The sequence below is a fragment of the Arabidopsis lyrata genome (assembly GCF_000004255.2).
Source record: "Arabidopsis lyrata subsp. lyrata unplaced genomic scaffold ARALYscaffold_4, whole genome shotgun sequence".
Classification (NCBI taxonomy): Eukaryota; Viridiplantae; Streptophyta; class Magnoliopsida; order Brassicales; family Brassicaceae; genus Arabidopsis; species Arabidopsis lyrata.
This window is the reverse complement of record NW_003302552.1, coordinates 12967430-13038502: the sequence shown is the minus strand read 5'-3', so window position 1 is coordinate 13038502 and position 71073 is coordinate 12967430. Positions and strand designations below refer to the sequence as shown.

The following is a 71073-nucleotide window of genomic DNA, read 5'->3' as shown; positions in this document are numbered from 1 at the left end:
TGAATGATACGTAGAAAATGAAATGTTGAAAACGTTGGTTAACCAAAAATCATTATATAGTTCACCACACAACATCTAACTTTGATGTTCTTATATTGTGAAATTGTAATCCTTATTAGGCTCTAATTTAAAAAGAAAACAATGTTAGGTTGGCTTTCTCCTTGCTTTAGTTTTAGCCGCATGATAGAAAGTTGAAATTAGTTATTTAGTATAGTATAATATGTGGTACATGAAAGTAATATAAACAAATTAGAGGAGTAAACGTAGAGGATAATGGTGAGATATAAAGTTTAATCTTTAATGGAAAAAGAGAGATTTGGTTGGAGATTTGAAGGCGGCTAAAGCTCTAACATGCACGCGTTTAGAGAGTGGTCGGCTCTCTTTGCGGTTAGTTTTCGCCGCTTATTAACTCAAAATGTTCATATTGAATTACGCTATAAATAGAGTCTAATTAAAAACAATAGTTTTTAAAATGGTCTAGACGGCCACATAGCCATTGAACAATTATGGAAAAATCATTGCCAGCTACACGAACTATACGCCAACACATCACCACACATGCAGACTATTTTAATATTTCGCTAACTACACGAACTATTGGTACTACATACGGACATCCCCGAACTATCATCGGTTATGTGTGCAACACCATAACCATCATTTCCAAATAATATAAATGTCTTGTTAACTACACGAAGTATTTCTTTTTTTTGTCAACTACACGAAGTATTTTCATCAATTTTTTTTTTAAACTAATAAGTTAAATAAAACTATATAATATATCAATGTAAATTATATATGTACATTATAAATATTCTAACTATAAAATTTTAATGTAATAAAGACTAAACTAGTTCCATAAAAAATATATGTGTTCATTAAAAATTTGTTAATTAACTTAAACCTATAATGAACATGTATAATTTAATTAAGTGACACTTTTAAAATTTTAGTTAAATTAATTTCATATAAAAAATATGTGTGCATTAAAAATTAGTTAATTAATTTAACTTAAAATTATAAGGGATACTGCATATGTAGAATTTAAACTTTAAAAGTTATAATGCATATATATAATTAACAATAGTGTATTATTTACTTTTAGTTATTTTTTCATTTTGTAATTTAGTTTTTAAAAAATGATGGAAATATTTCGTGTATTTAACAATACATTTATATTATCTGGAAATGATGGTTATGGTATATATAATTTACATTGATATATTATATAGTTTTATTTTACTTATAGTGATGTATAATTTAACTAAGTGACTATTTTAAATTTTTAACAATTTAATATAATAAATATTAAATTAGTTAAATTAATTTAACTTAAAAGTATAATGCATTAAAAGTTATAATATATATATATATAATTTATAATAGTCTAATATTTACTTTTTAGTTATTTTTTATTTTTTAATTACTTTTTAAAAAAAAAAAATTTGATGGAAAATACTTCGTGTAGTTGACAAAAAAAAGAAATACTTTGTGAAGTTAACAAGACATTTATATTATCAGGGATGTCCGTATGTAATACCAATAGTTCGTGTAGTTAGCAAGACATTAAAATAGTCTGCATGTGTGGTGATGTGTTGGCGTATAATTCGTGTAGCTGATAATGATTTTTCCAACAATTATTATCTTCTAAACATTTCAATCGTAAACCTCTTTAAAAATAAATAAAAAATTCAATCATACAAGTTTTCTTCTTTATGTTAAGCAGGATTAAACGGTCTTATAGGTTCATTTGATTTTAATTTTTGTTTCCTTAAGTGTGATCTTTTAATTTCTAATTATATATAACTAATTTTTTTTACTTTTTTTGAGAGCAATTATATATAACTAAATTTATAAGTTTTGATTTCATAAATACGTAGTTATTTAAGTTATCATATGTTCTTTGATTTAACTAAAATTTGTATGGTTGTTGGCTTCATGTTGAGTTCTAATATTATCAATAATTTGATAAATTTATAATTTATAGTGGTTGGAAAATCATTTTAAATTTTCTTCCTCTCGAAATATAACATACTTGACTTTTTGTCAAATGGATATTTTTGTCAAAACTCATTTATGATAGTTATTTTAAAGCTTTAATTTTGACATCTATGATATTTTATTTAATTTTTTGATGTAGTTTGAACTTTAATGTATTTTAAAATTTATAATATTTTGTATGTTATGTATTTGGTATAGTATTTTATCTTATAAACGCTGAAATCAATTAATATTATTTAGATCTTCATTAAAATTTTAAACATTAATTGTTGGATCGCCACGCATAGTTTTATTTTTGACATTGCTAAAAATAGTTTGAATTAAAGAAGTTTGAAGTAAAGAAAAAATATATTAAATTCTAAAAAACTATAAGTTGAAGAGAAAGTTTAAATAATTTGGTTGAATTTCGGGTCAATGGAAAGATGTATAAGACTATAAGATATTGTCTAAAATTTTAGTTAACAAAAAAATAAATAATTTAGGTGGAAAAATAGTCACTTCAGCTAGTGGCATACTCGTAATTATAAGTAATGATCATTATTTGTGATTGGTATTCTTGTACCGCTGTGGTATGAAACGTTTTTTGCATTGTAACAAATTACAAAATTGATATCAAAAACGATAAAAAATATTTTTTGCATTATCATACTTTTTTTTCTATTCGATATTTTGTGATATCTTTAACTATTTACTGTTGTTAACCGCTTTCCCTTATCAGTTAAAATTTAATCTTTTTGTGTTACTAATCGGATTATACAGTTTAATTAGTTCTGTTGGTTTAAATAGCAAAGAAATTAGTTTTGTTTCTTTCTAAAGTAAAAAGTAAAAGATGTGATTTGCGTAGAATGTGCAAATTTTCCTTTCCAAAAGGTGTAGTTGAAACTTGGTGTGAAACAACAGCTGTACGGATTTGAACCTGTCTCTTGTTTTATTCAAGTTTGATTTTATTTTTTATTAATTGAATTGTGTAAACGGCGAATTTCTCTCTTATGTGAATTCTTAATTTATCTTGTCGGGACGAAGAATCATAATAAAATGCCATAAGATAACTTTTTTTTTTCCCATAATAACTTTGCATACTTACGAGTTACGAATTTACCTATCAGATAAATATGAACGAGTGTAACTTATAATATCTACAAAATAGTGTCGTCTATTACATTAAATAGATTGGTAATATCGAGAAAAAAAAATGTTATATAAGCTATAACAGATCAAATGTTACGAAAGCAATCCGTAGGATTTGAATGTCGTTCTAACGATCGCATGGGAACTTCCGAAGACACTTGTAACATTTAGTTTCGAGTTTGAACTTATGTTTTTAAGTAGAAACTCTATACATTTAAATTAACGGTAACCATTAGATAAAAAAAATTATTGCATGCATGTGCGAACTGATCATAAATAATTATCAAACTTACTTGAGTACAAGGGAAAAGATAAAGAGTATAAGCTTAAACAGAGAAATTTTGAAATTAGTATCATAAAAATCGTATTTGCTTTTCAACATTAAAAAAAAAAAAAAAAAATCGTATTTCCTTCTACTAGAGTATTAATTTGTGGTTATTTAGTTTTGCATGAGAATTTTCCACGTGTCTTAAGTGATCCTCAAAGAGTGATGTCTGTTGTTGCATGCATGTGCGAACTGATCATTTTGGTGTTTTTATGATTTTGAGTCGGCAAATCTTGTTTCTGGGAAGTCTTTGTCCCATTTTTTTTTTTTTTTGAAGTTTTTGAGTCGGTGAGTCTTGTGTTCTTAAGAATTTCTTTTCGTCATCTAAATACTATTAATAAAATCAGAAAATATCAACTGGTGAAAATAGTTAATATTCTCGATGAAATAAACTGACAGAAACTAGTGATATTCTTAAAAAATAATAATCCACAAAAAGAAGAAGTATGCAAACGATTGTATGGCCGACCAAAAAAATACAAACGATTGTATGATCTAAGAATACAAAACGATTTTCCAAATATATTAAGAATCGAATCTAGAAAACAAGCTTAAAGAAAAAAAAAAATTCATCTTTAGAAGTGAATCATTTTATTCACTCTATCTTTTTCTGACTAAAACAAAAAAAAAAAACTTATTTAGTTATAAAATTTAATTTCTAATTATTTTTTTTATAAAACTGAAACAATTATTTAACCACAGTTAATTATAAAATTTAAGCTATAATTTTTTTTCATAAACCTAAACCGACATATAATCTCGTTTAATTATAAATCAAACCGTCATTTTTTTTATAAACGCAAACCGACTTATAATCTCATTTAATTGTAAAATATATATCTGAACCCTTATAAACTCAAATTTATATATAACCTCGTTTAGTTATAAAATCTAAATCCGAATTTCTTTTATAAATCCAAACTAATATTTAACTTTTTTTAATTATAAATCTAAACTCTATACTCTCTTTTATAAACCTAAATCGATATATCTTCTTTATAATTATAATATTAAATCTAAATCCCTCTTTAAACCTAAACCGACATATAAACTTTAATATCAGTAATATATTATTATATGATTTATTTTAATAACTTTTGTTAACTATTTTTAAGATAGATAATATTAAGTTTTTATTTTATTTATTTTTGTTAAACGACATATTTTGATTCATAGAAAAAAAAAAAAAGTGAATAAAAAGGTTCACTCTTAGAATTAAACTGAAAGAACTGTCCAAAAAAACAGCTCGCCCAGTGTACTCACTGAAAAAAGAAACCCAGCCAAACCGACTAAGTGACAATCTCGAAAAAAACGAAACCCAGCCAAACCGACTAAGTAACAGATTTTTTTTCTTCAGAGTCATACCATGAATTGACCAGAGATCCACACCTAATTATGCAGGTAGATGAACAATTCAGAAAAAAAAAAAAAAAAAAAAACTTAACACATACAGAAAACGCACAAAAAAAAATCGATAACAACATCTGAAAAAAATGAGACGGCAAAGTGGGGATCTCGAACAACAATACCCGGAGAAAGAGCCATAGATATCTCCATGAGCCCAGACAACCGTCGGAGATCTGCTGACCTCATAACCGAACTCATGACTAGAAAACTTAGAGGTCGTAGACTTTAGACTTTGACCTGGGAAATGTACGAACATAACTTTCTAGGCATAAAAAAAAACATACGACATAATCAATTTTCCCGACTTGCTACATTGTCAAATATTTTCTTACCATTTTAATGTCCAATTATGTCATAAATACATAAACTATTCCCTTATAGTTTTTTCAACAATATGAATATTATTAAAAATTGTTTTTCATAAAAAGATTACACCATCTAAAATTTGATTATAACCCCCCCCCCCCAAAGAGTGGGCTTGTCCAATCATACTAGTTGGTCAAAGCACACACGTAGATCAAACTTTTATTTGAACTCCAATAATGATACTCGAATTCCTCATTACATACGGATACAATATTTTTCTTTTCTTTGTTGAAAACGTGATTTAAGACCGCTTTGTGTCAAATACTATAAAACTCTTGGTCCTTTTTAATATGTTCCAACCGTATAGATCGGTAGAGAGGCCAATAACACATATAGAAAGTAGGCACCAAATATGATCATTACTATATAGCCACTATGCCGTATCAACTAAATAATCCATTGATTAAAAGATAAAATTTGATTTTTATTACATAATAATCCATTAATTTTCTCACGTGGAACCCACTTGGTGTACTTCCACGTCCTCCTTATATCACTGACCCACTCATCAAATCAACGCATCTTTATAAGCCCCTTCATCGTCACACACTTCTCTCAAATTATTCCATATTCTTCTTATTTCTATTATTTCACCTCAAATCATTAGATTCTTACACAACACAACACAACAACGAACTAGCTCCCAAGTCTAAGCTTTTATTTCACTTCAAAGTTGTCTTTGGCTGTCTCTCTCTCTATATATATAAAATGCTAATGACGGAGAGAGGCCGAGCCATGTGGCGCACGTGCCTAGCCTCAGCGTTCCGAACAGCTCTAGCCTGCACAATCGTTGGCTCAGCTACACTTTACGGTCCCGAATGGATCAACCGCCACGTGGCATTCCCGGCCTTCTCTTACGTCACTGTTATCCTCATCATCACCGATGCTACACTCGGAGACACGCTACGTGGCTGCTGGTTAGCTCTTTACGCCACGTGTCAAAGCGTGGGACCTGCGATCATCACGTTAAAGCTTATTGGACCAGCTCGTCTCACGGCCGAAACTACGGCTCTCGCTGCGGCTCTAGCGGCGTTCGTGGTGGTGCTACCTAATAGTTCGACCCACTTGGTGGCTAAGAGAATCGCGTTAGGCCAGATCGTTCTCATTTATGTTATTGGTTATATAAAAGGAGCTGAGACTGATCCAGTTATGCACCCTCTTCAAGTCGCGGCTAGCACCGCGCTTGGTGTTGTAGCTTGCGTTCTTGCACTACTCGTCCCACTTCCTCGCTTGGCTACTTGTGAGGTACCATCTCTCTCACTCTCTAGATAAACATAAAATATCCCAACTTGTTTTATTTACTTATATATATATGTACACATGTAACTTTACGTACTTATAGTAGTAGAAGTATGGTCTTTATTGTTCCAAACACTAACTTATGTGTTTCTATTTGCATGTGAAAACAAAAGTAGCTATATTTATCTTTTTCACGATTTAGAAAAATGTTACATAATTTTAGAGGGTTATTTCCATAAAAGAGGAGTTATTAGTTTGGTTAAAATTTAAAAGATTTTTGGGACCTATACGTGTTCGAATTAGATTTGATGAACAAACGAAGCAGGGCAACGAGAAAATTAGTAGATGATATAATAGAATGTTAATACAGTCACAAAACATGTTGACGTGGGTATTAAAGTGTGTTGCTAACTTTATTCCGTACCGCATTATTACATATAAAATCCTTCTTATGTCAGCAACCACCGCTGAATTTTTTGTTGTCTTAATTCTTCCCAATATTGCGAACAAGCTGTGTCGCATCACAGACAAATATGATTCCCTTTTTGATTAATTAATATAATCCCTAAGATTATATACTTCTTCTAGTATAGTAATAAATCAACCTATTAGCAATGGCATGGGATTCTCTGATAATATTAAGAAAAATAAAATAGAAAACTTATAATTTATTTTAAATATATAGGTGAAACAAAGCTGCAAAGAGCTTGGTCAAAATGTAACAACGAGAGTGAAGTTGTATATGAAGGCATTTTGCTCCGATGATGCCATGTCTGCAACGGCTTCAGTCTCACAGGCTCGAGTGTTGGCTCGTTCTTCCTCTAAGCTTTATCAAACACTCAAACGTTACCAAGTAATTAATTAATTCTCATTATTAAATACAATATTTTTTTACAAAAGAAGAGTATAAAATGTATGTACAATATTTCTGATATTGGAATGTTTATGTGTATATAGCCAAGCATGACATGGGAGAGGCTTCCATTTAAGATATGGAGGTGGCAAAACGTGAATGATAACAAAGGAGAGAAACTACAAAGCATGGAAATTGCTCTTAGAGGAATGGAAATGGTAGTCGCAAGCAAATCTCCTATTCCTTCGAGCTTACTTGCGGGTGAAGTAAAAGAAGATCTCAAGAATATACAAGAACGTGTGATTCTCTCAATCAAACGAGTTAACAATAGTCGGCAACCGTCGGTAACACCAGAATCCGATCCGAAAAAACCTGATGAGTGCCTCCAAACACTTCAGGAAATCCCGGAAACGCCTCAAGATTTACCCTTTTACTTCTTCTTGTTCTGCATCAGGCTCCTTGAAATCATCACAATGGCTAAACCGGAGGAGAACAAGGTCAAGGTCTTAGAAAAATCCAAAACTAGATCTTGGATAAGTGATTGGGACAGCAAGAAGGTTATGCCCGCGTTGAAGCTATCGCTTTCATTAGGCTTAGCGATTATGCTAGGTTCAATGTTTAGTAAGCCAAACGGGTATTGGGCTGGTTTACCCGTAGCCATCAGCTTCGCAGCGGCGAGAGAGGCGACGTTTAAAGTGGCGAATGTGAAGGCACAAGGGACAGTGATAGGGACAGTGTATGGAGTGATGGGATGTTTTGTGTTTCAGAAGTTTTTGACGGTTAGGTTTCTTTCTTTGCTTCCATGGTTTCTCTTCTCTAGCTTCTTGAGCAAGAGCCGGATGTACGGACAGGCCGGAGGGATATCAGCGGCGATAGGAGCCGTTTTGATTCTTGGAAGAAAGAATATCGGGCCACCAAGCGAGTTCGCGATCGAGAGAATCATCGAGACTTTTATTGGGTTGTCTTGTTCGATCATGGTGGAGCTTGTCTTTCAGCCCACGAGAGCCGCTAACATAGCGAAACTTGAGCTCTCTAGAAGCTTCCACGCTTTGTACGAGTGTGCAAGCTTGTTTGGAGCTAAAGCTAGTAAAGCGGAGATAATGGAGAGTCAAAAGAAGTTGAGAAGTCATTTAAATGAGCTCAAGAAGTTCACAGCAGAAGCCCACGCAGAGCCAAGTTTCTGGTTTTCGCCTTTCAACTTTTCTTGCTACGAAAAGCTTTTCAAGTCATTGTCTAAAATGGCTGATCTATTGCAATTCAGTGGTTACGCGATAGGCTTTCTTGGAGAACAAGGAAAAACAAAATCACCACAGTGCAAAGAGATTCTAAGCAACGTAGACAAAGATCTGAAGAGTCTAACAGAAAGCATAGCTCTTTTAGCCAAATCATTCGAGGAAATCACTTTGCTCAAATCACTAGACGCCCTCGGAAAGGCGCTTGCAAAGAGCGACAACACCTCATGGGACATTGAGCTCGGAAAGACACCAAACCCTAGCTTCTCAACCGCGGTGAGCGAACCGGAGAAGATATTAGAAACGTATCTCCAGCATTGTAGAAGCGTTGCGGATGGAATATTCCGTGTGGAAGAAGGTGGAGAAGAAGAGGTTAAAGTGGACAAGAGTGAGGTTGTGTTGAGTTTGAGTGCATTAGGGTTTTGTGTGGAGAGAATTGGGAAAGAGACAAGAGAGATTGAGGAGATGGTTAAGGAGGTTCTGCAATCGGAGAACCCTTCAAGCCATGTTAACTTGCATGAGATCTCTTGCAAAATACGTTCTTTGTATAAATGATAATATTTTACCATTGATAACAACAAATGGCGTGTGAAAGAAGGAAACGTTTACTTTTTTTGGTTTATCTTCTCTTTTTTTTTTTTGTGTTCCTGTAATAAGGCATTGTGGTTAACCGGTTATACCAATACCAATTTGTATGTGAAGACTAATAAAAATGTTCATACAGAAGAAGTAAAGAAGAAATGTTGGGCCTCTTTGAGTATTCGGGGGCTCTTTAAGAGGCCTTATTCAAATGTTAGAAAATAAAATAGTATAAATGTTTTAAAAAGTGTAAGTATGTGTGGCTGCTCGAAGGTAATCTTTCCAAATCTACCACATTTCGAAAGATGGCATTCCAAATCTACCACATTTGAGAAAAGCTTTCCAAATGTACCATATTTTGTTACAACATGCCTAAAGCCGGACGAAATTACCCTTGATGGAGAGAAAAGTGTGTGTCAGAGAAAGGGACAACTTGGACAAGAGGAAGCAGTCTGCATTTAATGTTGCACGTTTACAATTATTCTCTTAATATATTAGATAATATTAAATTAAAATCGGGGACAAGTTCATATGGAATGAGTAATATAATTAGATCGGGGAAAAGTTCATATCGAATGAGTACCAGAATTAGATCGAGGACAAGTTCAGATCAAATGAGTAATAGAATTAGATCGGAGACAAGTTCATATGAGAAGAAACCCAGATCTAAATGTGTAGCCGATTTAACATCGTGGACCAAAATTATATAATTGATAAACTATTTTCAAACCCAGATTTAGATTTTGAATGAGTAAATCGAATGAGTACCAGAATTAGATAGAGGACAAGTTCAGATCAAATGAGTAATAGAATTAGATCAGAGACACGTTCATATGAGAAGAAACCCAGATCTAAATGTGAGCCGATTTAATGTCGTGGACCAAAACTATATAATTGATAAACTGTTTTCAAATGGGTAATAGAACTAGATCAAGACAAGTTCATATCGAATGAGTAATAAAATTATATCGGGGACAAGTTTAGATCGAATGAGTAATAGAATTAGATAAATGACAAATTCAAAATCGAATAAGTAATAGAAGTAGATTAGGGACAAGTTCATATGGAATGAGTAATAGAATTAGATCAGGGACAAGTTCAGATCGAATGAGTAATATAATTATATCGGTGACAAGTTCATATGGAATGAGTAATATAATTAGATCGGGGACAAGTTCAGATCGAATGAGTAATAGAATTAGATCGAGGACAAATTCAGATCAAATGAGTAATAGAATTAGATCGGAGACAAGTTCATATGAGAAGAAATCCAGAATTAGATCTGTGGACCAAAATAGATGATGTGAAATCTATATAAAATTCAAAACTTTTAAACAAGAACAATTGGTGGACAAGATGTGAGATTCATGATAATAGAGCAGGATAATGAAATCGGGGACAAGATCTAGACAAAACAGAGAATTTTCAATCGAAGACAAGATCTCGAGACAAAAACGAAGGTTAATAGTTTAGTCTCATGAGAGATAATGCTTCTTTGTTAAAGCGCACGTGTCTCGAGGGGTGAGAGATAAATAGGAAAGCAAAACAGTTAAGAGAAGTCAAATCGTTGCATCATGGAGCGCGAAAACTGCCCCAACAAAGGAGGATAAAATCGTAACTCCACGGACCAAATGTGGTAGGATTGGAAAGACAGTTCCAAATGTGGTACATTTGGAAAGTTTTGGGAAAAATGTGCTAGATCTCTTAGTTTTTCCCTGCTGGAATTCGAGCCCAGGTTTTGTTTTCCTTATTCGGTTAAATTTAAACGACTTAAACATTGTTGGTCAACACTTTGAAACTTTATTCCTCTGTTTTTCTGGGATTATTACAAGAGTTGTCCCTTTTGGGCTACCATTTTTGATTTTTGCCATTTAGTTGATGGGTTTTTAGATTTGCCATTATCCAGCAATGCGAAATAATGTTTTTGCCCTACAATAAATTGTTTGATTGATCGTATGAACCAAGTTTTTTTTTTTTTTTTACATATGAATCCAAATTTATTAAAACTAAACCCTAGATCCAACAGCATACTAAACCCAAATAGAAAGAAAAAGCAGGGCCAACAGATAGAACATGGATAAATTAGCAGAGTTAAAGCGTAAATATACTGTCTCCTAATACAGAAAAGTGGATTTAATCAGAGAATTCTGATTCGGGAAGACAAAATTCAGTGTAAAATCTGATAATTTCTGTTGAAGATCACGAATGAGAAACGAGAATCGGAACTTCTTTATGGATTGTAAGATCTGAAATTAAAAATTGAGACGCTTGTATGTATTATCACTGTAATCAATGGCTTTTTATGAAAAAGAGACTGCACGAGAAGAGAGAGAAGCTTGGTGGAGGTAGAATGTAATTAAAAAAAAAAAAGAAAAAATGCAGATTTTTTTTCTTCTTTGGTTTCGCTAGAGTAAAAATGTAATTTTAAGTAGTATATAAGTGGCAAATCTAAAAGACAATCAGATAAATGGCTTGTGACCCAAATGCCATAAAAAAAAGTCCATAGGCCGTAATTAACTCATTTGTTAATGGATCTACTGTATATCCTATTTTATCCCAAACTATTTTCGAAAGTTTAGGTCTCCTGCTCAGTTAAAATTTTATAAGTTTCTTTCGATAAATGGGAAAAAATCTCTAAAAATTTTAATGAGAATTTGATAATGGTAGAGAAGGAGATTTTGAAACCCATAAAATATATTGGAGTAAAGCAAACAAAAAATCGAGAACCCAGGGGAACGGAATTCGGGTTTAGAGGACACACAAAAAAAAGTTTTTTTGTTTAAATTACACGAAAAAAATATATATATGTATCATGAGTATTTTACTCTTTGGTTAATGTTAGCATATGTAGTTAAGCTTATGTTTTTTTTGGTAAAAACTTAAGCTTATGTTAGCATAGTATATACATATATACAGTATAAAGAAAACAAGTGTATAGTTTAACAATTAATGAAAAAAAATTGTTTCATAATTCTTTCTCTTTTTTGTTTGCCTTACTCTTTCACTCTATTGAAGTCCGATACACCGGAAATATTAAGCCGGAGAAGAGAACGAAGGAGAGCTCAAATTTAGATCTAACAGAATCTTTATTAACATGTAAATGTTTGTTACAAAGCTTAACCAAAACTAAAATATACTTAAGCTTATATATACATTTCTCATAATCATATTAAACCAATCATCAGATAACCGGCGTTAACCAATCACTACAAGAATGTTAGTTTTTAATAGGGAAAAATGTCAAAAAATTCGCGAACTTTCAAATTTGGGACGAAAAAAGCATGAACATTCGAAATGTCATTTAAATCATGAAGTTTAGGTTGACTTTTTGACAAAATAGTGAAGTTTAGTTTGACTTGGCCATTTCGGGCATCCCGTTAAATTTCCGTTAACCAGACGTAATAAGATGGAAAAACTGTATCTGTCAGGAATCGAACAGCTGACCTACTGGACTAATGAGAGGTTCTCAACCGTTGCGCTACGATAACATTTTGGTATTGTACCAAACCGAACATATATATACTAACAAATAACTATATACAATTAATTCAAACAATATACAATTTATTAACAAAAACAAAACTAAAAAACAATAACCAAACATATACAAATATTAAATATACTTCCATAAATATATATTTTGAAATTTTTACAATCCTATAATCCTATAATTTATACAATCTTTAATCCTATATTTATGTGAAAAGAATTATATAAATTTTATATTTATGTGAGAAAGATTGTATAAATTTTATGTCATATATTTAATTTACTATATTCTATAAGTTTCATTTTTGTTTTTTTTTTATAATTTAGGAAAAAAACCAATTTTCCAAATAAAGAAGAAATCTTTATATATAAAATTAAATATTTAAAAATTTCAAAATATAAATTTATGGAAGTATATTTAATATTTGTATATGTTTGGTTATTGCTTTTTAGTTTTGTTTTTGTTAATAAATTGTATATTGTTTTAATTAATTGTACATAGTTTTTTGTTAGTATATATATGTTCGGTATTTGTACAATACCAAAATGTTATCGTAGTGCAACGGTTGAGCACCTCTCATTAGTCCAGTAGGTCAGCTGTTCAATACCTGACAGATGCAGTTTTTCCATATTATTTTCTAATGAAACGACGTCGTTTCAGAGTTTCAAAACGACGTCGTTTTGACTCAACAGAGAAATCTAACGGAAATTTAACGGGATGCCCGAAATGGCCAAGTCAAACTAAACTTCACTATTTTGTCAAAAAGTCAGCCTAAACTACATGATTTAAATGACATTTCGAAAGTTCATGTTTTTTTCGTCCCAAATTTGAAAGTTCGCAAATTTTTTGACATTTTTCCCATTTTTAATAGCACTGACCTATAGCGTTTTATGTACTTATGCTATTATTGACTTACCCGTGATTTTTTGATAGCGTTTACAAAAGTTAAAACGCTACGATAGGTTTTTATTGATAAACCGTAACTCCGAGTAATAAAAGTTTTGTTTGTCTCTAGTTTTTTAATTGCAGAAACCAAATGAAAACGCTACGGTATGAAAAGCGGGAAGTCCAATTATTTTAGGCTCCAAAAAGAAGACAATTGACCTAAAAATTGTTCTCCCCCTTTGGCTCGAAAAAGAAAATTTTACTAAGTCTTTTCATCTATCCCCTTTGGCTCGACTAGCTACTGTTCTTCAAAAATTTCTTCTTTCCAAAATACGAGACTTTCGTCTCCTTTGGCTTGATTAGCTATTGTTCTTCGAAATTTGTTCTTCTCAAGTCTGAGACTGTTTCGATGACTCTCTTGCATTCTTGTTCACTCTTGCTCTCTCCTTGTAATCTGACTCTGTCAAGCACAAATCCCAGCAGCTATTTCGTTGTTGTCCAGTTGAAGGTATATTATTTCAATTTGGGGTTTCATTGAGTTTAATCTTTAGGGTTTTTCTTCAATTTGGGGTTTCATTGAGTTCAATCTTTAGGGCTTCCTCGATATTTCTCTAGTTTCGATTTGGGTTTTCGATTTTAGGGTTTAGGTTGGTAAATTTTCTGTGTTTAATTTGATTTCATGTTCTTGGTAGCTCAAATTCAGCGCGAGAGCTAAAAAACTGACAACGAACAATCTTGTTTTGAACGATGTCTTGTTTCATGTTCTTGAACGATGTCTTGTTTTTTGTTTGGTTCATGTCTTTGTTTTTTTTTGTCTTTAATTCAAGTATTTGATTGTTTCTACATGTCGATTTTGCATAGACAAAGGACTATCAGGTATTAGCATAGTCTGGTTTAGTGATTTTGCAATCCTTAAGCAGATTCGTGTCTCTGTTAATTTATCTTTGTTGTCTCTAAATGATTTAGTCATTTTCTTTTTGCAGATTCGTGTTTTAAGATCCTTGGCATATTCTTTTTATTGTGTAGGTAATTGGTTCCATTTCTATATTTATTTGATCCTTGCGTTTGGTGTGATTTGAGTTTTTGATCAAACATCTTTCAAAAATGTATGTATAATTGGTGGTCGAGCTGTGGTGTTATTGTTGTAAGATGGACAAAACTTGGGTTTGGCTTCCAGGGCCGGCCCAAGGGAAAATGAGTTGGCCCATCATTAAATACAATTAAAAAAAATTTCTATAAAAAGTACACTGAGTAGGTTCGAACTCGGCAGATCTAAGAAGAGACTGAAGGTGATAACCACTCTACCACAATAAATATCTGTAAAATGATGCCCTTAAATCGTTTTATAGATATCTGATGCCTAAAGCCCATGCTTTACGGGCTTTAGCCTTGGGCCGGCCCTGTTGGCTTCCAAGGTATGAATTTGCAATGTTATTTCCATTGATGTCTTATAATTACAGTGATTATATATATAGTCAAATTGTAATTTTTATTTACTTGCAGGGCTAGCCTTGAGTATGGAGAAGGAGCTAGTAATTAGTGGATTTCCGTGTTTGCAGGTGGCGAGCAATATCATTTTATTAAAGGATATTTTCATTTTCGACAAGCTAGACCCTGATGGCAAAAAGTTTGATTAAGGTATATACTTTATTAACCTCACTCACGATTTCTAGAGCTTTCTTATGGCTTCAATCAACGTTTGTTTATGTATTAATTAATGAGTTCTTACGGTTATCTTTTTTTGGTCTGAGTTTTGTGGAAAAATCTCAACATTTTAAGTTTTTAGTCTCGCGAAGTTTTGTTTTGTCTTCAGATTAGGTGGCTTTCTCTTAAACCTACAATGATTTTTGTTGTGGGAATGTGTGTGTTTGTTGTTACAGTTACTCGCTTTCAAGCTACGAGCCACAACTTGGAAATGTTTATGCATTTATAGGTTAAAACAAAGGTTTATCAATTGGCTGTTGGTGATAAGTTCACACTCTCTTGTTTGATCTGTTTTGGGTATATACACACTCTCTTAACCTCGATGGCTGTTCTTAGCTGTTCTGTTTCTGCTTTTGATTTTATCCTTGTCCATATGTGATGAATTAGTTTTACAGGATTCGTTTTATGCAATAGTTATGTGCCGTGTTGTAGTCAACTGGAGTTGGAAGAATCAAGATTGTGAATACGCCTTGGTGAATATATGTATCTTTAGAAGTTTCTAAGTAGAAAAAAATTGTGATATGTATTGTTGTTCTTCATTAAATACAAATCCTTTTGGTCTCTTAATAAAAATTATTATTATTATTATCGATTGTTTTGGGTGTTTGTAAATTAAATTAGAGCTCCTATTAATAAAATTCAATATGCAAAATTCAAAACCACATATTATGAATAATAGATTTGATAACAAAATTGAAATGTTATTATAGAATATACGATAGCAGAGATAAATCCGCTATTAATATTTTAATTTAGATAGCATATACCAAAAGTGCTATCTAAAGTCGCCGACCTATTGTCGCGGGCGATGAGATAGCGTTTTTAATAACGCTATCATAACATTAGATAGCGTTTTTATGGTGTTACTAATAATTATTTTTCCTGTAGTGAATGAACCATTCAAACCATGTATCATAATACACTCTTTTATGATTGCTACAGTCTTACAGAAAAAGCTTGAGTTTGTTAACGCGATAATCTTTGTTAGGTTTAGATCTGCGAACCTCTATAGTGGTGGTGGCGTAATAGTAAAAGGTTCAGGGATGTGTCATTAATTCGTTTTTTCATGGGTTTGATTTATAAGAAATTTTCACGTTTGTGTTGAAAAAAAGATTTGTTCTCACCGTTTGGCAAAGTGAGATTTGCTTCTCACGTTTTGACATTTAAGCCAATTTATGACGAAAATGCCCTAAGGAGTTAAACCAAACGATACAGTTACTTTGCGATTTTCAAGAAAACGAAGAAGAACAACGACAGAGAGACGGAGAGATTCGAGAGAGAAGTAGAAATCAGTTCTGAATTCATTCATCCATATTCGTTTTCGACATCCCCGTTCGAATTGCGGCTACTTGATTTGAGGCATCACATTGAACTCCAAAAACCGGCGAAGAGAAAGTTGTAGGTTTTCCGGCGAAGAGGAACTAAGAAACCTCCGGCGAGATAGCAACCTTTGAGATGGCTGGGAAAAAAACAAACGACGAAGTAGATACTCAGGTGGAAGATTAATGACGGCTGTAAATTTAGGGTTGCAGAAGTAGATAATACTCAGGTGGAAGATGACTACACAATTACAATTATACCCTTCAGCGAATTTCTTATGTGTACGTACATGTGTCGAATAATCAACTTTAATTACATAAACCAATGATGCTTTATAAATCACGTACACGTTAATTAATATACGTACACGTTTCTAATAATCAACTGAATTTTTATGCTAGCCTCACAGTAAGTTGAGTGTCACCAACATTCCTGACATATCTTATCCCATATTTCTCAACAAAAAAATCAGTCCACTTGTTGTAATGTAATTTTCGCCATTACCTTTACTATTGTTCATAGTCGTCATCTTTATCGTCCTCTTTCTTCTCTTCGTCATCCTCATCTTCTTTCTTTTCATCCTCTTTATCGCCCTCTATTTTTTCTTCCTCATCTACTTCTTCATTGTTTCCACCTCTGACCCATGGTTAGTTTCATCAGCAATGCTATTCATCATGCACACACTATTCACACTATCCTTAACGGGTTGGAAAAAACGATACAATTTACACTAAAATTGCTAATATGAATAAAAAGAATGTTCCAATCTCACTTGTTTGTGATAGTTTTACTTCTCTCCTGGCAAGACGCTACACTTGGTGGTAATAACACCATTCTCTCTGTCATGATCACTACCTCGTTTCTCACGTACATAGTATTACATGTTTACGTACATAGTCTCCAATGGATGTACTTGTGTACGTTAACTTTCCTAATATGCATGTGTATGCACCTATTTACGCTAGTACATTGTCTTAACAATGATATTTGTATCGTCCTTAACATACATAGTCATCATGATAATTCATACTAGCCCTAAGCATTAAGATATTCGGTTTGGTTTCCATGGGACTCATTTGGTACCGGGTATTTAGAGTATAGGGATTTCCCGCAAAAAATTGTCTTTCCATATTGTACTATTTTACTTCTTTCTTATCAGTTAGACATTGGTTAAATTGTCGAAGAAAAGAGAAAAATCATCATCGAGTCTCTTCGGCTTAGTGCTTAGCATTGTAGAAAAACAATTATACACTTCGTAAGACTCATTCACATTCACTAAACTGTACTTTGATTCAAGTAATATCCCCTTTGATGATCCTCCAATACCAAACCATTACCATGCATTTCACCTCTACCATGTCCATATGTATTCGTGTAGGTCAAATATTCACCTTCATATAATGCCTCGTCTACACAGTAATTAGTGTACTTACAATCTTCCAAATCATGTCATATCTCCCAGTTAGGACTAAAAGATGGTTGAATGTCACCATCTTTTTAAATCATCGATGCTTTTTCTATCACATACATGTTCAGTAGTGTACGTACACGTTTCTAGTATATGATATGAATTTCCCTATTAGTTTCATAGTCGGATGGTGTTACCATTTTCCCGATATGTCCTATTGAATATTTATCAATAACAAAATCAGTCCACTTGTTATAATCGCAATCTTCATTATTAGCGTCTATAGTCGGTTCTAAGACATTCTTCCCATCCACTTGATCCGTCATTGTCCTCGTCATCTTCATCGACGTTTTCGTCGTCCTCCTCATCCCCATCCTCCTCTTTTTCGTCTCCTCTTTTTCGTCATTTTATCATTCTTTTCAACATCTTTATTGTCATCTACTTCTTCTTTCTCGTCTACGTTCTTATTGTTTTTTTCACATTTGGAGCCTCCGATATGGTTTTTGTTGTGTTTTCACCTCTAACCAATGATTGGTTTCATCAATGTTGGCTTTCTACATTCAAACACTATTCACACCTTTCTCGAAGTGTTGGTTAAAAGGACACAAATATATTTACACTTGAATCTCCACTAAGAATAAAATAAAATGTATCCAACCTCATTTGATTGTCAATGTAGACATAGGGGCGTTTATGTTCAATCATCATCGACATTATTACCAGTATCCAGTAATTAATTTTTGGATGAAATTTAGTAGACTTCAAGCTAAACACCACACATAACGTACACGTCAGATTCGTGTACGTCATATTTTCTTTAACACGTACATATCTACCATACTTTTCTTCCTCAACTAAAAAATCCATCGTCGCCCTGATGATCATCATACCCATCACCATCTTCGGTGTCCTCCTCCTCTTCATCCTCATCTGTTTTATCTTCTTGTACGTCGTCTTGTTCATCTACGGCCTCATTATTTGCATCCACATTTGAAGCCGCTAAGATAGGATTTGGTGTCTTTGCACTCCCACACACACGGTCACTTTCAGCATCGTCACCATCAGTCCTAGGGACATTATTCCCGAGTGCCTTGACGGTTGTAATGAAAGAGACAAACAAGTTGACACTAGGATCCCCACCACGAATCAAAAAGAACGTATCCAGGCTCATTTAATTGTCAATGTAGAAAGGAGGGCGTTTACTTTCTATCATCACTGACATCTTTCCCGGCATCCAGTAACTAATTATTGGATTGCATTCGGTGGACTTCAAACTGAAAACCTCGCATAATGTACGTACAAATTCCGTGTACATCATGTTTTCCTTAACACGTACACAACGACCAAACCAGCCTTCCCATGGTTCAAATTTCCATTCTTCTTCTTTGCATCTCCACTCACCCACCATAGTAAATACGGGAATATCCATTACCCACCTGCATCATAAATTCAGCAGAATCCCATTAAATGAAAATGAAAGCATGATTATATCTACAAAAAAACAAAAAGAATTCCCAACTACACACTTATATACATAAATCTATCCTCATTTAGCATTTTCAACTAAAAAAATTGGAAATAAAAATATTCTGGGTTTTTATATAAAAACAATGTTGATTTCGAACACAATCAAGACCCTAGTGTGTTATAAAAAAAAACTTCTTAACCAATTTCATTACTTACACGATCAATGCTTGTCTTGGCTCCAAACTTTGTAAATCAAGAAGATCAAAACTTCTCCAGCATCACATTCGTTCAGACTAATTTGTTTGTTTGATGGATCATGTTTATCTCTTACAACTATTCACACATATAAACTAATATTAGAAAAAGTAATGATGACTTTTGCATTAATTGTGACATGAGTCATGTCTAAACTTTTTGGGCATTAAATCCTCATGTCTAATTGTTTTTTAATGTTAGTAATCCCCATTTTTCACTGTACAGCCGCAGAAATCAATTAAAAATGAAAATATATTGCCTAACCGAAACAGTGTACGTAACTGAACCGCATAACTGAACCGTACAGTGAACAGTACATCGTTACGCTGACAGGGGTAAAATAGTCAGATTTTGGCTAAATTGTCAAAACTTGAAAACCAATTCTCACTTTGCCAAAACATGAAATTAAAACATGGTCTTATGCCCTGCCATGCAATTTAGCCATGATTTATTCCCACTGAAAACTATACTTTTAGTTGACCAATAAAAAATAGTGCCATGTTTTAAGTCTATTAAACAAATATGTTGAGTTGATTACTCAATGTTTACACTCATTAAAAAAGAATAGTCAGATAACAAAATCTCGGATCATTTATATTTCTAATTAAAAATCTCTGTTTTAGTTTTATTTTTTTCGTGGAATAAATAAACACTTAAAATCTAAAATCAAAGAAAAAATCTTATTCTCGATAAATTGCGAATAAAATTCGATTCCTACGGTGCATATCTCACGTAAACTCCAGTCAATATGTAATAAGCTTCTTCTTTTTTCTTTGTTTTTCTTTCTTTTATTTTTATTAATACTCTAAGCTGATCTTACAAGTTTAAATATTTAATCGAGTCGCAAATCTCGAAACTTAAGATCTATAAAATCCTTAAAACCAATAATTTATTATTCCATCTCCCTTCCTCAGTCGTAATTCTTAATAGTGAAAAGTCAAACTCTCTGAGTCTTTGTTTTCTCTTATCTTTCTTTTTTTTTGTCATCTCTCTTTCTTGATGATATAAAACGTTCTCATTTGTTTATTTAAACTTTATTCGTAAGCGACGTTTGGTGACCAACTTAAAATTGGGTTTGGTGCATTTCGTAGTCTCACTTTTCGTTCATTTGAAGCTTCGATTTTTCTGGTATGGAATTTTTTTTTAGTTTCCACGAGCCTTATTTTATTTTTTGCGTAGTTAACAAATTTTCACTACAAGAAATATCTACATTGTTAGCATGAGAGAAGAGCTATTAAATGTCATTAATAGCGATTTCATAAACGCTATGTTATGCCCCTGTTATGGTAGACCTCCCATATACAATAGCATTTTTTCCGAATGCTATTATAGGCCGTTCTATTATAGCACTAATCAATTGTTTTAAAATACTTTCTTGTAGCATATATTTAGTGTTGCTTTATATTGTTTTATAACATTTTTAATCGATGTTTTGTTATATTGTGTCGTAACACTTATTTTGCTATTTTGTTATTTCGATTTATATAATTTTTCTATTTTATATTTTACAGAATTTATTAAATTAGATTTATCAATAAATTTATATTCCATAAATCATCAACATAAACAATAACAATATTACATTACCCAAAACAAGTAATACATAATATTATACCAATTCTTATACTAACTTACATTACTAATAACAGAAAATATAGATTTCAAAGCCGACTGTGGTAGAAAAATCGTAGCTTTCCTAGATACATCCAAATGGTTGGCTCATAAACGTTCACGAACTCAAGTACACAGTTGTTCCGAGAGTAGTTCCTTACAAAGCTCTTGATACCCGTAGACTTTGCAAATTCTTAATTTTCATCTTCCTGCAGCCATGAATAAGGTAATAAGCAGTCAAGTTATCTATAAGACATCTCAATATCCAACGAATCAAATATAAGAAATCATTGAATAGAGACAAGTACCCTTCGATTGGGGTTTTTGGTGAACACAATTATCTGAATGCAGAGACAACTATAAGTGCACTCCTCATAACAAATATGAAACATCTAAACTCCATGACCTCAGAAATCTGTTCATAGAAGCCTCACAAAAATACATGAATCACAAACCAACCTCTAGAGTAAAAGCTTTGTGCTTGAGGAGAGATAACTTAAAAGAGGTTGACGTAGAGGAGCATCCAATGAGTATTTCTTCACAGAAGAGCTACAAGCACCAAATTAAGTTTAAAACTCATTACTTTCTTTCAACAAAATCAGAAATCCAATCATGAATTGTAATAAAACTCAGTTACATATAGACTTGTTCAATGAAACTGCTAAAAGTCAAAGACTTTTCTCTAAACTATCAACAAATCAATACCCATTTAGATATGTTTAATCAAACTGCTAAAGTCACAACCTTTCATAAATTAAGGAAAAGAGATAAGAAATCCAACAAAAACTTAAGCAGAAAATTACTTATTTCTAGACTGGGGAAAAACACCCATCCCAAAGATGCAAAAGTAAGATCTAGTTGGAAACATCTTCACTTACGGTAAGAAACAAAACCCCATCAAAGATAAACCAGAACTCTACTCTACTCTTCTATAGGTTAGTGACAAGAATCGTAAGCACCTGAAAGGTTCAAGAGCAACACCACAAAACCAAAATCAACACAAAACAATTAAGAAACAAGCCAGCCAATAATGAGGCAATTCGTCGAACACCTTAAGGGCATGAAAAGGTTCATCAGAACATACACCACTCCACTCCGGTCAAAAGCTTCTAAGAAATAAATCCAACCCAAATCAATCAAAACCTAACAAAATCTAACCCAAAAGCTTTTAAGAAGAAGAAGAATTTGGGGATAAGATCTAAAGCGACAAAGAGTGATAGAAATTGATATAACCCAATAGATCTAGGGGTGTACAATCAAACCAAACCTGACTGATGCAACGAAAACTTATAGCTCAATGGACCATCTGAAGTTAAGAGATAAAACCAAACCTGACTGAGGCAACGAAAACTTATTCTCTTAAAAGATAAACAAGTTGAAAGCTACGAGAAAGAATTCGACGAACCTGACTGAGGCAAAGTAAGAAACGGAGTAGGAGAGAGCCTTGACTGCGTCACTTCTAGAGACTCCTAAGGTTCCATCTCTCTCTTCTTCACAACTTACCAAAAGAATACAAGTTCAAAACAAATGTGATCTCACCATATATATCCAACAAACAGAGGATACTAACCGCACATACTCCATTTCTCTAGCGTCAAAAGATTCATTCACCCTATAACAAAGGCAAAACAACAACAATCCTCATTTCCGATGAAACCAACATATGATTTTTCATGTAAGCTGTGTTTGATTCAAAATCCGGTTAATAGCCATGGCAGTAGCCTTTTTACACATATACCAAAACTAAGACAAAGTAAGCTTACGATTTTTCTCAATATCAAGAGGTAAGAATTCAGAACCTACACCAAGAAGAGATTGATTAATTAATCTGCATAACTGAGAAAAACAAATAGACAAAGACATTTTCTTAGTTCACAAATCTTACCATGAAAGAGTAGTTTGTGGCCAGAGAAGAAGCAAGAGAAGAAAAAGAAAAAGAAACCACCATACTTCTTCTCTCCAGGAACATTATTCCCAAACACTGCAAAATTCAGCCCAATTCAATATTTGTACATGTCTGAGAAGCTTTAAGAAGATACAAAAAATAATTCTACTTCAGTACTACAACACCATGACGATAATTCAAGATACAGATTTGGAAGAATATTTCACACGAATTCATGAAATTCTGAGAATCAAAACCGCAAAACAACAGATTCAAGAAAGGAAATAACAGAAACTCTATACCTGAGAAGCGAAGACCTCTAGCTCACCATGAAACAAACCTCGTGACGATTCAGAAACAAACTTGGTGGCCTCTCGATCTCGATCTAGATCCGTGTCCCGATTGGTGTTATCTGTATCGGAGGAATCGACCATGTGAACCAAGCTGGAGGATGAAGGATAAGGATGGAATGGACATGAAATGAGGTCGGCGAAGAGCTTTACGGTGGTGGAGTCGGAGTTGAAGAGACAGAGGTTTTCGATTTGGGGTTTTTTTTTTTTTATGTTTTATCATTGAGAGAAAATAAGTTTATTATTTGCTTTGGCTATACACCATGACACTTAAAAGTTTTAGATCTGAAATTATTTTTGGCGCTTAAGTGAAATTTTCACCAAAATATTAGCGGAATAAGTGATTTTAGCTTCTGATTTGGTGATGTTCTTACTTAGCGTGATTTTAGTGCTATTATATCGTAATCAAAAATAAAAGTTATCTATCATAGCAGTTACGAAAAATGAGCTATCCTCTTATGCTATCAATGTAGATATTTCTTGTAGTGTTTGTGGGACTCATCTTCATGTTTCATATGATTATTATTTTAATTTACATGCGTATAAATATTGATTCCAATCTTCTATTGTCATCAAGATCAGAAGAGTGATTGTGTACAGTTTTTTTTTTTTTTTTGTTTTCCATCAAGCTTCTTAGTGATCATCAGGTTAATTAATTCTCTAATCCGTGTGATTGTGTATGTAAATGCATGCGTATTCTTTATAAAAATCTTATGATGAATCTCTCTCTTTTTCTTTTTTTATGGTTTTCTAAATCTCATCATGAATCTGTGATTAGAGTTTATTAAATTTGATTCAAATTTGCAGAAAATGGCGACGAATTCTTCTAACGGAACGACGACAACAAAGCCACCACCGATGCCGTCTCCTCTGCGTAATTCCAAGTTTTTTCAGGTTAGTTCTGTTTTCTTTTCAGGAAAAATATTCTTTAAACTTCTTGTTCAATTGAGTTCTAAATGCAATAAAAGTTTTTAGTATTTACTCTAGTTTAAAGTGTACTCAATTAGTTATGTTTAAGTCAAAGTCATAAGTGGAAAAAAAGTTGAAACTCTGTGTATAGATCTCAATCTTACCTATAAGACTTTGGTGATGCAACAACTATACTACCACAAACCACTAAGATCCATGTCGTGGTCAGAAATTGATTTTGTTGAATGATTTTGAAAATACAGTCAAATATGAGGATATTGGTGACCGGAGGAGCTGGATTCATTGGTTCACATCTCGTTGATAAATTGATGCAAAATGAAAAGAATGAAGTAATCGTTGCGGATAATTACTTCACAGGATCAAAAGACAATCTCAAGAAATGGATTGGTCATCCAAGATTTGAGCTCATTCGTCATGGTAAATCTTCTTGATTAATCAACTTAATTAATACTCATTATCCAGAACAAATGAACAATGTTAATACTCATCCTTATGATTTTTCAGATGTGACTGAACCTTTGTTAGTTGAGGTTGATCAAATCTACCATTTAGCATGTCCTGCATCTCCAATTTTCTACAAATACAACCCCGTTAAGGTTTGTTAAATTTCGTTAATCAAAACTCGCAAAAATGCTGATATATATTGTTTATGTCATGATCATATATATCTTCATCTTTTTAATGGCAGACGATAAAAACAAATGTGATTGGCACACTTAACATGTTAGGACTAGCTAAGCGAGTCGGCGCAAGAATTTTACTTACTTCGACATCTGAAGTGTACGGTGATCCTTTGGTTCACCCTCAACCCGAGAGCTATTGGGGAAATGTAAACCCCATCGGTAAGTCATTATAAATTTATAAATTATTTGTAATAACTCAGTTTATAAATTTTTAACTAACACAAAATAGTTTGACTATAAGGTGTTAGAAGTTGTTACGATGAAGGAAAACGTGTTGCAGAAACACTTATGTTTGATTACCATAGGCAACATGGGATTGGTAAAATTAATCACTCTATTACCGTTTTCTTGAAAACTTTGATTTAAGCTTATTGGCTGATTACTTATTAGTTATTACTATTATGGGGCCATTAATTTAGAGATACGCATAGCAAGGATATTCAACACATATGGTCCTCGTATGAACATTGATGATGGTCGTGTCGTGAGCAACTTCATCGCTCAGGCTCTCAGGTGAAACTAACCTCAATCAAGTTCTTGAATATGTTTTTTTTTGTAATAACCGGGTAAGTTTTTAGTCGAATCCTAGACTAATCCTAAAGCCTTTGTATGATAACATCGTTTTGGGTTTGCAGGGGAGAAGCTCTGACTGTTCAGAAACCGGGAACACAAACCCGCAGTTTCTGTTATGTTTCAGACATGGTATGTTCTATCATATATAGCAACTCATTATTCAAAATATTTGATTGATAACTCTGCATAATCGCATAATCATAGAAGATAAAAATAATAATGTGTAAATAAGATGGCAGAATAGAATATAAGAGATACAAATTTAAAACTCCTGAAATGATGGTTACACAATTTCACTAGCATTAATCTTACGGAATCGCGGAAAAAAGAAGAATGAAAAACGCGATTCCACTAAAAAAGTATGATTGGCAACAACATGCAGATCCAATTGCATACATGATTCAACTTTGGTTTTGTAGGTGGAAGGTCTAATGCGTTTGATGGAAGGGGACCAAACCGGACCGATAAACATAGGCAATCCAGGCGAATTCACGATGGTTGAGCTCGCTGAGACGGTTAAAGAGGTTAGCATTGTCATTTTGTTATTTCATTTCACATAAATGTGATTATAGTTGTGTAACAAATAAGTAATCTATATTAATGAGAATTTGTGCAGCTTATTAAACCGGACGTGGAGATAAAGATGGTGGAGAACACACCAGATGATCCAAAACAGAGAAAACCAGACATAAGCAAAGCTAAAGAAGTTCTTGGTTGGGAACCAAAGGTGAAGCTACGTGAAGGGCTTCCTCTTATGGAAGAAGATTTTCGTCTAAGGCTTGGTGTTTCGAAGAAGTGAAGCTTATTTTCAAAACAAAAGAAAGAAAAATAATTGCTATTTTAATTTCATGGAATTGTGTGTTCTTATCGTTTTGTTTGTTTGTTTGTTTGTTTGATACCGGGGTTCCAAGCCGAAGCAAGCGCATACTGATCCCCAAAACATGTGGATCATGTCTTTTAATCTTTCTCTTTGCATTTTGAGTTTGTAGGGAATAAGCATCCTAACGAGGAACATTTAGGGAGTGATGTTACTACTTGAATTTTATTACTATGAGAATGTAATCAATGAGATGTTTTAAGCTTAGTGGACAAAATGAGTTATTTCATCGTCAGTTGTCACTGGTCTTGTAAAATTTGGAAAAGTCCAAACTGTTTTCCCTGTACTGTACCCAAATAATTGAAATCATTTGTAAAAATCACACGAATAACAACTAATAGTGTGTCAATCCGGATTTTCGAGTTTTTCGGTTTATAGAGTTTCTGATTTATGAATCTGGTTTATGTCAATTTGTACAACCTCATTGTCACTCACACCACTTGTGTAAAGACTAAAGATTGAACCAAGAACACGCATTGTTAAGAGAAAACAACAAAAAATTAGAGTCTATCTTCTTCTAAAGCTTAAGGTCAAAGCCTCTCTTTCTCCTAATAGGTTAACACGTGATAGGTAGAAAATACTAATTTTTTATATAGACTATATACTAGTTGATCGAAGATACATTCAACAAATCTGCTGTAGCACACATGTTAATTTCAACTGATGAAATCCGGGTTCAAACCCCGGTAGTGGAATACCTTTTTTGTTCTTTCTTTCTAGTCAGGTAAAGGACATATCCAATACATCTAAACAATTCAACATCTGACCAAATAAATCTATAAAATATCTCTATTTTTTTTTAATAAAATTGATTTTGCTTGTCTAAGTTGACTTTGTAAGAAAAAAACCATTGGAGTAGAGCAGAGTTTTAATCTTTGATGAGCTTTGTGATGAATAAGATTTATGAAGGAATATATTGGCTGCAAGTTTCTTCAAGATTGTCTTCAATATTTGTGCTTCGAGTTATGGTATGAATTAGCTAATACCAAGATTGTGCTATCATTTTGCAGTTGAAAGAAATCTTAAAGCAATTCATTCTTCAAGATTTGTGCTTCTTTGTTTTGATTCCAATTTGGATAGGTTTTCAACTTATTACGAGTTTTTCAAGATCGATGCGGTCTCATGTACATCTCAGCAAGAATAACACCTTATAATTTACTATTACTGGAGTCTTTGAGTTATAGAAAAAAGAGAAAACAAAAAGACTTAAAGAGAAGCTATACAAGAGCTTTTGAGCTCAACTACCTTATAACAATTCTGTTTTCAGTTATGATAAGAATCCTAACCGCCTCACAACGACATCGTGTCCTTCTCTAGCCAAAGCACCCATCCTTGCCTGTTAAATGCTCCAAACCAGAACACTCCAACAAAATTAGAGTCTCTCCTCTTCTTAAGGTTGTTAGTACACACTAAATTGTCTATAGTTTATGTACTAATTGAATGGAAATATGTTCAATAGATCCGCTGTAGCACATCGGTTAATTTCAATGAATGAAATCCGGGTTCAAACCCCGGCAGCGGAATACTTTTTTTCCTTTTCTTTTAGTCAGGTAAAGGACAGATTCAAAATATTTGAACATTTTACATCATTCTTTATTATAAAATTGATTATGCTTGTCTAAGTTGACTTTCTAAGATGAAACTATTGGAGATTCAAGAAGAAATCTTTGGTTCCAAGTTGCTTCAAGATTTGTACTTTTAGCCACGGTTTGATGCTAATATCAAGATTGTGTTTATCATAACCTAATTGTTTAAACTCGTTGAGAATTCTTTGTCGAATTAGATCAAAGAAGCTCACAATCACTCAATAGTATTTGTTTGACGATTGGATCAAGAACACACATTTTACGAGAATTCAAGATCGATGCGATTTCATGTATATCTTGCCAATAACATCATCTTACAATTCTCTTTCGGTGGAGTCTTTGTGTTACAGATTAGAGAAAGAACTTAGAAATAGGAAACAAAGAATTTAAAAGATACACAAATTATTCATACCATTTTGCGGGTTACCAATCAAACTCCAAAACGTATATTATAAAATGATACGTAGTCCAACTTTGGTTCTGTAGATGGAAGGTCTAATGCGTCTGGCAAGAGACCAAACCGGATCGATATACAATTATACACATACGCTATCCAGGTGAATTCACGATGGTTGCGCTCGCTGAGACGGTTCAAGAAGTTAGCATTATTATCCTTTTTTAATTTCATTTCGCATAAATGTGATTAAAGTTATGTAACAAATAAGTAATGTATATTAATGAGAATTGGTGCAGCTTATTAAACCGGACGTGGAGATAAAGATGGTAAAGAACACACGGGATGATCCAAAACAGATCCAAAACAGATCCAAAACAGAGAAAACAAGACATAAGCAAAGCTAAAGAAGTTCTTGGTTGGGAACTAAAGGTGAAGCTACTAAAGTAGAACCAAAGCCGAAGCAAATACTAATCCACGAAACCCGTGGAGCATATTTTTGTATCTTTCTTTTTGCATTTTGATTTTGTATTTTACTATTTGAATTTTATTATGAGAATGTGATCAATGAGATGCTTTAATGAGCTTAGTTGACAAAATGAGTCGTTTCACTATCACATAATTATAAACCAAATGATGAAAATCAGAGTTCTTGTAATCATTTGAAACTAGATCGAACAACCGGATAGTAGTTAAATAGTGGTGTTCAATCTGAGTTTTTGGTTCGAGTTTTTCGGTTTATACGGTTTCTGATTCATGAATCTAGTATATACCAATTTGTACAATCGAAGAACCACACCATTATTCACACCACTGGTTTAAAGATTGAATTAAGGACACTAAGAGAACACTCCAACAAAACTAGAGGCTCTCCTCTCTTTCTCTTAATATGCGATCGGTCTTAACATGTGATAGGTAGAAAATACTAATTATTTATAGACTTAGACTAGTTACTGAGGGTTACATTCAACGAAATCGCTTCATTCTTACCTGTTAAATGCTCCAAACCAGAACACTCAAAGAAAATTAGAGTCTCTCCTCTTCTTAAGGTTAGTACACACTAATTTTTCTATAGTTTATGTACTAATTGAATGGAGATATGTTCAACAGATTCGCTGTAGCACATCGGTTAATTTCAATGAATGAAATCTGGGTTCAAACCCCGTCAGCGGAATACTTTTTTCCTTTTCTTTTAGTCAGGACAGATTCAAAATATTTGAATATTCTACATCATTCTTTATTATAAAATTGATTATGCTTATCTAAGTTGACTTTCTAAGAAGAAACTATTGGATATATCATATATGATATATCGAGGCAGAGTTTTTATCATTATTGAGCTTATTATGGAATGAGATTCAAGAAGAAATTTGTGGTTCCAAGTTGCTTCAAGATTTGTACTTTTAGCTACGTTATGAAGTTAATATCAAGATAGTGCTTATCTCTCCACGTTATGAAGTTAATATCAAGATTGTGCTTATCTCTCCCAAATACGGTCTTTGTTTTGATCTCAAATGCATTTTGAGTTTGTATGGAATAAGCGTCCTATTATCACTCACACCATTGGTTTAAAGATTGAACCAAGAACACACATTGTTAAGAGAACACTCCAACAAAACTAGTGGCTCTCCTCTCTTTCTCTTAATATGTGATCGGTCTTAACACGTGATAGGTAGAAAATACTAATTCTTAATATATATATATACTAGTTAATCGGAGATACGTTAAATAGATCCGCTGTAGCACACAGGTTAATTTCAAATGATGAAATCCGGGTTCAACCCCCGGCAGCGGAATACTTTTTTCTTTCTTTTGGTAAAGGACAAATCCAATAAACCTAAACAAGTTGACTTTGCAAGAAAAAACCATTGGAGAAGAGCAGAGTCTTGATCTTTGATGAGTTTTGTGTTGAATGAGATTCATGAAGGAATTTCTTGGCTGCAAGTTTCTTTCTTCAAGATTTGTGCTTCTAGTTATGGTATGAAGCTAATATCAAGATTGTGCTTATCATTTTGCAGTTGAAAGAAATCTTATAACAGAAATGCTGAGTTCATTCTTCAAGATTTGGATAGATTTTCAACTTGTTGAGAATTCTATGACAAACACTTAAGGTATTCGTTTGGAGATTAAATCAAGGACACACGTTTTACGAGTTTTTCAAGATCGATGTGATCCCTGGTACATCTCAGCAAGAACAACACCTTAACTATTAGTGGAGTCTTTTGAGTTATAAAAACAAAGAGAAAGCAATAACGACTTAAAGAAAAGATATCCAAGAGCTTATGAGCTCAGCGACCTTAGAACAATTCTGTTTTGAAAGAGTCTCTCCTCTTGTTAGAACACACTTATTTTTTCTATAGTTTATAATTTTATATACTGATCGAATGGATGTATTTCCAAAAGATTCGCTGTAGCACATCGGTTAATTTCAAATGAATGAACGGGTTCAAACCCCGGCAGCGGAATACCTTTTTCTCTTTTAGAGTTAAAGGACACAACCAAATTTTTTGGACAATCAACATCATTTTTTAATTATAAAATTGATTATGCTTGTCTAAATTGACTTTGTCAGAAACAAAACCATTGGAGAAGGGCATAGTTTTTATCTTTAATGAGCTTAGTATTGAATGATATTCAAGAAGAAATCTACTGGTTCCAAGTTGCTTCAAGATTGTGGTAATATCTCTCCCAAATACGTTCTTTGTTTTGATCTCAATTTGGCTGGGAAAGTTTTTCAATTTCTTGATAATTCTATGTCGAAATAGATCAAAGAAGTTACCGATCACTCATTGTATTCGTTTGAAGATTCATTCAAGAACAGACGATTGTTACGAGTTTTTCAAGATCGACGCGATCTCAATGTACATCTCCGCAAGATCAATATCTCACAATTCACCATCAGTGGTGTCTTTATGTTACAGATTAGAGAAAGAGCTTAGAAATAGAAAACAAAGAATTAAGAAGAACTATAAAAAAGCTCAACGACCTTATAACGACTCTGTTTTCGGCACTACAAAACGACATCGGTTGCATTCTAGATACCCAACATCGTTAACCGGCCCGGTTAACCCACTGGTTCAGAGATGGAGAAAAAGAAAACCGATAATAAAAAGCGAGAAAAAACAAAAACAAAAACTACACGATCCGTGATCACTTAAGAAACCAATCTCTCACCGTTGATTAATTAAAAATCAACGATCGATATCTATTCTAAACCTTTCTCGCGGATCGTCATCTAAACCGTTCGATCAAAAATTAAAATGAACGGTCACGATTCATTTTACGACACAAATCATCTTCTTTATAAATCAATCAAATTTCTCTACTCATCAGAAAACAACAATCTCGAGAAAAAATGTCAGGAAGAGGAAAAGGAGGCAAAGGATTAGGCAAAGGAGGAGCGAAGAGACACAGAAAAGTTCTTCGTGACAACATTCAAGGAATCACAAAGCCAGCGATTCGTCGTCTTGCTCGAAGAGGAGGTGTGAAGAGAATCAGTGGATTGATCTATGAAGAAACGAGAGGTGTGTTGAAGATCTTTCTCGAGAATGTGATTAGAGATGCTGTTACTTATACAGAGCATGCGAGGAGGAAGACAGTGACTGCAATGGATGTTGTTTATGCTTTGAAGAGACAAGGAAGAACTCTTTATGGATTTGGTGGTTGAACAGAACTGATGTTCTTGATAATGATTTAAGTCTTGCGATCAAGAAATTTTAGGGTTTGGTTAATTGCAGTATTGTAATCGGGTCTTAATTTTGGTTAATCATAGTACCATTTACTCTAATTACTCTAAAAGTATTTTAAATTTATGATTATTATGGTAAAGGATTATGAATGGGGGTGATGAAGATCGAATATGGACTAAATGTGAGTATTTTGAAGTTTGGAGATTAATATATAAGATTCATAAACTTATAGGCTTATAATATATCTATGAACTTAAACTTAAAAAAGAAAATTTAAAGATTGTGTTGTTAGTTTTTTGCAAAATATCATTTTTGTAGTTCCCTAATGTAAGAATTTTTCTTTGAAAATTATACACAGTTTTGTCATTTGTGCAACTTGTATACTCCAATAGATAAATACTAATAAATCTAATGCCACGTCATCGATCCAACAAATATTTGTAGCGATACATTTAGCACCGTCAGATCAAATAATATCAACGGTTAGTATAAATAACAAAATGGTTTGTAAAAGAAAAAAAGAAAGGGCCCTACCGGATTCGAACCGGTGACCTATTGATCTGCAGTCAATTGCTCTACCACTGAGCTAAGGACCCTTATTGATAAATCCATTACAATTAAATTGTTATTATGCAAATGTTATCAACATTGTTGTTCTTCGATTTCTTCTACTACAACACCTTCAATACCAAGACATGATCGTAATAAAGAAACAGAAGCAATGACCATAACACCTGCGAATATCGTCGGTATAAAAACGTCTAAAGATGAGTTCTTCACCATCTCCGACGGTAAGATCAACATTTCTCCCGATAAATCCATCGGAATCCTAACGAACCCATCGGAAGATGATTTTATTTTCGACACAAACGCCATTTCTGGAGCAAATGAAGCCAAAGACACTGTGATCATTAGGAGTATTGTCCATGTTGCTGTTTGAACAAGAACTTGCCAAGGAGTTGAGATTTTTTCAAGAATTGGTTCCATTGAAAGAATTAAATTATAGAAGTGTTTTAGTTTTGTGTGTGAAGTTAAAAAGATTTTGAGTGAGTTTTTGGGATAATACAATGTGACGAGAAGAAGAGTGGGAGAGAGGGCTCTTACACGTTTTCACGAACTCTTTAAATTTACGATTGCCCTTTTTATTAATCTAAATTATTACAAATTTAATTAAAGCTACAGTGACCGAGTTTTAATGATTAAACACTAACTAACTAGAGAAAAATGGGTTAAAAAACTTTTACCTTTTCCAAAAACATGTTAAAAATCTTTAACTTTTTTATGAGTTTTAAACCGCACCTTTTAAAAAATGGTAAAATAACACTCACTTAATATCAATAAAATCAGTTTAAAATCAAACAAACCATTATGCTAAAGTTTAAATAAATAAATATAATTTGGTTTAAGATTCTTTTTTAGTAAACTCTATTTTTCAATTTTCTCCGAATTGAAGTTTTTTAGTTTTCATGTACTTTTTATATATAAAATTGTTATTTCAAATCTAGTTGAGATACAGTAAAACGATTTCATTACCATTAGAATTTTAGTTATATAAACAATTTAAATTTACTAACTCAACAATCGGTTTCATATTTATTGTTATCCAAAATATATCCAAAATTTATTTCGGGTGGAGTTTAGGTTTCATTCAATTTTGGATAAAAGTAAGTATTTTATGTTATATATGATTTTTTTAATTAATTTTATATAATAATTGAAAATAACAATTAATCAAGATTAATTCGGTTGGGTTATATAAATTTATCAACGTGAAACTAAACTAATTTTGAAATAGTAAGAGGGATATAGAAACTTTTATACCAAGCTGAATATGATTTTGTTAATTAATATTATTTGGTCGGATCACACTATTTTAGAAAAAAATATGTTAATAATTTTGGCCCATTTTAAATTCAAAACTTGAAAAGTTAGAACAAATTCGAACAAAAAATGAACCGAATGGGCTAATCTATACATTTTTATAGTTTACATAACTAGTTTTAATGACAACAAAACTGATTTATTTTTATTTCGTAAAAAACTCAATTTTGGAATTGAAATTTGTAAACTAGAATTTGAAAAAATAAATTACAAATTAAGTTGTTTTATCTATTTGTTTTTGTTTTAATATAATAGTTTATCTGGAATTTATTTGGTTTATTAATAAGATTAGTGGTTATTTTACCATTTTTTAAAATGTTAGGGTTTAAAAACCCACAAAAAAGTTAGGATTTTTTTTTTACATGTTTTTGAAATTCACCGAAATAGTTGAAGTGAAGGTGTTTTACCAATTTTTCTGAGAAATGTCCACGGTGAAGTAATCTAGTTTCTAATGATAGAGATTATATGATAGGACCTAAAAGGTTGAGAATGAGTCATGAGATTTTAAAGTTTGTGGCTTTGACTAAATCAAGTGTATATGGTAGTAATAAATAGGTTAGTCAGTTGGTGATAGACTATAACACCACTTACTTTCTTTCTTTCTTTTTCACTGAAAAGATTATATATCTTAAAACGGTACCATAGGTACCAACACTAAACCTTTACAATAGACACAGATTAGTAAAACAAAGTGATAAAAAGGAAATATATCACCCACCAAAAAATCAAGACAAATAAAAGACCAGAAATAGAGACATAGGAACAAACAAAGCCCTTACTCTTCTTTAGGAAACCTTTTTTATATATAAAAAGTCTAAATAAATCAATCAACTTAACACATCATAACTCTTTATATTTTTTTTCAATGTTTTTGAGTTAAGTTTTAGTTTATCATAAATTAGCCATAACTCAACTAAACTCAAAACTTAAATTTATTTTAAAATTTAAAATTGGTTCATAATTAATAACATTGTTAAGTGAACCATGTTTTACATTTATAATTCCAGTTAAATCAATCCTAACACATGTCATCATTCACACCTTCTAACAATCATAATACTTACTTCAAGTAATATAACACTACTTAACTTTTGTTTCACAAGTGAGATTAATCATGATTAGTCTTAGAAGTGGACTAAGTTGAATTTAAATTTTTTAAACATAGACTAACTAGAAATGGACCCATGCGTTGCGTGGTTTTAGTAATATATACTCAATTGTTTTTGTAAATAATATTATTTTAAATATTTTTTTATTGCAATACTATTTGAAAACTATATGATATTCTATTGATAAAAAAACGGTTATATAAATATAATAGAATCTTATAAGTGATAATTGTATATATTTACATGTCTATTTATAATATATTACATATATTAAACGTTTTTTTTTTGTATTTGACTTCGTATCCTATGAGTCATAGGATACATGAATTCTATGACTGTTCATTATATATATTCTCTTTTTAGTACATGAATTCTTATGCATAACATGTTCTCTATAATTCTAGAAACTCAAGTGTGAAATTTTAAATGTGTTTTATTTTTTCCAAATTTATATCTATTTTATTTAGAAGCAAAAATAAAAGATATATTATATATTATTTTATATATTGGCTTTCTCTTTAGGAATTTAGCTTTCTGAGACTAATTTTGTCACTTTGTTCTTTTTTTTTGTCACTTAGTTCCGATATTTTCATATTCTATTATTTTTTTATATTTTTTTATTTCTATCTTATTCAATCCAATGTTGCAATTGTGCTCTTTCTATTCTTTTCGATATTTTTAAAATAATCTTTTTATATTTTTATAATGCATACTTTTATTTTTAAAATAAGTGCATAATGTTTGTATTACTATCAAATGCATTTATACATTTACTTATATAAAATTTTATATTATATTTATGATAAGCTAAAAAAATTAAAAGTATACATAATTATATTATATTTTAATTTTGTTTTCAATTATTGTACACGATACTATTTAGCTATATTTTGACATTTAGTTTACTGTCATTTATAAACTAATCAACTATTATTTTAATTAGTAATATGTCATAAGATTCATCACTAATTCACTATATATTTATTTGTATTCAACTTAAGTATTTATAATCATAAATAACAATAAATAAAATTAAGTATGTATTGAATGAACATTTTAAATAGATTATATTTTTAAATTTTTATTTAGATGCATGCTTAGGTGGATGATGATGTGGATAGCGTAGATGGAGAGAAGACTCTCCCATTATATATATAGATTAACAAGTCCGGAGCAATTATTAGAATTTAATGAATGGAAATATTCCACGGAAAATTCGTTGAATAATCTTACATACAGTCCATGAGCTTGTTAACATAAAAAAAGATATCCAAACTGATAATTTTTCGTATTGCTATGTTATTTTAGTGTAATTGGTAATTAATCATTCTTTTTAATTTAATTGCTCAAATTTGCCTGTTTAGGTTCTATTATATGTAACTTAAAATTTTCTTATGTTTTGCTTATTTTATAGCTTTTTTCTTTATTTTTGCACGAATATCTTTGTTTTCTTCAAATATTACATTAGTTATAATTTACTTATAGAGTTGTAATAATATATTATTATTGAAACTATTATTAATTAATTTGGTTCATAACTAATAACATTGTTGAGTTAACTATAAGTTGCATCTATCATTCAAATTAAATCAATCTTAACATATGTCACCATTCACACCTTCTAAGACCATCTCCAATAGTAAGAACCCCTCATGCGTTCTTACCATTTGTTTTAATATAAAATATATTAATATTTAGGATAAGAGTTTGTGTATGAGATTTTAAAATTTTCATACTCATATGGAAGAATTCAAAGTGGAGTCCTTTTAAGATTTTTTTTAAAAAATTATAATATTAAAATTAAAATTATTAACATTTTAAAATTTATAAAACATATAGATAATTCCAATTCAGAAAATTATTAACATCTAACATGCATTTATCACAAAACAGAAAATAAACATTCAATACAAGAGTCAACTCTTACCTAATCTATCAAAATAAATTCACCAAGCAAAGAGATAAAAGTAAGTGTATCAGAGGGAACAAGCCACACATGGAGACATATAGTGTTGGTCTGTTGGATGTCAAGTGAAGATGAAAATGCCATCCTATTCAAAAATAGGGTTCTTGTTGTTGAGGAATATGAAGTTGTCATATATGTACATTTTAGGGCTGTAGCAATGCCAAGGGTGAATGGATCTGCACCGGACTTATGCAGACGATGGCCATGATCTTTACATCAGAGTGGTATCTTGTTGAACTAGGTTACTTCCTTCCCCTATAGTCTGGGAAGCCTTGCTCACAACTTCTCCCTCTCAAATAACCTGGGAAAGGGAGGTTTCGGCATTGTATTCAAGGTATAAAAATGATGCAATACTCTAAAAACACTTCACAAGAAACTGCCAAAATCCACACAAGGGTTTGACGCTTTGAATCACTAGCATGAAAGTCCAAAAATCAAGCTCAAGAGTAGTTCACAACTCGTAAGTAACCAAACATGAGTTTTTCACATTAAATAACAACAATTCAATCTAGTAAAATCAGAACTTCATCATACAAAATCATACAAAAAAATCCATAAATTTCCATAACCATCCATAAAAAATCAAACTTCTTGTAGAACACCAAACCAAGTTTGACAATATTCAAAGTCATTAAACACAAAATACAGAGATCAACATTCATAATCTTACTTCAAAAGAGACATTAATATAAACTAAACAAAAAAGAACATAAACCCATCAGATTACATACCAAAAGAAACCAAGATCTGAAACCTAAACACAAAACCCACAAACCCTAAGAGCTAGTAAACTTAGTAACAGCTTTAGTTCCTTCAGAAACAGCATGCTTAGCAAGTTCACCAGGCAAAACAAGTCTAACAGCTGTCTGAATCTCCCTAGAAGTAATCGTAGGTTTCTTATTATACCTAGCTAATTTCGAAGCTTCTTGCGCAAGTTTCTCGAATATATCATTGATAAAACTGTTCATAATCCCCATAGCTTTGCTTGAGATTCCAATATCTGGATGAACTTGTTTCAACACCTTGAAGATATAGATCTTGTATGTTTCTGTGCTTTTCTTGACTCGTTTCTTCTTCTTGTCGACTCCTCCGGTGACGGCTTCTTTTGGTAGCTTTTTTCCGGCTTTTGGTTTCTTCTCTGCTGGTGCTTTTTCGGCTACTTTCTCTTCTTCTACTGCTGGAGCTTTCTCTGCCGCGGAGAGTTTCTTCTCTGCTGGTTTCTTTCCGGCTTTTGGTGCCATTTTTGAGTTTTTCTCGGGAAAGTTTTTGCCTTTGGGTTTTTGTGATTGGTGATGATGAAGATGATGAAGAAGCGGTGAAAGATATTAAGAAATAAGAAGGGAAGTAATGGATTTGATTGGAGGATATGACTTGACGAGGATTGATGACGTGGAGATTTTTTGTTTGTTGGATTGAGGATATTAAATATCTTAATCAACGGTTGAGAGGTGATGATAGATAAGTGTTTTTCTTTTAAGTTGAGAAGGCGTTAGATTGCTGACGTGGAGTTATGTTAAGAATACTGATTTTATTTACTTAATAATGGAAAAAACATAATAACAAAGGTAATGGTACTAAGTTTTTTATACGATTGGTAACGACGGCTAGAGATTATAGATTTATAGTTGTGAAATTTGAGATTTTGGCTATAATAAGAATTTTAATTAGAAAAATATTAAAACTTATTGGTAAATATTATTACAGTAGAAACTGTAGTTTTAAATAATACAAATTATATCGGATTTAAATTTGGATGATAATATAACGATGAAAGTTGACCAACTCTCTTCATATGAATGCTACATCATCACACATAAAAAGATGTGTAATTTTAAATTATTTAAATTAAAATTAACAAAAGTAAATGAGAAAAATCAAAAGTCCTCCGTTACATTAAATCCTCTATCACTCTACTCTTAATTAATTTCTTCAAAAAAAAAAAATACAAAATTATGTTAATATGTCAAGCATTACTTTCATTCTACACTTTTTATTTTAGAATTTTTTTTTATCAATGATCATTACTCGATAATAGCTAAAAATTTACTTACTTAGCAGTTTAACTATTTGTTATTTAATTTTTTATTAGTTTAGTAATTCTTTGAGTCATTTCTCATAACTATGTTTGATGGTTTATATATGACGTTTGTCGATAATATTGACATGCAAGTATTTTTCAAGTAATGAATCTTTAAAACGTTAGACATACCAAAGAATTCAGGACACGAAACTCTTTCTTATATGACTATATGCAAAGGCATAGATCTAAAAGTGTTAAGTTAAATATCTCTTCTATTTTTTGCTTTGTTTTTCTTCTTCGTATATGAAAACTCTTGAAGCAAATAAGTAGTTAGTTATACTTGTTCAAATTATGGCATTCCAGTATTAAATCATGAGTTTATCACGATGTGGCTGAAGTACTAGATCATGATAGTACATAAAATACAGAATTATCTGTTTATAATAAAGTTAGGCAAATATCAAATTACACAAGTGACATAATTATTAAAATAGCATATATTGTTGTTGTATGTATTCATGATATTGAAAAAAATATTAGGATCTTAATTAATTAGGTATATAAATAATCATATTTATAGATAAAAAAGTATATATTGTTATTTCGAATCAAAAATGAATCTAATTATAAAAATTGTAACTACATAAGATGTATTTAATTTTACTAACTATATAATAACACACAAAATGAACAAAAATTAACAATATGAACGATGAACATGATTTCTTAAAATATTTTTATAACAATATGAACAATGAACATGATTTCTTAAAATATTTTTTATAACAATATGAACAATGAACATATTCACCTAGTTTATATATGAATATTGCTGAAGATGAGAATCACAGTCGCTCGTTCCGGAAAAGACGTCGCTGATTTTTTTAGCGATTGATAGTTTGCCTTCATCCAAAATTGAAACAGTCGTTGCGACTAAAACTAAAAAAAGATCAAAGTTGATATAGACCTTGTTCGGCACCAGATCGATGTGACAGTGACTATGAGAAGTTGTGCGTTTTATGAACAAATTTACTAAAATTGTTACTATCTCAAATGTCATGTTTTTAAGCAAGCCTAACATGCGAGCTTAACAATAATTCATGCTAAAAAAGTTACGAGAATGAGGCTAAAAGAGCGCATACCTTTGGTCTCCATAGCCAAAATAACCAAAGAATTTTTATTTGGTTAAATTATAGTCTTATTCCCAAAATAAAAAACATAAAAAACCGAATAATTTCATTCAAAGTCGCAGACTTACTAATAGTCGCAGACGTACCACCTACCTTGTCAGATTCACTCTTGATTGAGCTGGTTAGGCTCAGTTTCTCATACTCTATGGTGAGAATCTCAGATCCGGAGTCGGTGCTCAGTTCCTCCTCCTTCGCACGCTGGTTGATCAAATCATAAAGACATCAAAACAGATTAAGCAACTACAATCAACATAAACATAACAAAACTGGAGATCTCTATAGAATAACCTTTATTTTTAGACTGGATATCGGAGATTTGTTTGCCATCGTCTCAGATCCGGTGCTCTTTTTATCATCGGAGTCGGTGCTTAGTTCCTCCTCTTTCGCACGCTGTTTGATCTAATCATAAAGACATCAAAAAATCTGTGTGTGATGATCCTTAATACAAAAGCCAAAGTCGAATTCTATTGCATACTTCTTGTCGGTAACAAATTCGAACATATACGAGATTTTAACAATTCATATAACACGATTTAATAAGAGCAATAAAAAAAAAAAAAAAAAAAAGCAATGGACTTGTTGCCAACTGTACCTATAAGAAAAGAACGGCATGTTCCCACATTCATGACTTGACACATCACAATCTTTGAATTAAGGTGAAAAATAATATACCTCAAACCCTTAATCTAGCTTAACTAAGTTACATGTTTTTCTTAGTAACCGCATCTACCTAAACAAAGCATCTTCCTTCCGCAAGATAAGCCTTTAGTCTTGAGCGACATGCTGCAACATTAGTTTAGAAACTCTTTCTCTCTGAATTAGTTAATGGCTACACAATTGTTAATCCTTTCACTACCATTACCCACAAGTTCTTAGTTTCTGGCTGTATGTATTCCTTACTTTTTCTTTTTTTACTAAGTACATCTAAGTCGACATCGGATTGGAGAGAACAATCTTCAAATTGCTTTGCAAGGGCCATACCAACACAACCATCCGACATCACATACAAGTCTGACTAATCCTATCTTGAACTGACTCGTTGAAAAAGCAATCCATCAAGTTGATATTGGGCCGAATCCTAGTCTCGGCTACCAAAAAATACCATGACTTTGTTTCTAGTTAAAATTAAACTCTGGACTGAATTCAATGTAATAAGCGTGCTTATTTTGGTTATTAGTGAAGCATATATCGAGTATAAAAGAACAAAGTCTGGAGGCAAAAGTTCATAGCTTCTCCAGTGAAGTTTACTCTCTAGTTTCTACCAACTTTCGGGAAATTTTGGATTTATGTTATAATGCTTTTTTTTTTTGTTGAATACCTCATAATTTGGTAATATGATTTTATAGATTTGTTGAATACTAGCTAGTGGAGGGCCTGGAGGCGGCTATTGTGAATAACTCTGAATCACCGATTCAACTAGCAGTTGACCTTACAAGCTTGATGATCGATCTCTTGTGTATGACTAATTTAGCCGAAGAAACTAATACTTATTTATTAAAAAAAAATAAGAAGATAATGACATAAATTCATACATGATACATCATTACCATCTTCTTCACCAAGAAAGCTCAAAAACTCATACATCACAAATTAAAACATATCTAGTTAATTAGATCGGATTCCCAAAACATATTTAGGTAATCGTTTCCAACCATTAATTTAGTTGACATGAGACCGGCGCCATTAGTGACTAAGGTGAAAATGATTGTTCTGAAAATCGGTTGAAGACTATTCAGTTTAAAAATCTATATTGGACCGGACGCATTCATCAAAGAATTATCGTTATATCTCATTATCAATTGCTTCCATAACTTTCTAATAGGTCTTATCTTTACAAACTCAGAAGTCCTTTTTCAGTTTGGGCTTTACGATATATCTTTGTTTTCTTATATAAGATTTTTTTTATTTCTTGCATAGTTTAATTACATATAAAATTTATGTTGTGAATGATAATATAAACGATGTAGTCCACAAGCTAGTACTTAGTCTATATAGCATCTGTCACAAGTCGAAACTATTCAAGCTCTTAGTGTTTGAAGAACTTATATTTCGAAATTCAATTACAAGGCCAAAGATAAACTAACCACTTTAAACATAATTTATAAATAAATTAAATAACTATATACCTGAATTTGTAAAGACTGTATTTACTATAAGGATTTTTGATTGAGTAAGTTCAACAAAGTCTTTTTAGATTATAAATTTTATTAGGTAAATGTAAAATAGCATCAAGTACAACTTTGAAACATAACCAAAACAAAAATTAGAAACCCAACATCAAATAAAAACGTCTAAGATTTTTTTTTTGTTTTTTTAAAACGTCTAAGATTATTAGATACCGCTAATCTCTCGAGAAGAGTCAGTAACGTTGAGAATGGAGATTGAACATATTAACGTCAACGTTCCAAACAATTTATTCACTGCTCACATGAATCATCGCCTATATATCCACCTAGGAAGCTATATATATATCATTGAGATTGCTTAGGTTGAAACTTGGTTTCTCTACGAAAACTTCTCGGAAACTAATCTAATAAAATAATTTATTCCAATTGGTTCAACAAAATGGTAGCTATTTTCTCATCACACAATTTTTATCGTCATTATATATTTATTTCTATAACCGGAGATCTAGATCGAAGAAGCCTAAACTAATCCACCAATCAATTTTATGACAATAACCACTAAACTACGTGACTATAACCACTAAACTACAATCTTTTGCTTCTTCTTATCATGTCTTTCGGTACACATATGTTTTATCACCAACGACTCATTTAATTGAGATTTAGTTTTAATTATGTGGATCTTTTGTTTTCCATGACCATGACATACCTTTTCTACTATACTAATCAGTCTTCTTTTTGAACCTAAAAGTCATAACGAAAATGAAAAGAAATCTTGAAATTTATAGTATATATATGACGTTCTTTTTTTGTTACCAAAATATTTTAGCAAATTTGTAACTTCACAACATGGATTTCTCACGTGTAATTTCTAAAAATATATTACTACTAATACCTGAATTTACTTGATATCATATTATTTGTTTAAATCCCTCAAGGAAAACACAAAACCTAATGACATTTTGCCACTACGTTTTTTTGCCAATTTTGGGAATTTAGTTATCTATCAAAGAAGCCGTAAGTCGTCTAAACCTAATAGCTTCTTATATATACCTCCAAACAATTTATTATCGCCTATATATCTAGCTAGGATGTTACCTATATTGATATTGCTTATGCTTGAATTACTTGGTTTATCTATGAAAATTTCTAGGAAACTCTACTGATAAAATCGCGTCTGTAATTGGTCCGATCATGCCAAAAATATTGAAGTGATGCGTCTCATCACAGATATATTCATCCTCCTTATAAATACTTGAAATCTGCAAAAGGGTTTTGTAGTGGCTAGAAGAATAAGTCTACCAAATGACTATAACATGACTATATATAATCTGCAATCTCTGGTCTAAATCCACATGACTAAAACCACTGAACTTATAATTACTTGCTTATTCTTATATATCATGTCTTTCCGTACACATAAATGTTTATCACCATCGGCTCATTTCAATTGGGATTTATTTTATATGTGGATATTTCAGTTCTATATGACGATGACCATAATTAACTTTTGAATACTAATCAGTCTTTTCTTTAAACCAAAAAGTCATATCTAAAACGAAAAGAAATCTCGAAATTTTTAGTAAATGACTTTCTTTTTTCGTTACCAAAAGTGTTTAGCAAGCTATAGACAAAAAAACAAAAATGTCTAATTATAGACAGATAACAAAACCAAGATGTCTTATACTCCTATTTCTAGACAAAGATGTCCGATTAGTTTATAGAACCGAAAGTATCTATGGAACATGATTCTACTACCGAAAAACTGAAACTAAGAATCTGAACCTCACGTACGTACGTGTATCATTTGTTTATGGTATCATCCAAATTCAAAACTACTGTTTTCAGAATTCAAATTATATATGTCTACGTAATCAATGCGACGCCAAAAGAATTCAACAAAATGATTATTACTGAAACAGACTTATATATATATATATATATAATAACTCGAACAATATAAGATGTATATCTGTATCTATACATAAACGGTATATACCATAAAGTTCTTATACAAAAATTACTGAAAAAGCCTAAATAATTTAAAAAAATATGAGATAAAATAAACTTACCCTACACACCCCAAAAAATGAAAAAACAAAATCAGAAAATCAACCTCCCAAGCTCCAACTTCAAATCTTCGTTTTCTAAAGGCGTCAAGTTCAAGTCCAAACACAAAACCCTCTTTCCATTACCACCGCCAGATTTCTTCATCGTCACCGGTGCTGTAGCCGGTGCCAAACTCCGGCCAACTCCTCCTCCTGATCCACCTCTATGCTTCCTCATGTGACCACCCAAGGCTTGCCCTACCGCGAACTCAGCACCGCATATGGGACACTCGTGTTTCACCGGTTTGACTCTCTTAGGAGAAGGAGGCGCGTGGCCTTCAAGCGCTGCCGATCGCCTGTGGCTGGCTCGGTGACCTCCCAAGGCTTGAAACGACGGGAACTCCTTGTTGCATGTCTTGCACGCGAAAACACGGCTTTTGGTGTCGTTTTGATGAGCCTTTGATAGAAGAATCAAGCAATTTGCCATGTTGTTTATCATCTCCATCTCTGATCTTCCCCTTTCCATTTGACTGATTACTTTTTTGTTTTGATTGAGAAATGAAAAATGAAAAAATGAAAAATGAAACGAAGACTTTGTTGAATAATGAGTTTTGATCGTGTTTATATAAGCGAAAACTTAGCTTAGCTTTTTGCATTGACTTTTTTTTTTTTGTGATACGGAGAGCTGAAATTCTAGTTTTACCCTTTCCTCTTGCTGAATAAGTAAGTACCTTTTAGTTCAATAATAGTTTCGTGTTATTCTATACAAAATAGCAAAAAACTAAAATAATAACTGACTATTCATTTGATTGCTTATTAATCATCATATTCAACCTCTTAGAAACGAGACAGACATGTAAACAGAATATATTAGGCCATGAGTTAGTGAACTTACTTAAGATAAAAACTCTATATAGATTGTCATACACTAGATGATGAATTTTTCATTATTGTTTTAGCTAAACGAGTTAATAATTGTACTCAACCGATCATGCAGAGAACAAACAAATATTCGAATTCGAGTTTTATTAATAACTATATAGAAGAATATTGTAGCAACTGAAATTTAAGATTATAAGAAATCTCCCATATAAAAGTTAGAAGATATCTAAATAATATATAAGAGACATAAATCATTTTCACTTATTGTGAGTTAGTTATATAATAAAAACTTGTTAAATATAGCAAAAATCCAATTGACCGATTCAAAGCGTATTGTTAAAAATCGTTAACAATTTATAAAATAATATAATTCATGTAAAAAGCGGTACGACTAAAAATGTAAGATATTTTTATAAATTTTTGATGTTGTAGGTACCAACCAATGTTAATGGTAATACAACTGCGTTTGCCACAACACAAATATTATTATCATTGATATAATCTATATATCAACATAATCAATACAAATATATTTTTGTCAACAAGTAACTATGATTTCTTTAATATTTCAAAATGGAGTTAATAAATATATGGTGGTAATTAACTAAGAAAAATTAAAGATACACATGGAGTTGGTACCATGACCATGTCCCATGCTCCATTTTTAGCAGCAAAAAACTATGGACGGATCAGAGGGGATTAGCTTATTTGCTTTGAACGTGGCTCAAAACAACTATGGTTTTGATATGTAGTCGATATAAATTATGGACCGAAAGTTTAGAACTCTTCCGATGTTTAAAATGTTTTAAAGATAATTAAGATGACATTAGGAAATGGGTATTTTAGTAATTGAAGAGGAAGTACGGCAAGACTTTTGGTACGGCAAGTTGCGATTGAGTCACACAAACGTCATCGCATACCAAACCAAACGACGAGCAGAAAAATAGTCGTGAGTCAGACGCTCTAGAGTGTTTTACTATTATCAAACGTTTCACTTTATTCCCACACGCACTCTCTCGCGCATGCATCTCAAACGCTATTTTTTTCCAACTTTTCTTTTTGTGTTTCCTCGTGAAGATATAGATTATCTTCATTCAACATCACGCATGATAACTACGTTACGTGTTATCTTGTATGTTTTAGGTGTTGATTTAATTCTTAATGAATCGAAACAAACTTTTTGAGTTCATACTTTAATTTACATGAAGATGGTTAACCGATACCATAAGCCAAAGAGAAAATAATTAAGATACTGGTTTATAGTATATCATTCACAAATGTATGTAGACATAATGACAAACCATATGCATAATTTTTTTTTTTTATCTCTCTATATATATAAAGCTTTTATGGTCGGTCACTACAAACTACCAAAACCTTTCACTCTATAATAGTATAGAAATTGGACAAGCAAGTTATATATACAGTTTATATAATTATAATTAAGTGGCTCGGTGCCTTATTTTTTCCAATATATATTAACCAACATGGTGGTCATGTGGCTGGTTTGAATGATTTATTTTGGGGTTAAAGTCTTATGAATGTGCGGAAAATTATTTTTAGTGATAATAAAACAAAATCTTCAACTATATCATTCAACAACCAGCTTTTTATATCTGTTTGACTTAGTGTTTAAAAGTTGCTAATTTAGAAAATATATGTACTATTCAAATCCAAGTGGAGAAGTATTTTTATTCAAAAAAACTACGTACAAACTATAATAGTGATTTATTTTATATTTAAGTTAGAGTGGAGAAAACATGAGCTTATTTTTTAAAAAAAATCATGAAGATTAAAAATATAATTTTGAGTTTATAATATTATTTTATATTATTTGACTTGCACCTTATTACAAAAAATTGGAAACTTAATTTTTTGCTTTAATTGATTTAGATGCGTTTGGTTCAATTTTTCTTCAGTCCTTTAATTCGACACTAACTCTTCCTTTGTTTTGTTGTGATCATATGGGTTATGTGTGCAAGATCGGCACCTTATTATCTTTTTTTTGGACAAATCGGCACCTTATTATCTAAAGTCTAAAATCTATATTGTAATATTTTTTTAAAAAAAAGAGAGGTGTGAAATCGCTTCTTAATAAAAACAGTAACCATGAAAGTAATTTTCAACAACAAAAATCCGTACACGAAAAGTACATAGTCGCGCGTGAAGTTGAAGTGTTCATATATGTTTGGAAAAGGGTAGAAAAAATAAGAGAACATCGAAGAAGATTAAAATACAAAAAAGTCCATGATCCACGCCGCCCTTTCGCAAAAAAAATAAAATGACATGAGTTTTTTTTGTTTACTAATACATATTCCAAGATTCTAGACTCAAATCTTGTCCCAAAAGAAAAGAAGGTCTAGACTCAAATCTAATGTACTCTACAAAGTCTAATATTTACCTAATTAATAAATCACGATTCCTTTCACGCTTTATAACTTACGTGGATAATCTTGTCCCACATAATTAGATTTAAGATTGTGTTTAAATGAACTAATTATTTTGACTCAAAATTCGTCTACAGTCAAAGAATTAGTGCCGTACGTGTCTTTATTGTTTTTGGGTTAGTTAGATGTAAAGAAGAATACCACCAATTAAATCGAAATCAGATGTCCAATAAAATATTTCAGTTTTGCTTAGCTCAATTTCACCTAGAAGATATAAGAGAATTGATACTACATAGTTTATTAGTCGACCTATGGTAAAATGATTAAAGAAGAAATCAACATCATCAAAAACACAAGTGTGACTATTAAATCGATTCTCTCTAACCGTTTTTATAGACCGGTGGTCGATAGATGTTTAAATTGTTCATAAGGACGTGTCTCATCCCTAGTTACATGTTCATATTGTTGCTTTCCGTCAACATTGTAAGGCCAACAACCATGATTAGAAGTTAGAACTGGCCTTGAATCCAAGTTTAGGAAGCTTTGGCTTGGGGTTTCAGATATATTAACATTTAGTTGAGCTAGTAAAAGTCAATGTACATGGGAATTAGTAGGTTTTAATTGTTCAATTGTTTTTCCTTGATTTAATTATTTTTTTGTATTTTCGTTTTCAAAAACTAATAATTTATGGGCCCGGTTTATTTATTTTGAATTCTAATGCTCTGATTCCATTTAGCCCGAGAAGATCGTAAAAAACTAAAAATGGATCTCTTTCTTGAAAATGGTCTAGGAAAGGAAACGCATGAAGGGCTATAGGCCAAGTTTAATAAGATTTCGTTCACATTTAACTAAAGCCCACCAAGATGTTTACTAGCTAGACATGCTCAATCAAAACTGCTAATTCGACTTTAAGTTGCATTAAATCCTTGATTCATACTATTAACCACTAAAACTAACGATTCAGTTTCTCGCCACATATATGTTTTATTATGTACGCGAACATCTATAAGGCCACCTGACCACCTTCATTGGTGGGTTTCTAAGTATATCTCACTTGTTAAAAAATAAAATATAAAATAAAAGCAGTAGAGAGACACAAACGGTTCTCAAACAAGAGACTATTAGAACTTCATGAGAACTCTACGGACACATGTCCTTTACTTAATGCCGGGCAACGTTTTTATTTAAAATATAATTTAAATACATAACTAAATTATATTTAAAATATTATTAATTTATTATTAAGAAACCCAAATGTGTATCTCCACTGATGGAGTTGGCCTAAATGGGGCTAGAACTCTCCATCGAAAGGGGTGGAACATTAATGATATGAGAATTTGAAGAGGTGATAAGATACTTTCAGAGAAATGTTAGACTCGCTTGAGAGCAAGATTTATCTTAAAACACTTGAATGCTCGTTATAAGGTATTTTAGTATTGTAAAGTCTACTGTCAGACGTAGTAGATATCTTATTGTACTTACTACTTAGTGGATGTACTAATCAAGGCACGAGAGATATCTTTGTGGAAGACTAGGGACTCTACTCCAGCCATATGTCCTGGATGTCCGTCCACGTGGTTTTCTTTTGTCCTGTGTTTTTTTTTTCTAAAAAAAATAACCTAAGTGTATATGTGTATTGGTCGTGTACTTTTATTTCACTTCTTGATTAGGTGAAGGCAATGTATCACATGATTTTTTTTTCATTTTTTAGATTTTTCGTATGATGGACTGATTGACACTTCCTGCTAAACCCGGTACGTGTATCTGAATCGTCACCAAAGCATCTAGCGTGAGAGTCAGGATTCCCTTTAAGATTCCATATCTGCGATAGGGGAGAGGTTTGTGGTTTGAAAATAAGAAAAAAAAACATATTCACCACTAGAGCAAAACTAGCATCCTCTCGTAGTGTTGCTATACAAAATTTGCTTTATTCTAGTAACATAATTTGGTGTGCTTTCTACTTTTTATTTTAACTTTTAAAATTTATTTGTTTTGTTTATAATTTTAGATTTTGAGTAATTCTAATTGTTGCATTTTGGCGTGAAACTTTTAGTTATGTGTCGCACACTCACGTGTGAAGCGCTCTTATCTTTCAGGAAAAGTTTCTCGTTTTATCTTGTTCATAAGAGAGATTTAGTTGCACATTAACTAGTTGTTATCACGTGTTTTCTCCTTATTCGCCGGACATGCAATTTACATGGTGTGTCGCTTTGTTCCCACTATTAAATGATGACATGCAAAACTTAGGGACTCGTTGCTTTGTGGTGAACGGCTTGAAGAGAATTTTATCACTTTGGTTTTTGTTCATGCCCAGACCTTTTCAAACGCCGCTTTGCGCTTTTTATATAAAATGCATGGATATTTAAGTTTTGTCCTTAAACTATCCATTCCTTCACTTTCTTTAGATAAATATAATCTTCGAACGATCTAAGGCTTGTTTATGCTTCTATTTAGCTTTGTTTCTCTGCTACTGTCATGTTAGAAGGTTGGTAAAGGCTTCCGCCATATTTCCATCTTCGGTCCATCTTTTTCTTGAAAGTTCTAGAGGTTGTTCGGCCAACAACCTCATTTATTAGGCTATGTAGGGTGGTCTTCGTAGGACATTAAGGTTGGTTTAGTTATATTATGTTTCTTCATTAGTGGTGGTTGATTATGTATTCCAACCCCATCTTGGATCACTCCTTTCATCCACAATCAATACAATAAAAACAATAGGGATCTCTCCTACGTTGACACATCAGCTTTTTCAGCTGTTCTGAGAGTGACACCTAATTAAAATCAACACCCAATAAAAACATTTTATTAATACAACTCAGCTATTCTCTGCCAATTATAATACTCCTTCGTTCCACGTCATTCTTTATTTCTTAAAGCTTATATCATGGGCTTATAGTTTAAAATTGATGTGCCTATTATTGTTTATATGTCATTGACATATTAGGCTAATTCTCTTTTTTTATAAATAATAAAAACTTCTTTAGAATATTAGAAAAAACAAAATAGATATCGATAAATGAAGGCATTCCTTGTGGTTATGGAAACTATACGGAAAAAAAGTTGTTGTTTTGGCTACCAGTAATTATAGTTTTTTTTTTCTTACCTTGGATTTATTTGATTCTTCAGCAATGTCGTTTTTTTATATAAAAAAAATAAATCAAATATAGTGCTTAATGAATTTGCGGTTTCAAATTATTTAAAAATTTTTGTGAGCGTAGTAATTCATATTATTCAAACATAGATTAAACTTTGTAAAAATTGTTTCAATTGGTAATATTCAAAAGAAAGTCACATTAGCTACACAATTTGATTAGTTGTAGAAGACATATAAGACTATTTTGAATTTGAGTAAAAAATATTTAGAAAAACTTACATATATGTATCAAACTGACGAATGAAACTTGAGAAATTTTTTGTGCTTCAAAAATAATAAAATATAGGAAGAAAGTCTCTAGAAAAGTCCATTGAGTTCTTCACGATGAAACTTTTGTTGTTATCACTCAAAGAAACAATTGAATCAAAAGAGGAAATCATCTACCATTTCATGTGTTTTAGGAAGAAAATGTGGACGTGAACTTAAGCCTCCATCCTTAAACAATACAAATCCAAGACGTTGAAAAACAAACCAAACTCAAATATAAACTTATTGCTCAGAATCAGAGATTAAATCAATAAAAGTATAAACTTTTAGGTTTCTACAAAACCAGATTCAAGTATTTAGATCAGAAGATTATATTTCCTCTCAAGATAACAACACGAATCGATGTCTCAATATTTAAAAAACACACATAATTGATAAATAAAAACCAAGAGTTTCTCACACAAGCCATGAAATTTATTGAGTGGAGAGAACCTAAAACGTTTGCCCACTTGTATCAAATTAAACACCAAACCAAATCTTCCAATGGATCTACAAAATCCGTTATACCAAACTCCTTAATTTATCCCCAAATCTATCCAAAACCAATAACAGACAACACAAAATGATAAACAAATTCCTTCTGCTTCTCCAACCAAATTATTTAAAATTAGACAAGAGGATCAATCAACAATTTAAACATTTCTATTCATCTCATGTTTCTGATTTGGAAATTGTCAAAACATACCAGATGATGACTGCAGAAAATTTGACTTCATACCTTAATGCTAATGGGGGAAAACCAATTTTCAAAACCTCATGATTTGATTGATTGAAGAAACAAACATACAGAGATGAACACTTTTTTTCTTTACTAATGGTAGAAGATGATTTATTGGTAGGAGTAGAGATGAAGAGAAAGTGTGGATTGCGAAAGAGAAGAACGATTTTTGGATTCTCAGAAATGATGAACTGGTTATCTAAATTGCATATTCTCATAGAGATTTTTTTTCCCTTTTTTAGAGTTAATTAAACTAAATCAATCTAATTTTATTTAATTAATTAGAAAATACAAAAAATCTAAAGCTCCAAATCAAGTGTAACATTGGTAAATGATTACGTATTAGTATTTATAATATTATTAATTAATGAAATAAATAAATACATTGGGTTATCAGTTCGGATTGAGAAGAAACATAATCGATGGTTTGAATGTAACTTATGGTTTGGTTTGGTTTAGTTCAATTCGGTTAAAATATCCACCCTAATAATATTATCCCGATCTATTCAAAAATCAAATTATTTTAAAGTTAAAAAATGTAATAGTGTTCAAATTTTAAAGAACAAAATACACACAAAATAAACTTTGCATATTTAATTATTGTGATCTAATGGTAAAATAATTATTTAAAGAAACAAAAGATATATTAATTATTTTTAGTATGATTCAAATTATGCTTGAGTACTATAAATAAATTTAAAAGAAAGAATCTAAGGTTTTTAAAGTATAGTAGTGGCTGAAAAAATAATTACATATCACAATATAAAAATCTAACATTTGTAAAAAATTAAACATATACTAAAAACATTAAATAAAACAAACAAATACAAATATAAAGTTATTTATTTATGTATGCATATATAAAATATAAAATATAGACAACTGAAATACGAGCAAAGGTAAATACAAAATCCAAGAAATCTTTTAAATGTCTATCATAAATACTTATATTAAAACAAATTAATTTACAAAAACGGTAGGAGCATATCCTTTCTTTGATTAACCGATGGAATAGAATGTTCCTTTTTTGTACCGGACCACTTGTTAAATTTACCTCATGCATGTTGTTCTCTAAAAATTACTTGATGTCAAACAACTTCTTCAAAAATAAATTTTTAAAAATTTGCCCTGCAGCGTAGCGCGGGTTTCGATCTAGTTTAAAAGATAAATACACCATATTTTAAATAATAATGTGAACATATATAAATTTATAATATAATTTGAATTTAACTTCAACAAATAAAACTTTTCATCTCACATATAAGTTAATAATTATCATAAAGCATAATTAAGCAATAATTGATATATTAAGTAAAAATTTATCCTAACATAGTATTAAAATTTGTAGTCAAATAGCCAGCAAAATGACAACACATATGTGGACCCTTTAACCACTATATAAATATTTGTTTTACAGTAAAAATAATAATAATACACATAAACCATAGAAAAAAATCATTTAGTGTAGTCATGGCAAGAAAGAAGTTAAATCTAACTTACATTTCCAATGATAGAATGAGGAAAAGATCATTCAACCAGAGGAGGGAAGGATTTATGAAGAAACTCAATGATCTCAAGATTTTATGCGATGTCAATGCATGTGCGGTCATCTACAATCCATTCAACTCAAATCCAGAGATGTGGCCGTCAAAATCAGAGGTGGATAACGTTATCAAGAAACTCAAGATGTTAACGGAGACCCAGAAGAAACTTAAATCGGTAAACCACGAAGAATTTCTCAATCTATACATCTCAAAAGTCGAAAAGCAAAGTAAGAAATTGATTGTGGATAATAAAGAGAATTGCTTAAAGGAGGTCATGTTCAAGTGTCTTAGTGGAAACATGGGAGATTTTGTTATGACTAATAATGATCGTCTTGACTTGTGTAAGTTTATTGATCAATATCTTAGAAATCTTTATCATCATAAAAATGAAACCCTCAATAATCCAAATTTTGAAATTGGAGAATCTTCTTCAATGGATATGGCACCAACCACTACTATTGCAAACATGGCACCAACCACTACTATTGCAAACATGGCAACAACTGTTGTGGATGAGGGCATGACACCACCTATTATTCCTGAAGTGAGTTCCTCCTCATTTCTGAACTCTCCACTCTTCAACTCTCCTCAGCTAACCAACGGGTTGCAGTTCATAGTCTCTCCAAACCATAGACTAGAGGATGTTAATCTAGCAAGTAATCTCTTTTTCAGTGACGCACAAAACATTTGTAGTCCAGCTATGAATCAGGTTTGTATGTTGTAATTATTCTATATATTTTAAATCATATATATTTGATTTTTCTAATATTATACTTTTCTCAACTAACCAAATAATTGCAGTTCATAACCCCATCAAACCAAGGAGCAGAACATGTGAATTTTCTTGAAAGTAATTTCCTTCCTAATAACAATCAAGAAGTTTATATCCCAGCTATGGATCAGGTTTGTATTTTTGATCATCATCCATATATTTTAAATCAAAATTGATATGTGTGTTATAGTCTCCGACTCTCCTAAACTAACTAAAAATGTGCATTACATATATAATATCTTCAAACAAGGGATCAAAGAAATTTAATTCTCTTGTGAATAACAACCAAGAAAATATATACAAATCCGTGATGAATCAAGTTGTAGTTTTGACTAATATTCATGTATTTTAAACTCATTTTTAACATAAACATCAATATTGTTATTCGATTGTGTTTCAGGATGACTTTTCCTATCCAAATCAAAATCATAATGAGAACCAGCAACAAAGATTCATTGACGAGATGATGAAGTATGATGAGAAAACAAGTTTTCCTTGGATTGTAGACAACAACTATTACAATCACAACCAGTAATAAAGCACATTCATCAACGCAGATGTCAATGCCAACGATGTTATATTTTCATTTTCATTTTTAAAGATTTTCTTAATGATGAATCGTAGAGTCTGATGTCTTATCTTTTAGTTCATCAAGTTTTAGTTTGCTAACTAATATGTTTTCTATAGATTCTCGTTTGTTTGTGTCTTAAGAGTTTGTGGATTCAAACCCCTCTTGATTCTGTTCCGCCGTTTCCGCATGTTAACCGCTGAACTCTTGATCAACCGTGTGTTCTAAGATTTGGTGGATTCCGATCTTGCATAAAGTCATCGTTATTGTACAAGAAAGGAGTCATCTACCCTCCGTAAACAAGTATGAGATATTCATAATTGTACTTAGAAAAGGAGAGAAATCTTAGCAACGGCAAATAGGAACTCTACCGGTATCGGAAACCATTGTTGGAGAGGTGATCTCGAGAATTGAAGATGAAATTTGTATTAACAACTACTAAACTTGGTTTCCAAAAACATGTAATTCTATAATGTATGTTTGAAAAGATCAGTAATTCACTATATCTAATAAATGGAAAAATTGTTTCATAACTAACTTGAGAAACAAAATCATGGAAGTCCCTTTTTCCTAAAAATGAGAAATTCTTTTCCGAATCTTTTGACATATGTTTGGTCTTTTTAACCCTTACCAATGATGAACATAACTGAAATATCACTCACCAACATCATTACAACATATGACCTTTGCCCAATTCGTTCACTTTTAGTTCGTTATTATGGCAACCAATATCAATAATTATCACTTTTCTTCACCAGGCGATTTTAACATTCCCACAACATTCCCACTACATTACAATTTTAGAAACTTCCCTTTCCTTTTTTTATAATTTAATTGTTGATTTTTTTCAAACTAATAACCTTAGGGTTAGAATACGAAATTAGCTGCTTGTGGTATACATTAATTATGTGAAAGCAACACTCTTTTATTTAATTAGTCTTATTTGATAATGAACAAATAAGAAGTTGTACCACAGTAGATTAATTTATGTGATCGAGTTTGCGGCCTAAAAAAAGAGAATTTATTTTTCGAATCTTTTGAATTAGTAATTTGATGTAGTGCTGAAATTACAAATTTAGGTCTACGTTAATTTATTTGTAAAATTGCATTGGTTAATTTATGACAGAAAATAGTTTGGTGGGTCTGATTTTTGTAGGTAGCAAACTGAATCTAAAAATGATTAAGTTTCAAGACTACCAACTATGGTGCTATAACAAGTCTAGTAAAATGAAGAAAGGCATTGGCTAGTTGCCCCAACAAATTTGCTGGCTTTGGAATACCCAAAATTAGTATTTGTAATATGAAAAAATCTTTAAATACTCCTACTTCGTTTTTTGTATTATATGATAACTAGATAACAATCCGCACGATGTGCGGGATGAAGTGATTTAAGTAAAATTATTATGATTAAAATTATTATCCGGGATCCAAGATCCGTTTGTGTAAAACGAAACATTTTACAAATTTTTTTTTGTTTTATTCAAACTTGGGACTATTTCATATAAGAATATGTTTTACCCGTGAAATATTTGAACCTTGAATAAAGCTTCAACATGATAAAAAAGTATTGACGAAATTTTACCATTTATGTTGGTGTCGGATCCCGCACCAGAAGTCCGAGACCAACCAAAGATTGCCACGTAGTCAAGATAATGGCCCATAGAGGATAAAGCCCATTGGACCCGTGAGCCGAAGGAACGGTCGAAGTGGTTATCACCACTTCGAGAATCCGAAGTGACTGGACTGTGACATGAGTTCGGTGTAGAAGACACGGGTAAGTCGGTTCAAGGACACTTGGGCCGAAAAGGCGAGGCCCACGAAGATCAGAGTCAACTCAAATTCAAACGTTGAGCATTAAAGTCAAGGAATCAAAACGGACACATTTAAGAAGGAATAATTGTACTTAATTACTCATTTTAATGTCGTTTCTCTATGTATAAATATAAAAGCCAATGGCCATGTAAAGGGGGATCTTCCTAAGAAGAAAGAAATACTAGAGCAATTTTCGTAGCAATTTATAAGTTTTTACATATCCATTTTTGTCCCTCAAGAGTAATCTTTCCTACCTAATAAAATACTTGAGTGTGTGAATCCGACATCCACATTTTGGCGCCGTCTGTGGGGAAATAGGATTCTTGAGTGGTCAGATTTTTTCTTTACTACATTCCCGAGATAAGCAACAATGTCCGGAGTAGACGCCGTTGAGACATCATTGGCCGAAACCCTCAAAGCTATGCAGCAAACCATGTCGGACATATCACAAAAGTTCTCGGATGTGGAAAAGGCCGTCGATACGTTGCAAACATCCCAGGTATCTCTTAGTCAAAACGTCAATACTATACAAACTCGTGTTCGCTCTTTAAGTGCAGGAAACCTTGTGGGAATCCGAAGAGGGATATTCAACTCGCCAAGCTCCGCTGTACGAAATGAAACCAGCGGACAAACAACTCCCGGTGCTACTAATAATGTAGCTCAGACGTTGGAAGAAGAGACACAGCTCGGAGATGAAGAACAACTTGCAGCTCAATACGAGCAGGAGGACCTCGACCAGTTCGAGACCATGAGGAAGGTTAGCCAGGAATTAAAAGAAATGAAATCAAAATTTCATCAAGCTACAAACTCAGAGCCAGACATCAATCGAGTCATTGAAGAAGCTAGGCGAACACCTTTCATCTCGCGAATTGCAAGTTTGAGGATCAAGGATTCCCGGAAACTCAAGTTGGACCCTTACAGCGGATTGGAGGATCCAAAAAGCTATCTCGCAGCTTTTCTGATCGCTGCTGGAAGAGTCGAATTGGATGAAGCTGATGAGGACGCAGGTTACTGCAAGCTTTTTTCGGAGAATCTATGTGGCCAAGCTCTAATGTGGTTCACCCAATTAGAGCCGGGTTCGATCAGTAATTTCGACGAACTATCAGCCGTATTCTTAAAGCAATATTCCATCCTTATGGATAAAAACGTTTCGGATGCCGATCTTTGGAACTTATCGCAAGGGTCAAGTGAGTCACTTCGAGTTTTCATCACCAAGTTCAAAGGAGTGCTGTCAAAGCTCCCAAGAATCTCGCAGCAATCAGCTTTATCTGCCCTACGAAAAGGATTGCGACATGATTCAAGGTTTAAAGAAGACTTAATACTTTATAAACCAGACACAATTCAGGATGCACTCTTCCGCGCGAACAACTGGATGGAGGTAGAGGACGAAAAAGAAAGTTTTGCCAAAAGAAATAAGCAAGAAAAGCCGGCAATCACCGTCCCTACCAAGAAGTTCGAGCCTAGGGAGAGCAAAGGACCAAGGAAATTTGGGTCGTAACCCTTCAACAGTACCGTCGGAAAGCAATTCCAAGGGAAAGGAAGATCAAACACTTGGGTCCGTGACGAAAGTCATATTGCGACATTCATAAAGTAACCGGACATTTAACCAAGGATTGCAGCGTTCTTAAAAGGCACCTCGCAGAGCTTTGGGCTAGTGGAGATCTTTCCAAATTTGATATAAAAGATTTTGTGAAGGAATACCACGAAGCAAAGGAAAGTTCCAAAGATCAAAATTCTAAAAGACCAAGGTTAACCAACGAGGAAGAACCAAGGAATTCTAAGGGTAAGATCAATGTTATTCTAGGAGGTTCCAGATTTTGCGGAGATTCGATAAGTTCCATCAAGAAACATAGACGAAATATCCTACTCAAAGCAAGCTTAAGCGAAGAAGTCGATTTTCAAGGTGCATCAATATCATTTAATGAAGAAGAAACGCGGTACCTCGAAAGACCTCATGATGATGCTCTAGTCATTACCCTCGACGTTGCCAACTTCGAAGTATCAAGGATCCTTATAGATACAGGCAGTTCGGTCGACTTGATCTTTTTAAGTACTTTAGAAAGAATGGGAATCAGCCGAGCAGACATAGTGGGGCCTCCGTCTCCATTAGTTGCATTCACAAGTGAATCAGCCATGTCTCTCGGGACAATCAAGCTACCGGTCCTTGCCAAAAAAGTATCGAAGATCGTGGACTTCGTTGTCTTCGATAAGCCCGCAGCTTACAACATCATCCTTGGTACTCCTTGGATTTATCAAATGAAAGCAGTCCCCTATACATATCATCAATGTATCAAATTTCCAACGTCAAAAGGAGTGGAAACAATTCGGGGAGATCAAGAAGCTTCACGGACGTGTTATCTAGCTAGCCACCGTATGAAAATTCAATAGCAATTAACGAAGCCCGCAAAAGAGGGACTAAGAACAAAATTTCCTAGCGGGCAGAAGAAAGATGATGTAGTAGTCGAAGTGGTGTTGGAAGAAGACAAGCCGGACCGGAAAATTCGAATTGGGGCAACTTTGACTGGCCAAATAAAAGAAGCTTTGATCGAACTCTCAAGGAAAAACAAAAAATCGTTTGCATGGTCAGCAGCGGACATGCCTGGCATAAATCCAAGTATAATTTGTCATGAACTAAACGTGGATCCAAGCTTCAAACTGGTGAAACAAAAAAGAAGAAAGCTTGGAGTGGAGCGAGCAAAAATAGTAAACGACGAAGTGAATAAACTTTTGAAGATAGGGTCCATAAGAGAAGTGCAATATCCGGAATGGGTGGCAAACACTGTCGTTGTCAAAAAGAAGAATGGGAAAGATAGGGTTTGCATCGATTTCACAGACCTAAACAAAGCATGTCCCAAAGATAGTTTCCCGCTCCCACATATAGATCGCCTTGTAGAGTCCACCGCTGGGAACGAGCTGTTAACATTCATGGACGCCTTATCGGGTTATAATCAAATAATGATGAACCCCGAAGATCAAGAAAAGACGTCATTCATCACTGATAGAGGTATCTATTGTTACAAGGTAATGCCTTTTGGTTTGAAAAATGCAGGAGCAACTTACCAACGGTTGGTGAACAAAATGTTTCACAATCACCTCGGAAAGACTATGGAAGTCTACATAGATGATATGTTGGTTAAATCGTTAAAGAAAGAAGATCATGTTAAACATTTGGAAGAATGTTTTGATATTCTCAATAAATATCAAATGAAGCTGAACCCGGCGAAGTGCACATTTGGAGTCCCATCCGGAGAATTTCTTGGCTATATCGTGACAGAAAGAGGGATTGAAGCCAATCCAAATCAAATTAACGCCTTTCTAAACATGCCATCTCCAAGAAACTTCAAAGAAGTACAACGGTTGACTGGGCGGATTGCGGCTTTGAATCGTTTTATCTCGAGATCAACAGATAAGTCGTTGCCTTTCTACCAAATTCTAAAAGGGAACAAAGGATTCCTTTGGGATGAGAAGTGTGAAGAAGCTTTTGGGCAGCTTAAGGCATACTTAACCACTCCACCTATACTGTCCAAACCGGAAGTGGATGAAAAACTTTATTTGTACGTGTCAGTTTCAAACCACGCGGTTAGTGGAGTCTTGGTTTGGGAAGACCGTGGGGAGCAGAAACCAATTTACTATGTAAGCAAGTCAATGACGGATCCGGAAACCAGATACACAATGATGGAAAAACTTGCACTCGCGGTGGTAACTTCGGCTCGGAAGCTGCGTCCATATTTTCAATCCCATCCGGTTGAAGTATTAACTAACCAACCACTCCGAACAATACTTCATAGTCCAAGTCAGTCCGGACGTTTGGCGAAATGGGCGGTGGAGTTAAGCGAGTACGATATAGAATTCAAAAGCCGGATCAGTATGAAAGCTCAGGTTCTAGAAGATTTCTTAACCGAGCTACCAATACCTGGAACGATAGAGCATTCGGAGAACCAAACTTGGAAGTTACACGTAGATGGGTCTTCAACAAAGCAAGGATCCGGAGTGGGAATCAAGTTGGAGTCTCCAACATCAGAAATTCTAGAACAATCATTCCGATTGTTATTCAATGCCTCCAACAACGAGGCAGAATACGAAGCCCTGATTGCCGGACTTCGATTGGCACAAGGAGTTGGTGCTAAGGAAATATTGGCTTATTGCGATTTGCAATTAGTAGTTAACCAGTTTAATGGGGACTATGAAGCCAAAGACTCAAGAATGGAAGCGTACCTCGAAGTGGTGAAGGATCTATCTAAAAATTTCTCAAAATTTGAATTAATCCGCATACCTCGAGGAGAGAATACAACTGCGGATGCACTTGCCGCATTAGCGTCAACATCAGATCCTGAGTTGAAAAGAGTTATTCCAGTGGAATGCATTTCGGAGCGAAGCATTCAAGACAGCAAAGAAACCTTCGTCGTTACAAGGTCTCGAGCAGCGGCACGCGACCGTGGCGAACCAGAGATCGAACCGCCACCCAACAAACGGAGGAAGTCAAGGGGATCAAATACATCTAACAAGGAACCCGTTATCTTAGCTGAAGATGTGATTCCAGAAACAATATTAGAAACCGAACCGTTAATCGAGGAGGATGTTCTTGAACCAAACGAACATCCCGAGCCAGAGCCACGAGTATTTCACAAGGTTGACCAAATTCCGGCTAAAGACTGGGGGGCTGACTGGAGGGAGCCAATAAAGCACTACATTATGACAGGCGAGCTCCCAAAGAATAAGTGGCAAGCCAGAAAAATGAGAATCGTTAGCGCGAAATTTTGTCTGTCAAAAGACACATTGTATAAACGAGGTGTCAGTGACCCTTACCTATTATGCATTTTTGGATCCGAAGTCGAAATCGTTATGAGCGAAGTGCATGAAGGATTATGTGGGAGTCATTCATCAGGAAGGGGTATGGCTTTTAAAGTAAAAAGAATGGGATATTATTGGCCCACTATGATTACAGATTGTGTTAAGTTCATCCAAAGATGCAAGCGCTGCCAACTCCATGCACCATTGATCCATCAACCGTCGGAATTATTCTCCTCCATTTCCGCCCCATACCCGTTTATGAGGTGGTCAATGGACATCATTGGACCATTGCACAAATCAACTCGAGGTGTACAATACCTTTTAGTCCTTACGGACTACTTTTCGAAATGGATTGAAGCTGAGGCGTATGTTGGTATCAAGGATTCGGCGCGTGAAGACCTTTATTTGGAAAAACATTATATGTCGACATGGAGTTCCATACGAAATAGTCACTGATAATGGACCACAATTCATTTCACATGAGTTTGATGCTTTTTGTGCGGACTGGGGAATCAAAGTTAGTTATTCTACTCCACGATATCCGCAAGGAAATGGTCAAGCTGAAGCCGCGAACAAGACAATATTAAGCAATCTCAAGAAACGCTTAAGTCATCTAAAGGGAGAATGGTATGAAGAACTCCAACCCGTCCTGTGGGCCTATCGTACAACCCCTAGGCGACCTACAGGAGAAACTCCATTCTCTTTGGTTTACGGCATGGAGGCGGTAGTACCAGCTGAACTCAATGTGCCCGGACTTCGTCGAACAGAAGCACCGTTAAATGAGGAAGAAAATTCAGCAATGCTTAATGATTCACTAGATACCATAAATGAAAGGCGTGATCAAGCTCTAATTCGGATCCAAAATTACCAACAGGCAGCAGCCCGGTATTATAATTCTAAGGTTAAAAGTAGGTCGTTCTTCGTGGGAGATTATGTATTAAGGCGCGTCTTTGACATTAAAAAAGAAGAAGGCGCCGGTAAACTCGGTATTAATTGGGAAGGACCTTACATTATTACCGAAGTGGTTCGGAACGGTGTTTATAGGTTGAAAGACTTAGAAGACAATCCAGTCAAGCGACCTTGGAATGTGATCAACCTGAAGAAGTTTTATGTTTAAAGCTACATACATTGTTTATGTACATGAACTACGGTGTGGCTTGATCCCGAGATGGGTACGTAGGCAGCTCGAAAACGAGTTCAGCTATTAATAAAAATTTGTTTTATTTCTTTATTAAAGGAAAAAGGTTCGATTGTGCGAACAAGTGAAGCAAATAAAGGTTCGACTATGCGAACATACAAGAGATTGGAAATAGAGCGTTATTTAAACGACGGAATGTCCCTCATCGTACACTTCGGACTATGAAAACCTTGTTGACGAGCAGAACACTTCAACTCCTTGACCAGCAAGATCGAGGATGGGCATCATGCAGTCCGGAATTCGAGCAAAGTCAGAGATTCCAAGCTCAATCCACTCTCCGGGGTGAGATTCAAGGATGTGAAGATCTCTTGACACCGTAGTAAGCCTGCGTTGCATCCGGTTAATCCTCTTCCGAAGTCTCCTCTTTTCCGACATAAGCTTCCTGTGTTGAAGCTCGAGTGCCTCTATGAACGCCGTCGCTGTTCCTTGGTCTCTGGTTGGGAGATCCCTGATCAAAGCACATGGGGCTCGGATCTGAGATCTCAAGAAGCCACGAAGTGGAGGAGGCTGCCTGCTTGGCTCATTTGGAACATCTTCGTTTATCATTCCGATTCTGGAAAAGTCGGGCATAGATTCTGAACAGCGAAGATTGAACTCCATACCTACTAAAATGAAAAGAATGGTGAGGAGTAAAGGGAAATTGAGACTATAATTTATAGGAACGTCATATCCCTAACAAGCTGCGGATTCTATCCAAGAAATGGAGTGATTCGCGGAGAGATTTATGCCCTCGAACAGATCCTGCATTAAAAGGCGCATCTCCGAGAATATTTGAAAAGAAAGGAAAGTTGCAAATGTTTCCATAAATAAAAAAGGGCCGAAGCCCATTACGAGTTTAAAATAAGTGAAGAAGTTAGAGAACATTTATGGAAGAGGCTTAGGAACAGGCTCCTTCATCGCCGGTTTAGTCTTCGAAGTGGACGCCTTGTTCCTGGCATCCACTTCGAGATGATCCCGAACGCGTTTCCGACAGGTGCTGGCCTCCTCTTCGTCTTCTTCTTCGCTGTTAGATGGAACGGCGCAGACGGGGGCGTTCACGGGACCCGGGACTCCTTTAGCGCGAAGATACATCCGAAGCATCTTCGGGATCTCAGCGACAGAGTCAAAATTCCGCCATTCCCACTGAAAGGGATCACTTTCCAAGGCCCGTATCTTCCTCTCCACCCGAGCAATACGAGCCTCGAGTGTTTGCCTTTTGAGGCCCAGCCGTTGCCTCTCTTCACACAAGCGACGGTGCTTGTCGGCAACCTAGCATAAAGATGAATGGATGAGATGAAACAAAAAGTTTTTAAATCAAAAACTGTAAGTATTTACCTTGTCGATAAAGTCGCAAGCCTCTTTCTTCTCCTTTGAAGGAAAGTGAAAGACGGCGTGAGGGAAGAGAACGCCGGCCGGTTCAAAGCCGTCGCCGGACAAGAAAAGTGGGCTGCCGGGATCGATGGGGGCTACTTTTTCGTTTTCCATTCTCGAAATATTTCTCAAGTAAGATTCTAAAATCGTGTTTAAATAAAGCTTAAGATGTAGGTAAGCCTTTATTTATAATGATTTAGGGTTTGTCTTGGAACCATAAATCCAATAATGGTAGTGTGTCCGAGTGGTTTAAACCATTTTTGGAAATCGAGAAAAGGTAGTTATCGCATTAAAGACGAGCCGTTTTCCTTACTTATAAGAAGGGAAAGCGCAACCGTCGCATTAACTACAAAAGTTTCTAAGGCCCAAGCCCAATAAGTTTATCGAGTTGACTAAACCCGAAGTGGGGAACTCGCTTTAAGCCGAGCTCAGTTCTCGCATTCTAAAGAGAAAGGTCTGATCAGCCTAAAAATCTCAAAAGCATAACCACAAGGCCACAAAAGGTTAAAAGCGGACTTTGCAAACCCGCATATAATTTTAACCAAACCCCCTTGGGGTCATAACCTAAAAAGGTTTAAAAGCCAACCTCAGGCAAATATCTTGTTCAAAAGAAATGATAAAGCCTCCTTAGGCCAAAAATAAGTTCGAAATTAAGTCTTAAAATTAAAGGGACAATTCCCAATTTAAAATGGACACAGCCACTACGGAGCAACAGCCACCTCGGAATCCGGCTCAACAGTCGAAGCTTCATTCGCCTCCTTGGCAGGTGCTTGGTCAGATGAAACTCCTGGTCCGCTCTCCACAGTACAACCATCCTCCGGGATGACCTCCGATGTCACAGGAACTTCGGGTGGGACGACATCTTCCGTCTCACTCGGGCCTGGCAAGGACGGTTCCAGTCAGTTTTAAAAAAATGAGGAAAAGGTAGTAAGCGTCAGGAACCAAGCGTTACCTGCCCAGTCTAAACCCGATTCACTTATAGGAGGTGATTCAGTAAAGAATTCCTCGAAGTCAAGCGGGTTGAAGGTCGAAGTGGGAAGAGCTGCCAAGCGACTCCGTTTTTCAGAAAGATTAGTTGACAGTTCGGTCCTTTCTTGCTCCTCGGAGAAATCTGTTTCATGGATTTGATCCAACAGAATCAGGTTGCTTTCATGCTCCTTGATGTCTGATTCCAAATCTGACCTAGCCTTCTCGGTCTGCATGAAGCGGATGGCCCCTTGGATCAACTCCATCCCGCGTCCCTTAACCTCTTTTCTGGCCTTCGATGCCGACCTCGCCAACTCGGAATCACGCAACTTGGCTAGCGCCTTGTATTTCGCGTCAAGCTCGATAAGTTGGTTGTTCAGGGTATCGGCGGTTGATTCGGATTCATGAAGTCTACCCTGAACACCAGAAAGTTCGTCCTGGAGTTTGTAATTCCGGTCGTAGTAGTCTTGCAGTTCCCCCTTTACCTGCGCCAGCTCGGATGTTAAACTGTCGACCTTGTCCTCCAGATCGTGCTTGGAGCCGGCAGAAGAACTGAGTTCAGCCTCAAGAGCAGAGAATTTCTTCTTCCACATGTCAATCTCCTTCTCCCGTCCGATGACCAACCCTTCGTAATGTTCTATCATGTCGTTAAGTTCGCCGTGAGCCTGGCATTGTACATAAATCCGGGATGGCGAGTCAGTTCGCAGAATGGCAATGCAATAAAAAAAAAAAACACAAACAAAAACAAAACTAACCCGAGATGAGTGATGCGCGTGAAGTAAATAGCGTTCACGAATCGCAGGGCGCCATTTGTCGAAGTCTGGCAAGACCGAACCCGATCGGGTCTTGAAGCATCGGAAGACGCTGCCTTCTTTCTCCATAGCTGCGAAGAAGAAAGAGTTGTAAAAATTGGAATATTAATAGAGACAAAAAATGTTTAAGTATGTGTAAGTCACCAAATCTGAAAGCGATTTGACTTGAGGGACAAGAACAGGCTTTAACCTCGAGGAAGTATCTCGAGATTCAGAATCTCCCTTTTTAGGAGATGCACTCCGAGCAGTCTTTTCGCTGACGGGCTGAGAAGAAGAAGACATGTCAACAGGTCGGGGAGGACCCATTGGTTCAATAGGAGGAGATAATCGAGGTGAACGATCAGTCCGGGCCCTTGACTTTTCCCTTCGCGGGGAAGAATCACTGCGAGAGGACTTGTCTCTCTTCCGGTGAACCAAGTTCTTAATTGGTTCATTGCTAAAATCATCTCGAGGAGGACGAGGTGAATCACGGCGAGGAGATCGGTCCCTCCGAGGAGAATGTGAATCGTGACGATCGCGACGAGGAGTTAATCTGAAAGAAGCAACGGATCTGGCCCCTTCGGTGCTGCCATCATCAACCAGCAGGGTCCTACTGTAGTCCTTCTTGTCTATAGAAGTCGCGAGAAACTTTTTCTTCTCCTCGCAAGCCTCAGCCATCGGCTTGGAAAGCATCTTACGCTTGGCCGCAAGGGCCCGAGATGACATCCCCTGGATTGAGGGGGGAGGCGGAAGTTGGTGAAGATGACCAGGTGGACTCATCCTGAGTCTGTGGTTAGCTTCTAGGAATCGTTCAAGAGTGAAAGAATTCCAAAGGGTTTCCCCTTCAAGAATTATTTTGAAGAATTCGATGAACTCTTCAGATGGGAGAGTGGAAGCGATGAAAGCTGCGAAATGAAACAACGGTTTTAGTCAATAAAGATAAAGAAACAACCGGGGAAGATACGGGCGACCTAATCTCTACCACGTTTCGCAGACCACTTCGAAGGGAGAAAATCTGCAAGATTTCCAATCGAAGCGGGAGTTTTCTTAATCTGAAACCAAGGATGATTCCAATTTTTATCCTTGTTCGGAAGATGTGAAATGATGTTCGTGTTAGCGTTAGGATATGCTGAGAAATACCCTGTTTTCTTCGATGAACTTCTCACGCTTAGAAGCTCATTTAGTTCAGTAACTCCGACAACGTATCCGGCCTCCGCCGCGATTGTTATAATTCCAAGAATAGTACGGAGAAGATTGGGGGTTAATTGAGGAAGAGCGATTTCAAGAGCCGCTAGGTATCGAACTAGGGCTTCGGGAAGAGGAAAAGTCAGCCCGCAACCCTTAAAATAGATCTCGTATACACAGAAATAGCCGTCGTGATGGTTTTCTGGGGACTCCGTAGGATCAGCTATCTGCGCCTCCGCCATAATTCCCGGTGGGATTCGGCAGAGTTCTTTCAATCGTTCGAGGGACTGAAGGGTGCAGGTGGATCTATAGTGCGGACCGGCAATATCGTTAGAACGGGTGCACTCGTCATTGCTAGAACGCCTCTCATCAAAAGACGGAGACTCGGGTCTATCGGAATCGGAAGTCATTGGGAAGAAAGAAAAATTCAAGATCCGGCGAATAGAGGTTTTGTGAAGAAAAATAGAGAGAGGTTTTGATTAAAGCACAAAAGTAAAAGAAGAGAGTAATGGTGAAAAGAAGTTACCTCAAGCTAATGATGAAACCGCCTCGGAAGTTGTGTGGGAAGTGGGAAGGTGTTTTCCCGTTTTAATAGTAATTAATCAATATACGGTCATAATGATGACAGATGTCACTCGGTTAAAAATGGCTAGTGCCGAAATTAAAGGAGTGATGAGATTTTCGGCGGAAAATCAGAAAGATTCTCGAGCGCAATCTTTGGCCACTTGAGCATTTAAAGTCCTCCGAATTGGAACAGCACTTCGAAGAACTTGGGGGGCTAATTGTTGGTGTCGGATCCCGCACCAGAAGTTCGAGACCAACCAAAGATTGCCACGTAGTAAAGATAATGGCCCATTGGACCCGTGAGCCGAAGGAACGGTCGAAGTGGTTATCACCACTTCGAGAATCCGAAGTGACTGGATTGTGACATGAGTTCGGTGTAGAAGACACGGGTAAGTCGGTTCAAGGACACTTGGGCCGAAAAGGCGAGGCCCACGAAGATCAGAGTCAACTCAAATTCAAACGTTGAGCATTAAAGTCAAGGAATCAAAACGGACACATTTAAGAAGGAATAATTGTACTTAATTACTCATTTTAATGTCGTTTCTCTATGTATAAATATAAAGGCCAATGACCATGTAAAGGGGGATCTTCCTAAGAAGAAAGAAATACTAGAGCAATTTTCGTAGCAATTTATAAGTTTTTACATATCCATTTTTGTCCCTCAAGAGTAATATTTCCTACCTAATAAAATACTTGAGTGTATGAATCCGACATCCACAATTTATGGCAATATGTCTTTCCGTATGTTTTAAAGATTTCGAGATTTTGTAGTATAAATTTTTTTTTTTTTTTTAATAAGTATAAGAAATCCAAAATTTAGCAAATATGAGATTTGATAGTTTCCAAGCTAAGATTTTGTAGTATTCCAAATCTAAGATTCTTAGATTATGAATGAATTATTTACGAAATGGTTATAATGTGGCCAGATTTTGGTTTATATACAAATGTGGTTATAATGTTTTGCTTCGAAAAGTTAGAACTCCTCCAAAAAATAGGATTTTAAGTATTCGTAACATATATAGAAAGGAGATTATCTTATTTATTGAAGTAAAAAATTTATGAAAGATGTAAAGATTTTGTAGTTTTGAATTCGAGATTCTTGAACTAAATGTATATATATATATAATCATTTAAATATAAATATAAATAAAAAGATTGTTTACCCATCCACTAAAGAAAATTTATATAAATGTATATAAAGAAAAATATAAATATAAAAATATAGTAATATAAGATAAACAAAAAGTGTATGTTTTTAATTATTAATGGGATATATGGATGTATGAGACTAATGGCAAATTCTATAAATAGTTTAATAAATCTTGGGTAATTATCTAAATAGAAGCCAAATCATTGTGAGAGCGACACATCAGCGTGACAATCTTGTTAATAACACATGATGGTAAGGTCTTTTTTTTTTAATGTTTCTCTATTAATATATAGGGGATTACTCAAGTAAGTCACACCACCCTTAGGCTTACATCAGGTGCTGGCCATTGGCATCAATTTGTATTTTTCATTTAATTAAGTTTTTGTTATTTTTCTATCATATGATAATTCCTCAAGTAATAGAAAAAAACGAACTATAAAAGTAGGAGTATATAGAGAATTTTTTCTTAAGAAGTTTTTTTGTAAACATAATTTATTAAAATGTTTTCTTGCACTGTGCTGACAAAGTTTTACTTCTTCACACTAAAATATAGAAAACAAATTGCAATTCAACTTTCTGAGTAGGAAAAAAAAAATACAAAAATAACAAAAACTTAAATAAAAATATAAATTGATGCCAATGGCCAGCACCTGATGTAAGCCCGAGGGTGGTGTGACTTAGAAAAGCTAGCTAAGAAAATGCTCGATGGATCAAATGATATTTGCCAGATAATATTATGTAAGAAATTTGTACAGCTTCTATATCAAACCTTAGAATTTCTTCTAGAACCAAACTTCGAATTTTGATCCTTCTCAAGTTTAATTTGTAGATCCCTTTATAGACGGATACTCGTATAGTCGTATTGTTGAACATCTCATTACCAATATGGTTTCGGGGGTTTTACTTTCTAAAAAAAATTTATAGTTAGGTTAAAAACTTGATTGCTTCTTCTTTTTGTCTTTTCGTTTGCGGTTACAATACTTGAGTACTGTCAATTGTTTAGCGCGATTAAACTAATTATTCATGAGCTTATCAAGTTTCTCCTAGCTATTACAATATTTCATAGCAATATGTATTCATGCTTTTTGAAACCAATCATCATACACTTGACCGCTTTTTTATTATTTTAATTCTATAAAGGACGAACAGCATTTTTGCATATGATTATCATTTACTATTCTTAAAGCTTAAAAGTATACATTCTCCTTACCTTTGAAGAACTTTAAGAATGTGAGAACAAAACTAATTAAAAAAAAAAACAAAATTTAAAAGATCTTCTTAAAGTGTATCAATTTTAACAGAATATGCCATATATTTATGGGTGTACAAAAAGTCCAAATTTGGTAGCAAAGATTAAAGAGTACTGTAAATTTATCTCGGTGTACATTATTACGCGATGTAATTTTTTTGCTTGTGTATGGATTACAAGTATTGATCTAACTATGAGGTATGGTTTGTGGACGCCTTGATCATTTGACAAGAGTGTGGTTCTACAATTGTAATGGTTTTAGGACGAAAGGTGTAAACTTGCTACGACTATGTGTAGCATGTGACCATTTGATCACTTAAAATCCGGTCCAAAGACTTTATATTAGAATATGGATGTTCAACTCAAAATCAATTAGTATGAGTTGATTGATTTATATATTTTATATAATAGTCAAGATTTTTGTTTTTTTCGATGTAGGATACTATTTTTAATACGCTTTTTCGAGATGATGGTTCTTTTAGTCATTAATAATCGGTATTTTTAGATATCGATAGGTGGGTAAAATTTAGATTGTGCTGATTGTGAACTTGGTTGGGAAACATATGGATCGGGCTCGGTTTTTATATTATATCATAGGTTTCCAACTCAAATTGATAATAAATGAATATGTCTATACCTTTTATATACTATTTAAAATTTTGCTCCACTTCTAATATAAGATATTATTCGCTAACTTGTGATGGATTTGCGGAAAAACTCTTGTCAAGTGATTTCTTCACCATAAATTTGATTGTACATTTTGGAAATCTCGGATACTCGATGTAAAATGAGATTTAAAAATTGTGAATAACGGTTTGCTTCCTATGTCGAAAAGTTGCTATTATATTGAAGAGATAGAATCCTAAGTTTTTACTTACCATCAACAATGATTTTGTCATACAAAGGCTAAGCGAACGTATATATGCGGGGGTGTATATATTTACTATAGTGCGGTGCGAATGATTGATATTCTAATTGTTTTTACCTCATCTTTTAACTTGCACTCATCATTTGGAAGTACAAATCCCTAGGTAGTCTAAAAGACTGACCAAACAAACCATACCGACAGATACCTGTAACTTCTACGTGTAAGGTATGCATTGTTTTATAAGCACTTTCTTGAAATAAAGGATTTGATTTTTTCTATAATA

General features: G+C 33.6%; 7 protein-coding genes, 3 long non-coding RNA genes and 1 other non-coding gene across 29 annotated transcripts; 5 read left to right on the top strand and 6 right to left on the bottom strand.

Annotated features, from left to right (window-relative positions):
- The first annotated feature begins 5353 nt into the window (after positions 1-5353).
- Positions 5354-9334, top strand: LOC9317075. Its single transcript, XM_002880962.2, has 3 exons — positions 5354-6472; positions 7152-7319; positions 7424-9334. Exons 1-3 carry the CDS (start codon positions 5936-5938, stop codon positions 9104-9106), a joined length of 2388 nt encoding a protein of 795 aa, XP_002881008.1. The 5' UTR covers positions 5354-5935; the 3' UTR covers positions 9107-9334.
- Positions 9335-13681: 4347 nt separating this feature from the next.
- Positions 13682-15798, top strand: LOC110229545. 2 transcript variants are annotated; one of them, XR_002332946.1, is made up of 4 exons: positions 13682-14013; positions 14489-14920; positions 15065-15143; positions 15386-15798. It is a non-coding gene; the product is annotated as an uncharacterized LOC110229545 (long non-coding RNA). The 2 variants fall into 2 exon arrangements; XR_002332945.1 differs by having other exon boundaries at positions 13684-14013; positions 15009-15143.
- Positions 15799-20682: 4884 nt separating this feature from the next.
- LOC9317074 (UDP-glucuronic acid decarboxylase 6) lies at positions 20683-29013 on the top strand. 4 transcript variants are annotated; one of them, XM_021028783.1, is made up of 11 exons: positions 24002-24152; positions 24313-24399; positions 24678-24852; positions 24940-25031; positions 25124-25277; positions 25360-25437; positions 25538-25631; positions 25754-25820; positions 26111-26215; positions 26308-26379; positions 28942-29013. In XM_021028783.1, exons 2-11 carry the CDS (start codon positions 24316-24318, stop codon positions 28996-28998), a joined length of 978 nt encoding a protein of 325 aa, XP_020884442.1. In that variant the 5' UTR covers positions 24002-24152; positions 24313-24315; the 3' UTR covers positions 28999-29013. The 4 variants fall into 4 exon arrangements, with proteins under 4 accessions (XP_020884441.1, XP_020884442.1, XP_020884439.1 ...); XM_021028782.1 differs by lacking the exons at positions 24002-24152; positions 28942-29013 and adding an exon at positions 20683-20787 and having other exon boundaries at positions 26308-26803; XM_021028780.1 differs by lacking the exon at positions 28942-29013 and having other exon boundaries at positions 24003-24152; positions 26308-26803.
- LOC110229203 lies at positions 21187-23781 on the bottom strand. Of its 14 annotated transcripts, none has more exons than XR_002332705.1 (6): positions 23458-23779; positions 23156-23251; positions 22676-23069; positions 22538-22576; positions 21579-22379; positions 21187-21479 (listed from the first exon to the last, which is right to left on the bottom strand). It is a non-coding gene; the product is annotated as an uncharacterized LOC110229203 (long non-coding RNA). The 14 variants fall into 14 exon arrangements; XR_002332704.1 differs by having other exon boundaries at positions 21579-21819; positions 22149-22229; positions 22322-23069; positions 23458-23776; XR_002332702.1 differs by having other exon boundaries at positions 21579-22760; positions 22841-22882; positions 23034-23069; positions 23458-23768.
- A 2860-nt stretch (positions 29014-31873) lies between the features above and the next one.
- On the top strand, positions 31874-32462 carry LOC9315251 (histone H4). Its single transcript, XM_021028871.1, has one exon. The coding sequence runs from the start codon at positions 31904-31906 to the stop codon at positions 32213-32215; it is 312 nt and encodes a 103-aa protein (XP_020884530.1). The 5' UTR covers positions 31874-31903; the 3' UTR covers positions 32216-32462.
- Positions 32463-32675: 213 nt separating this feature from the next.
- LOC9315250 lies at positions 32676-33530 on the bottom strand. The gene has a single exon (XM_002879137.2). The coding sequence runs from the start codon at positions 33222-33224 to the stop codon at positions 32880-32882; it is 345 nt and encodes a 114-aa protein (XP_002879183.2). The 5' UTR covers positions 33225-33530; the 3' UTR covers positions 32676-32879.
- Positions 32762-32833, bottom strand: TRNAC-GCA. Its single transcript has one exon. It is a non-coding gene; the product is annotated as a tRNA-Cys (tRNA).
- Positions 33531-37742: 4212 nt separating the features above from the next.
- LOC9315249 (histone H2B.3) lies at positions 37743-38505 on the bottom strand. Its single transcript, XM_002879136.2, has one exon. It carries the CDS (start codon positions 38432-38434, stop codon positions 37970-37972), a length of 465 nt encoding a protein of 154 aa, XP_002879182.1. The 5' UTR covers positions 38435-38505; the 3' UTR covers positions 37743-37969.
- A 1829-nt stretch (positions 38506-40334) lies between these two features.
- LOC110229415 lies at positions 40335-41533 on the bottom strand. Its single transcript, XR_002332828.1, has 2 exons — positions 40692-41533; positions 40335-40601 (listed from the first exon to the last, which is right to left on the bottom strand). It is a non-coding gene; the product is annotated as an uncharacterized LOC110229415 (long non-coding RNA).
- A 2937-nt stretch (positions 41534-44470) lies between these two features.
- LOC9317073 (zinc finger protein ZAT12) lies at positions 44471-45281 on the bottom strand. Its single transcript, XM_002879135.2, has one exon. The coding sequence runs from the start codon at positions 45101-45103 to the stop codon at positions 44633-44635; it is 471 nt and encodes a 156-aa protein (XP_002879181.1). The 5' UTR covers positions 45104-45281; the 3' UTR covers positions 44471-44632.
- A 7968-nt stretch (positions 45282-53249) lies between these two features.
- LOC110229337 (agamous-like MADS-box protein AGL80) lies at positions 53250-54936 on the top strand. Of its 2 annotated transcripts, XM_021029206.1 has the most exons (4): positions 53250-54070; positions 54137-54235; positions 54328-54429; positions 54699-54936. In XM_021029206.1, exons 1-4 carry the CDS (start codon positions 53453-53455, stop codon positions 54831-54833), a joined length of 954 nt encoding a protein of 317 aa, XP_020884865.1. In that variant the 5' UTR covers positions 53250-53452; the 3' UTR covers positions 54834-54936. The 2 variants fall into 2 exon arrangements, with proteins under 2 accessions (XP_020884865.1, XP_020884864.1); XM_021029205.1 differs by having other exon boundaries at positions 53251-54235.
- The last annotated feature ends 16137 nt before the right edge of the window (positions 54937-71073 follow it).

Bases quoted from the DNA above. Each gene is read 5' to 3' on its own strand.
- LOC9317075 (XM_002880962.2), top strand. From the start codon at position 5,936: ATGCTAATGACGGAGAGAGGCCGAGCCATGTGGCGCACGTGCCTAGCC. The intron at 6,473-7,151 runs GTACCATCTCTC...TTAAATATATAG, and splicing joins CTCGCTTGGCTACTTGTGAG to GTGAAACAAAGCTGCAAAGA. The intron at 7,320-7,423 runs GTAATTAATTAA...ATGTGTATATAG, and splicing joins AAACACTCAAACGTTACCAA to CCAAGCATGACATGGGAGAG.
- LOC9317074 (XM_021028782.1), top strand. From the start codon at position 24,316: ATGGCGACGAATTCTTCTAACGGAACGACGACAACAAAGCCACCACCG. The intron at 24,400-24,677 runs GTTAGTTCTGTT...TTGAAAATACAG, and splicing joins GTAATTCCAAGTTTTTTCAG to TCAAATATGAGGATATTGGT. The intron at 24,853-24,939 runs GTAAATCTTCTT...ATGATTTTTCAG, and splicing joins ATTTGAGCTCATTCGTCATG to ATGTGACTGAACCTTTGTTA.
- LOC9315251 (XM_021028871.1), top strand. From the start codon at position 31,904: ATGTCAGGAAGAGGAAAAGGAGGCAAAGGATTAGGCAAAGGAGGAGCG.
- LOC9315250 (XM_002879137.2), bottom strand. From the start codon at position 33,224: ATGGAACCAATTCTTGAAAAAATCTCAACTCCTTGGCAAGTTCTTGTT.
- LOC9315249 (XM_002879136.2), bottom strand. From the start codon at position 38,434: ATGGCACCAAAAGCCGGAAAGAAACCAGCAGAGAAGAAACTCTCCGCG.
- LOC9317073 (XM_002879135.2), bottom strand. From the start codon at position 45,103: ATGGAAAGGGGAAGATCAGAGATGGAGATGATAAACAACATGGCAAAT.
- LOC110229337 (XM_021029205.1), top strand. From the start codon at position 53,453: ATGGCAAGAAAGAAGTTAAATCTAACTTACATTTCCAATGATAGAATG. The intron at 54,236-54,327 runs GTTTGTATGTTG...AAATAATTGCAG, and splicing joins GTAGTCCAGCTATGAATCAG to TTCATAACCCCATCAAACCA. The intron at 54,430-54,698 runs GTTTGTATTTTT...ATTGTGTTTCAG, and splicing joins ATATCCCAGCTATGGATCAG to GATGACTTTTCCTATCCAAA.